The following is a 72089-nucleotide window of genomic DNA, read 5'->3' as shown; positions in this document are numbered from 1 at the left end:
GTGACTCCCAGAAGTGAGTGTGAGGGAGGAAAAAAGTGCTGAAAAAAGATCATGTGTGATACATCCACCTTCCCTGAAAAGAGCACAGAATAAATGTTTCTTCAACAGCCTCGACTTGTATTACAGTTCTTTCATTATGTAGAGATCATCTGTTCTGTGTACACTGGCTTATGTCAGCTTACGTTATCTGAAGTCGTGCAGCTCGGTCTCACCGAATGGCGTGTGAATGACACAGCAATTTGTCAGTCATTTTGCGTCCAATAACGGCACAATTCTTGCTTTTGGCTCATCATTTCACGCCATGTAGTCTGTATTGACTGCAGTGTAAATGTATCGGCTTGAATTTGCTCCATTCAAAGCTAGTGAATAGAATAGAATAATAGAATAAAAAGTGAGGCAGAGACTGCTTGTGGTGTTCGCGTGGATCAGTAAAAAAAACACAGGACTTTCAACCAAGAGACCGGAGTTATTTTGAAGTTACACTAGTGACATTTGTGATGTGTTTTCCGTTACATTTTTTACATACGTATTTTACTTAGTTTACATACTTATTTTAAGCCCAACCATGATATTTTTCTTAAACCTAACTGGGGCCGTTTCACAGTAACGATGATGTGAGGAGATGGCAAACAACTGAAGCCTCTGCCGTGTGCCAAATGTATTGGAGAGCTACGGTGGCTGAGCTAGAGCCAGTTGTAAGCATAGTGTAGATGATTTGGAGCCGAGTCAGTATTTACAGTGTATGTGTTTGTGTATGTGGGAAGTGAGTAATGAAGCAAAAGAGAGTGAGCAGCGGCAACAGGAGCAAGTAATGTTATCGACTCCGGCCCAAGCAGGAAAAGTTAACAATGTTTGGTTTGTCCATTCTGGGCTACTGTAGAAACATGGCAGTGCAACATACCATCTTATTTTTAGGTGTTTATACACTGAAGGAAATATACTTATCATATTCCATTTCTGCCAATAGATCCCCCTAATTGTTACAAACTGGTCTTTTCAGTTTAGGTAAATCAAACAACTTCAAGGTTACAGTCAGGATTTTGGTTGGTTTATTTCTTGGTACATGTTTATTTAGGATCCACACACCAAGAGGTCTTCACTTTTACCTAGAGAAAGGTTCAGTGCAAAACATGGGAAGAAATGAGACTCCTAATGTATGCAGAAAAGTTCCAGTACAAGTAGTTCCTGCTCATCTTAAAATCTGCAAATTGGCATCTAAATTTAGCCTCAATATCTCTGAACTCAATCAAATCTGCCACGGATTTGTGATTATAAGATAAAGATGATTCGGTGTCGTCACAAGCGCTCCAACGTAGCCCTCATGTTCTCAAAGTGAAGCGTGTCTTTCAGACAGAACAGAGGAATAACCACAACAACAACATAACAGACATATACTGAAATGTCTTTTTAATACAGCACTACAAACAGGAAAAATAAAGAATGCAGCTGGAGTTTTACTTTAAGAACGATATGCTCGGCTCATCTCAACACAGCTGAATCTGTCTGCCAGTGCTTCACTACTTGTCGGATAGTGACCCATAATCCTCGCCATAGAGCAGGAAGTCATTACATCACATGCAGCTTGCTGTCACAACTGATGTTATATTATGTGTTAGTCTGAGAAATCTCATATTATTGTCTATCAAATAATATACAGCTGTCATTCAATTAGAATATTCAATTGTGATTAATTGCATGATTGTCCATAGTTAATCACGATTAATCACACATCTTTTTATCTGTTGAAAATGTACCTTAAAGGGAGATTTGGCTATAAGTATTTAATACTCATATCAACATGGGAGTGGGCAAATATGCTTGATTTATGCAAATGAATGTATATATTTATTATTGGAAATAAATTAACAACACATAACAATGACAAATATTGTCCAGAAACCCTCACAGGTACTGCATTTAGCATAAAAAAATATGACCAAAACTGCATGTGATTATCATAATGTGGACATGTCTGTAAAGGGGAGACTTGTGGGTACCCATAGAACCCATTCTCTTATATTGAGGTCAGAGGTCAAGGGACCCCTTTGAAAATGGCCATGCCAAAATGTTGCATAAATTTGGAGCATTATTAAGCATCCTTCCCGACAAGACAGTATGACATAATTGAAACCTATGACTTCTTTAGGTCTTCTAGTTTCATATGATACCAGTATCTTCACTCTAGCTTTAAAACTGAGCCAGCTACAACCTCCAAAAGATTGATGGCGTTAATGCGTTAAAGAAATTAATGGCGCTAAAACGAATTTGCATTCACTTTTACAGTCAGAATATCTATAAGGGACTATTTGTTCTGGTTCTACCAAGCATAGGAACTGCTATACGGCTAAATTAGATTGAATGTAAGGGTTATTAGTTACTTAAGGGTTAGCAATTATTGGGTTACAGTAGAAATACACGTCTGTGCATTAATGTAACTCTCCATCCAACTCCTTAGCCTCCAACCACTTCACTTCCCCTCTGCTCTATTTCATTGTCAAGCTTCTTCTAGTCCATTCTCCGCCAATCCTCTTGTGGTTAGGAAATGCACTTCTCTCAAATTACATGCATGGACCGTGTTATTTCCTTTATAAACATCAAGTAGATTTCACTAAATTTCACTAGACCAGGCTCCATTAACCCTTTATACTATTTTAAATGGGTCATTAGGTTTGCGCTCTAACCTTGGAAGATACGTCCGTCGTACCGAGTCTTTAAACCCATTACCTCGTTTACTCGTCGACTCGCACTTGACTGATTAATCCTCCTCTGTCTCCTACTCATGAAACTCGGGTTGCTCATTCCCAGGTATCCAGGGGTGACTGGCCTCAAGGCTGTGCCATTTCCCTGGGTCTAAATAGCCAATTAGCTGAGACCTTGGGAACCACAGTAAGGCAACCATTAGTAATTAGCCATTGACATTTGGCCGCTGTATGGAGTAGTAGCCTGATATCCGGACTGAATGGCCATATATTTGAATCGCTGGAGACGTGGGCAGCGATTCAGAGCTCTGGAAACAGGCTAATAGAATAGTTAAGGTGTGGCCAGTGTGACGGATCAATGCTTTTTCATCAATAATTTTGAATCTTTATCTTTCAGTGACACCTTCTTGAAAGGATTTCATCTTACAAGATCGTTCAAGCAGTTCAGTCAGTTCATACTCAGGAGATTAAAATAGTATATCCCCTCATGCTGCGACAGTTTGACAACCAGGGTCTTAATCTTTTTTTTTTTTTTTTTTAAAATCATCTTTGTAATCCAAACTATCACATGATGGAGGACACTAAGCATTTTCAACATTGAATATAGTTCACCACTCTTCTTGAGATAGATTACTGTACAGCGAAGCACTACAGTTGATGATTATGATAAATATCTTAAGTATTCTATTTCTTGTCTGGCTTACAACAAAACTATTCATATTAAAATAGAGTATTAAAATGCACTATATTTCAATATTCATTGTATGTCTACTTAAAACAGAATTATTTGGCTAAAATGCATTTATATTCAGTAACTTGTTCAGATGTCTTGTGGTACAATGGTACAAATCTGATTAAAACTTCATACTGAATAGTTGACATAATGGGATCTAGTGAGCCGGTTACAATCATGACTGATTTTCAGCATCATTTCCACCGCACTCATACTATGCTTACATCTACACAATCTGCATCAGCTCAGTTGACGTCCAGACAGGTACGCTACACATGGTTTAACTCTAACCAGCAGATATTAGCAGAGAAGTGTTATGTCGAAGACAATATCATTTCTGTGTCAGCGGCCCTTGGAGGGCAAAAACACAGCGTTGTCAAGAAAGCAAAAAGAAACTATATGTTGCTGTTAAGTCTTAAATTAAGAAATTGAGACAGCTGAAAGCCTCAAAAGGATTTGAAGTGTTCATTAGCAAGTAAGTGAAAAAAGTTTTGTTCAAGTCAAGTAGTAGTATAATGGTACATGTCGACAGGCGTGGGGTCGCGCCGCTTTCCAGCATTGGACACTTGATGGGCTGCCACAAGACACTAGGCACCTGATTGGATGAACGCTTTCACTCGTGGGCTTCTACTCCCGGCTTTCAAACCGGAACCAACATGGCGGCTCGTTTGGAAACTTGTTGTTCTTATATTATGAAAATAGTTCACTGAATTGTGTTTCTGAAACAAGAAAAAAGCCATGCCGTTGCTGAATCTGTCTTCATTTCAATCAACAAAGGTTAGTTTAAAAGTTTTTTGGGGAGTTTCCAGAGGCGGCGAGTCGGGCTGGACGCCCCTGAAGTAGCTTAGCCCTCAACTTTATGCAAAAGATGAGCAGCCAACGTGACGTCCCGTCTCTCGAAACACAATGCTGAGCTACCAGAATGCATTGCACGGCTGCTTACATAGACAATGAATGGGAAGCGTGCAAAAGCCGTATCCTGTGGACACGTACGATAAGTGTATCGGTTCCATCAGATGGTCATCAAATTGATCAGTGGAAAAACATGTCTGAAATATATCAAGTACAGACAAGGTGTCAGTTATGTAGATCTGTGAGCATCTGTGTACTACATCAAACTGTTTTTGTAGTATACTCTGCATATTCCGCAGGAGGGTATAAAATTAAGATGAGCAACAGGAACCCTTTACCTTTTAACGCAATAATATTGGCTGCAGCTGAGGCTAAGAGACAACCTGTGTTTGTTCTTACGGGTCAAATAGAAGGCGAAAGAATGAAAAGGAATTAAATTCCAGGCTTTATCTCTCAGGATAGGTGTGAACTGGATGTTCAGTCAGTGAGTCAGGGGCTGTGACAGGCTGGGCGGCGGTGTAAATCTACCTTTCAGCAGAACATCAACATCCTGCCTCTGACCTACATTCTCAGAGATGGACAATAACAGCAGAGAGAATATTGTGGAATTAAGAGCAAGCAGGGCAATTTTATTAGGACGCCCCGGCTGTGGGTATATGCTCACAGTTCCTCCAAATCTCCCGGGACAATCACTCATATTACTGGAGGCAGAGGATGATTTTTGTCAGGCATTTCCTGTCTCAATAATACATCTATTGTTATTTTTGCTATTCTATGAGCAGAGAGGCTCGGAGGCAGAGTAAAAATATTTCAAGGCTTTCAAAATCTATTTTTCATGAGCTTCATGGCCTTCAGAGAAAATTGAGATAGAGGTACAGTTCATTTTAGTAGGACACAAAATATTTTGGAAGCCTCAGGGTAAAGCCTAAATTGCACAAGAACAAAAAAAATGCGAAGGATGGCTGATAAAGTCAGTACAGTGCTGTCAACATGGTACAGATCTGAGTGGGCTAGTGGTTATTCCTGGAAAAAGAAGAAAATCTTAGGACATCCAGGAACCTGCAGTTCCAGTTAAAAGCATCTGAAGGAACACATTTGAGCCAGATGCTACAAACAAAATTTAATGAGCAACTACCGACAGGATCGAGCCAATATTTCAATAATGGTGTGACCGACAATGATCAATACTCTCCGCAAGGAAATTCAAATTACGCTCATGAAGTCACAATGGAATTTTCCCCACATGGTTTTCTCTGTTGCAATATGGGAACATCATAGACTTGATGTGATTCAGATCCTGGGAATTCACATTGTGGTTATGATTAAACAGTGTGGGCGGAGAGAAATACTAGTACTAGTATTTAGCCTCAACCTGACTGTACATACTGCTATACTGCGATGGTTGACAATCAAGATGTGTATAATGGCTACAAACCTGCTACTAAAAAAACAATAACATACCTCAGAGTGTGATTTTCCTCTCCATCTTCTTTTCGTAATCTGATTCCCAACATGAATATTACTTATTGGTGTGTCTGAAAATGTACCAGATTTAGATAATGTCAAATCTTGGGCTGTTCCCGGCGCTGCCTGTGTAAGAGGAGACACAGTGTAGAGAATAAGTAAGTGAGGAGGAGAGGAGGATAAAGTGTAGGAGGTGCATTCCAAATGCCAACAGCTACAATCTCATCTGTAAAACACCCAGATGGCATTTACCTGACAGCAGGGCAGTGGACGAGTATAGAGCCTTCAGCCTTCGCCTCCTTTCGAATCTCCATCCCTCGTGTTTCCCTCCTCCTCCTCCTCCTTGTCCTCTTTGTCTTTCCTTTTCTGTCTGCGCCAATTGCCCCCACCTTCATCCTCTCCTGCCTCCCCTAAACTCCTCTCCACCCATCTGCCACTACTCCTGATCAGCTGCAACGCAGGCGAAGGCGCCGTCTTGTGCAAGACATGTGCCTGATAAATGAAGATCCAGACATCTGCTACAGAGGGGGCCCTGGAGCTCACGGGGGGCTAAATCACCACCATTGATTGTGCAGCTTCAACACACTGACAAAAGGCCATGATCACTCATCTTGTTAAAAGCGGATTATCGGCCTGTTTGTATCTTGTTACACCCATAAAGATTTTTCTTCCACCCTTTTCTCTCCAATTTTAACACATTAGCTGTTTTTTCTTTGGCCTAATTTGCTGAACGGATAATCCTCCACGTCGGGTTTTTGTCTCCAATGGAACTATGGATTTTAATGCTGTTTAGTATTGTCTTCTACTGAAATGGCTGACTGTGAGAAGATGTGCTGATTCATTAAGTGGCTGCTTTGATTTTCTGGCTCCCAAATAAGACTTGTATGGTGGTTGTGTTGTTCAGCTCTTGGCCATGTCTGCCTTTTGTTGCAGCGGAGAGATTATCTATTCTGACCCTGGTGGTTGTCATACAAGAGCGTCTTGTTGGATCCAGGAGATGAATTAATCAAAGCATCCATACCCCATTGTTTTCTAGAGTGCTGCAAATTTGCAGAGCTCATGTAAATCATCTTTTGAACATTTAAAGGGCATTTGGGTTGATTGTATCTGCAATGATTTACATATGTATTGATACAGTAATTACACTACAATTTATATACAAAAAATGACATGATGGCGTGCTGTGCATGGTGCAGGATTGAGTCATCTGCGTAATGATTTATAAGAAAATTAGACATCATGGTGTGCTATTCCATCTCTGTCATGAAGGATTGTGTCATCTGCATAATGATTCTCAAGCTATCCAGGATGGGATGAAAGCACATGTGTGAATGTGTGTGCATGTTGGGAAGCAGGGGTCTAATGACACTATCCGTGCCAAATCTTAAACTCGCTGGTACAGAACCCATTTACCTCCTTGAGCTCTTTGTCCAAGCTGAGCCCTCAACGCAGACAAATGACAAATGAATCACAGAGAAAATGGAGCAGCAGCAGGTTAAAGCTGTTTGTAAATAAATCCATTTTACAGAAGTGTAAGTGGCTGTGCCATATAATTAATGCCAGGTTAATCTTAGCTTTAAGATGAACTTTTGTGAGATTTCGCAAAAGTTTGTACTTCCGGGTCAGTTTGGCACCATGGAAATTCGCACCATTGTGAGAGAACACAAAGGTTTCTTGGGAGAACGTAAAGGTTTCTTGGTTAGAACGCACAAGTTTTGCGAGAGAACACAAAAGTTTTCAGGGAGAACGCAAAAATTTTGCAAGAAAACGCAAAAGTATTTCTTTTTTTCCACCCATTTTTGTTTTTTTCTCCCCCATGTCCCATTAGGGTATTGCTTTCAATTAATAATTATAAAAAGTTAACTTAAAACATTAAGGCATATCCTGTACTAAATGCTATACATTGCACACCATTAAGCAAAAGTGTGATGTTATTGGATGGATATCAAAGCAGTGATGCGAGTTGCCACAATGGTTTCTTTCTAAGAGAGTGAATAAAGTCATGCTCACAGAAAACCAAAAAGGCAGTAAAGGCAAATATGTCACTAATCTTAAAGTAAATGGAATGGATAGTGCTATAAATTATAAGTTGAAATGGTCTTTCTGCACCAGAGCTCTGAAGTACGTTAATATAATGTGGCTCATAACATGTGATTGCAGTGCACACGCATACAGAGTTCATTTCACTTTATGGCAGTCGCATCTCAGTTATCTTTTATCAATATTATATCCTGTATTTGTGTAGTCAGTTTGATCTGAATCCAAAGATGAGATGTGTTACTGAAAACACATCAGCCATTGGTTATGGTTTTCTTTCAGGCAGATTTGCTGATGTCAAAGGGCATATTCACCACATGTCGAGCAGATAGGAATGTTTAACTGCTTAAAAGTGTATGAATATGTGCATGGAATGATTCCAAGTGAGCGGGTTTGAGGAGACAAGAAATCAGATGGCGGCAGGAAAGTTACCCATGGCACTCGAGTAGTTTTGCACCCACTGGTCAACCTGCTGCAGGCTAGTCCCATCTAGCCTATGGCCAGGTTACAGATGTCCGAATCACCACCCAAATTTCTAATTTTGTTGATTAAATAGGTCTGATGTTGCTCTCGTGAAGAGATGATTCTCTCTTTAGCTCTGTGAAACAGCTGAAATTGGAGAATCGGAGGCTTTGTGGGCTGGTGGTTATTACACCAACATGAGAACAAGTGACTAGACAATCAAATCTGAGGGAACAAAGTGAATATGCAGAGCTCATGTAGATCACCACTTTCATGCCTGATGATATTCTGCTGTTTTTCTGCAATGAACATTTTTAATTGATTGAAAGTAATTAAAATGTAATTTACAAAAACTACAGTATGTGAAGTGCTGTTCACTGATGCAGAATTGTATCATTTGTGTCATGATATATGGCTGCCTTTCCCAAGAAGCACACATGTAAGCATGTGTGTTTTGGAAAGTGGGGGTCTAATGGCAGATCATTGCCAAATCCTAAAGTCCCTGGCACCGAGCCCATTTACCTCCTTGAGCTCTTTGTCCAAGGTGAACACTCAACACAGACAAATGAGTCACAGAGAAAATGGAGCACCAGCATGTTGGAGCCACTGGTACACAAATCCATTGTAGTGGAGTGGAAGTGACTGCTTCATCTAATTACAACCAATGGAGGTTAATCCCTGCTTTCGAGAAAAAAATAAAAAATAAAAAAATCTCGGCGGCGCTCTCCTCAGTGTACCTACTGCATCATGTCTGAAAATATGTGCCAACAGAGAGGATATCCAGCCCACCTTTTAACCACAAACCCTCATTCTGCTGCTTAATCCTAACAACATCCAGTTAGAGACCTCAGCTGCCGCATCAAAGCAACATATCACTTCCCGCTGATTGCGATGAGAGCAAAACCAATTTTATATAAACTCCTATTATTTAGAAGGGTTGTCAGATATTTGTGAAGTATTCCAAATTTGCCACCATGACCCAGATTGTGATTAAACTGCAATTTGCGTTGAACTGTTTGCCTGATTCTTGCTTACTTATTGCCTTTAACAAACTCTTAACTGGGCTATTAAATGCTACGTTAGCAAAACACCCACTCTACTACTCCTCATATTATATTAATATTTTAATGATCTCCTAATTTGTATTAAGAGTGTTTTTGAGATAATTACGATGGCATTTAGACATCTGAATAAATGCCATCTCCAAGTTGACAAATTGCTGAGGATGCCAGGAGAGTCTCAGCTATAATCATCTCACTGGGGAGCTTTTGAATTCCTGTGCCCATGAACAATACGGCGAGTCAAACTGGAAGAGCTCAACAGGATTGCATGATTGATGATGTGTTTTCTATGCAGTGTCTTGGGGAATGAAGACCTCTTCGGGGGAACTATTTGAATTAATGGTACTGACTGGTGGCGTATGGAGTCAACCATGCCAAGAATTACGTGAGCCATTGAGACACGTCTTAATTTAAGATGCAGATGCTGCTTTGTTGTTACATGTGATCCCATGATATGGTTGGTTTTCCACTTTTCCGCAGTTCAAGAGCCCATTATGTTTATGCAATCACTTGTAAAGTACTGAGTTTCAATTCCGTGACGTGTCTCTAACTGAAAATGGTTTTCCTATGGTACAATCCTGACACTCCTGCAACACATTCTCATCTCAATTTGATACATACTGACGTTTTATCAAACCCTAAATGACACTTTTTAGTTGCATGTAAACACATGTTTAACATTGTGAATTAAACAAAAACACTATCTTAGGATAAGGTGACAAAACCACTCAGTTAGGTTTAGGAAAAAACTACATGGTTGGGCTTAAAATTACTGTGTTTGTACTGTGAAAATGTGACACGGGACACGAACGAACAGCTGATTGCAAAGTGAAGGTGAAACATAACACACAGGATACAAACAGCGGCCTACTGGATGAAAGCCCTGTGTTATTGGACCCAGACACCTCCCCTTGTGTGGCGGTATCGAACGCAGACGGCCATGAAAAGGCATCGTGTGACGTCCTGGGAATGAGAGCGGGCTGGCTCCTCTCTTGTGCCTCCCGTCACGTTTTTACTAGCGTTTTTTAGACACGCATAAAAGTTAAAATATTCTCAATTTTTCAGCGCAAGGTGGGACAAATGCAGATGAAAGGTTGATATTAGCACTATTTAATTATGATGATCGATATAATTTGTCTGTTTGAATCCATTTTTTCCCATTAATGATGGATGACTTTTATATACTGATATTGAATAGTCACATTTCACATGTTTTGTATTGTTTTGTAACTTGTATTATTATAATCATCTCTATACTTACTGTACTTCAGACTGACTTTATCGTGTGTGTGTGTGTGTGTGTGTGTGTGTGTGTGTGTGTCTGAGATACTGGACTCAGAGGCTCCGTTTTGGATGGAGTCTGTACACCATTTACTAATGAGAAGCTTAACATCTGGTATTTCTCAACTCTAAGTATCCCAGTGAGGATGTGTTGTTGCCCAACTGTACAGACTGATATTTTATCTGGCACCGAGCTTGGAAGTACAAGCCTTATGACACACACAAACAACGACACAAACACACACAGACACCACCACATCTACACTTACACATTCAAAGTTCTATGTGAGCCATAGAGACACCTCTTAAATTAAGTTTCCCAGATACAGATGCTGCTCTGTTGTTACATGTGATCTTGTCAAGGTTGGTTTTCCACTTTTTCGCTGTTCAAAAGCCCATTATGTTTATGCAATCACTTGTAAAGTACTGAGGGTAAATTCCGTGAAGTGTCTCTGACTGAAAATGTATTGCAAATTGGTTACAGAGTTCTACTCTTTGAGGGAGCTCTTCAAGAATTCGAGGAGCAACAAGAAATCTACAGGGAGAACGAATCTCTCCCTAGAATCAGACTGTAAACATGCATGAACATTAGCATGACAGCACTACCAAAATTGCAATCACATAAGGGTGGCTGGGGTGGTCGAGGCAGTTGCAGCAGCGAGCAGTGTTGGCCTCAGGAATCAGCAAAGTAATGGTGAGAACTGGAGAGAGTTTATAGCGAGCTGGAGTGTTGAGTGTAGCTCTAACTCAACGGAACCACTCATTAAGCTTTTCTTTCTGTCTTTCTGGAAAAAAAAGAAGTTTCTTGCTGTGCTTTCTTTTCCATTTTCTAAGTCAACCTGGCGTATACTTCAGCACTTGCTATTAAAGATTTAAACAACCGACCCTCAACTCACATAGCCTCTTTGTGAAGTTCAGCCTATAAGGTCTAAGGCATATGGGAAATGGTATTTGTTGAAGGAAACTAAAAACAGAAAATACTGAGCAATATCAGATTTTTGTCATTATCATTATTACCATCTTTATCTAGACATATGGAGTGCACATGACGTACTGTTGACTAAGTTTATGTTCCAAAGCTGGATTTTTAGTTATTTGCATTCTTACGAATGTCAATGGGATTTTGAAGGTATGAGGTTCCAATCTCACTTCCACTCTTTATAAAAACTTCCTGGTACACTTGTATGAATGTGATTGGCTGTTACTGGTCAGCTGGTAGCCGAACATGACGGCGCAACAACACACACAAACAGATGCACACAAATTGATCTAAACAAAGTGAAAGCTACTTTATGCACTCGGGCGAAATCACAAAAGCGTTGCGCAGCTTTTGCAGCCGCTAAACCTGCACAAATAAGGTGAAAAGAAACCCTAAACTTCCTTTAATTTCGAAGAAAACACAGCAAGCAGCGGTGCAACAAGTGTGGCTCGCCGCAATAATTAAATTTTTCTGCGGCTGGGAGGCGTGTTCATGTGTTTCAGGCGGGAAGAATTTCTTTATAACTTAGATCAACATGTCACAGGAGTCACAGGACAGGTCAGAAAGAGTAGCTGAGTGTTGACTCAGGCTTATTGCAGCTACAGTTACTGCTGAAGGAAAGACATGTTGATAACTCCGTTGGGGCAGCACTGTGCAGAGCACAGAAGAGTGGAGCTTGTCTGATTTATCCACAAGACCATATGTGAGGCAGATTAAAGTACCAAACCACCAGATTAAAAGACTGCTATCCCAGCTACAGCCGAGGTCTAATTAAGAAAATGTGACGGCTTCTCTTTTTAAAGGGAGAGAGTAATATGTTTCAAGCCCCCTGACTTTCCATCAGATAGGCACGATACAAAGATTAATGGTTTCAGGAAAGATTTATAGTGAGAGAAGGAACCAGGGATTGTAGCCATAGGGGGCTTTAATGTGGTTAAATTAATTTTTGGACCCCCTCCCCTACCAAGGTCTATGGAACAAGGATTAACTAAAATGGTTTCCTTGAGGGAGTGACATAGGGAAGGATGTAGTTTGTTTGCTGCTTTCACTAAGCCCATAAAGTGTTCACAGTGGTTGTCAGCGTTGAACACTCACAGGGGTTTTGCAAATCACTTCCTGTTGTGCTTAAACACGGTGAGACATATTGAATATGGCTCACAAACTTGAGTGAATTAGGCGGCTGTGTCATTTAGAGGGTTGCTCAAAGCTGCAACACAGCCCTCTGTGCCTGTGGATGAGCACTGAACCTGAGCCAAGTGGTGAGAATCACAATTTAAATGTGCCTTCAAAATACAACAGCAAAACCAAAACCACTCGAATGTAATGCATCGCTGAAATAAAGTGAGGAAATGCATCCTGAATGTTAATTGCCCATTATGGGAAATAGCAGAAGAAAGATGGTGGAAAAAGACGAAAGGTCTTACAAATGAAGTGCGCTGTCCATGTGTAATTAAAGAAATGGATGTGTTGCAATATAATTGCTGGGGATCTGTATCCATGCGTCCATAATAAGATCATCCACGGTTCGCATTACATACGTCACTTTGATGTCAATATCGCTGCACTGATTCGTATCAAAGCATACCATCTTTCACAAGACAATATCTCCCATCTATCTAAGCTGCTTTGAAGTTGCACCACCTGCCCTGTCTCCTCATTGATACCATCAGACAGAGCTGCTGCTGCTGCTGCTGCTGCTGCTTTTTTTACCAGCTGTCATGTTCCCCTCTACCCTGTTTTCCATGACTCCTGAACCGTCACTTAGACTATGCCCGAGAGTAAATGTAGCACATAACAGGTCACTGGAAGTACAACGTTGGACACACATCATGGTATGGATACAACCTGCCAGATGGAACGTTTCAGACAGCTACATACACGTATAATCACCGACAATGGGATATCCTCTTTCAGGAAAGTGTGTTCCAATAATATCATCAATATGTCAATGCGGTTGAAGGAGGTATTATCTGAATGATTTTAACTTTTTTGGTGCATCTCACAGGCATTATGATTAGGGTGGACAAAACCAGCCCAGTCGCCAGGAAAAATTGTCGGCATTGTACTTTTCTGCAAACTGCGGATACGTTGAATTTATTTTGCATTCGGTCAGAGCAAGTGACGTAGTATACCGGGCAACCAGTATTGAAAGTTATGTAATAATGAGTAAAACAAACAATAGTTGTTACGGTTGTTGCGTTATGTTGTTATGTTACATTATGCTACATTGTTATGCTACGTTGTTGCATTATGTTGTTGCGTTGCGTTGTTATGTTACATTGTTATGTTACGTTGTTGCGTTGTGTTGTTATGTTACGTTGTTATATTACGTTGTTTGGTTATGTTATTTTACGTTGTTATGTTATGTGTTTATGTTATGTTGTTGCGTTACGTTGTTACTCTCTGGACTCACTTCCCCGCTAAAAGTTAAACTCTCCTTACTTTTAGTTTGGCTGCATTTCGCCACAGAATTAAAATGGGCGCAGCACGCTGAGTTCGGAACGGCCGCCACAGCTTTCCATAGACATTGCATGACAGTTCGCTGCAATCCGCACTTCTCTGCTACCCAGGTGTTTTCTTTGTTGGTGTGAGGGTGTTGGGGTTGGTAACAATGTAACGTCACAATGTTACGTCACATTATTATGTCACATTGTTACGTTATGTTGTTGATCTTTTTTCTAACCTTAACCAAGTAGTTTTGTCGCTTAAATCGTTTTTCTGATTCTGGCTCAACCAGAATTATTAATTGGTAAACTTTTCTTATAGTATGACTTGTCAAACATAGGTTTACACAAAATTGATATAAAATTGATAATGGCATGCATTGCATTTTACTGTGCCACTGTCCCTGGTATTATTAATGTTGCCTTACTTCCAGTGGCTCACATATATGGCACCAAGCCATCGTTAATGGTATTACTCTGCTTTCCTGCTCTAACATGTCAAAATGTCTGCAGTGAGAAAAAGGTTGTTTGAGCTGGACTGAGAGGAAATTGGATCTCAAAGTGCTTACACTAGTGTTAGGGATCAAAGTCAGTTGATTCACTGGGCAGTTAGAAAAACATTTCAGAGTATGAGTAGCTTGCACTCTTGTCTACAGGCTGACCTTCAACCTATACAGCTAGAAACAGCAACCCTGTCTAAGATGAGGACAACAAGACCACACTGTGCTGAGTGGTATGATGGATTTGGGGAAATTTGACCATGGGTAAGGCATCTTGCACATACATTAAGGTTAGCAGCTCAGAGAAAGCAATATGTATTCAGTTGTGCAACAAGCTAAGGTAAGAAGTGCTAATAAAGAGCTGATGTCCAGACAGACTCATTAAATTGAATTCTTCATTCAGCTTTGAGTGTCAATAGTTAACAGTTAAGTCATTAGCTTGGTAGTTAGACTTCATTAGCGACATCTATTTCATTTTATGGTCTTCCTAAAACCACATATTTTACTAATAATTAGATTTAATCTGGTGTTGTTGACTGCAGACACCCACATTATATTTGTCTCTGGAGGCAAATTTGCGGAAACATAGTTAAGCAACAAAATTACTTCCCAGATTTACCCTCAGACTCATCAAAAGTGACAGTGTATTGCATTGCATTCTGGGCCATAGATGAATGAAGAAATGATTTATGATGCTTCTGTAGTGGATTTATTCCTGTTTGACAGTCAAATATCAGTGCCAAAGTATGACACTAAAAAGAAAACTTTGCTCTTTGATATTGAGGGAATGACACCAAAGCCTGACATTTACGAGTGATGTTACAGACGAGAGAAAACATTATTATTTTTTTTCCATTAAACTCTATTATGGATACACTATCAAGTTTTTGACATGCACTTTATGATAAGAAAATAAAGTAATAAGAAAAAAACATACCACCGGATATCAAAATAGACCTAGGCATTGAAACTACATTGCCAACAGCTGTACCAGCTTTTACCAGTGCAAAACTGTTTCACAGCAGATTGTCCCTTTTAAACAACCTGAGGGAAGGGCATATGAGGTGTGTGTGTGTGTGTTTGTGTGTGTTTGTGTAGCATTTCTTGGCTCACAGGAGGAGTTGCGCAACACCAAGCGGGTGGTGGTGCCAAGCCGTGAGCACATAAGGATTAGGAGAAACTCACCCTACAGAGATCTGGGTTAATTAAAACTGTTTTGGTGAGCTTGGTGACCTACCCGGCGAGATGCAAAGAGATGCCGGCTCCATCTGTTGAAGCAACGATAAAGCTGCGGTTCACCATCAATGACTCGGCTCGATGCTTCGACGTACAGTAAATACCAGCCACAGCAGTTTTACATCATGCAGCTATAGGCACAGCCCCTGTAGAGTGTAATCAGCATGAGATTATGTGGGTTTTTGGGGAGGGAGATTTTCTTTATCCAAACTGAGGGTCTTTAAAGTGTGTAAAGCCCTTTCGGGGACATTTGTGATTTTGGTCCAAATAGATAAAATTGACTTGACATTAAGTATGTAAGTGTTTGTAGAATGCACATGTAGCTCACATGTGGGTGTAGATTTATGTAATGTAATGTCTTTTGTTATTATAAAGCAGGTTTAAGGGTTATATAAATACTGTGAAAGTAATGAAAACCTCAATCCATGGATAAATGCACACAGCCAGAAACCGTCCCTTTGAAACAAGCTATCAGGATTTCTTTTGTGACGTCACAAATCTACAATATATAGACCATTGCACAGTTTTAAACGTAAACATTCTGAATGTGTCCCAGTTCTTATTTCCTGTTGCAGTGTATGTGATTGACATCAGCTGACAGGAAGTAAACATGGAGCCAAGCTGTTGCCTGCATAAGAGAATAAGAGAGTATCCTTTTCTGAAGAAAAAGGAAATGTTATTGGAAAACGGTTGATGGCTATGCTGGGAAGACTGTCAGACCCTACTACAAAATGAGAGGTTTTCCAAGCAGACTCTGGTGCTCGGAAACGCTATTGCTTTTGTCCACGGGGACTGCCAAAATTGACACAAAATTAAAGTTCCTTGTATTAGCTTTAAGTAAAAGATTTTATTTAAATAAAACTACATAAAAATTTTAAATAAATGTACTAAATTATAAATAGTACATATTATACAGAATGGCTTTCAGAGTTATTATATATTATACTTTTTTATACATTTTAACCTTTTACCATCTGGCTCATGGGGTGCAAGCACTACATGTACAACTTTTTCATGGACTATATTTATATATTTGCCTATATAGATACTTTCTGTAGCTATATAAAACTCTTGTCTTTATGGTAATTGTGCTCACTTTTCAAAAAGAATACCATGTCCAAAAAAAAATGTCAGAATATATAAGTAAGACCTTTAAATATGGCATCTCCCTATACCTTCAAAGCCAACTGGCAGGCAAGCTGAAAACTTTAGGTCCAAATTCATCAAAAGGGTTTAATGATCAAAAATATTACATTTGTTATATCATTGAGGCGGTTCACCCCTAAAAATGAGTGGTTGTAGCTGTTTGAGGTAATGCTATATTTTAACCACTTTATATACAGTTGTATAGTAGTAGTAGTTTAATCTATAACAATGCATCATATTAATAATCTCATGTTGTATATGTAAAATCCTTATCTGCAAAGAAGCTTATAACAATATCTGGCAAAAGCAGCAAAATACAATATTTCCCTCCGAAATGCAAATGTAATTAAGGATAAATTAGCATAAAATAGAAATATATAAACTCAAGTACAGTACTTGATTAAATATTCTTAATTACTTTCCACCACTGAGAAGAAAAATGGCTTCATGCGTGAGTAGTATGTGCACTACGAGTTCATGGTTATAGAACGTTTTGGGAAAGAAATACAGCTGGACCTTTATATGATTAAAAGTAGGTTTATTTATCTAAATCTGTCTGTTTGCATCCGTCTGGAATAGAAATATGATAGTTTGTATTCTCCTCTGGATGAATTTCAATTTTAGAAGCAGGCGTATATATCTGCTGGATCTCTCTCACACATAAACACGTTCCCACCTTGCATCATCTGTCCTTCAGGTTGGCTTGCTTCTCTCTATATGCTGCTCTGCTGCCTCTCCTGTCCTCCTCCCTGTCTGTCTGTCTGTTGGCCTCCCTCCCTCCCTCTCCACTCGCTGTTCTCTCACACACAATCTCTCTGTCTGTCTCTTTCTGATTCTCTCTCTGATCTCTATCCTCCTGAGCATGTCTTGGAGGCAAATCGGCTGCAGCAAGCCAGACAGCTGTGTGTTGTTGGTCTTGTGCCACCACAGAGGCGCTTTGGCTAACCCGCTATCTATTTGTTTAGAGGAATTAAAGGATGCGCTCTCTCCAGGGACCTCTGGCCTCCGAGTCACCAGAAGGGGCCCCATATCAGAAATTGCACTCGGTAAACACACGTGCACTCGGAAGTAGATCGACAAACTGGACTCACATAGAGGAAAAACTGATAATCCATCACAGATCTTTTGGAATGATCATCACATCTGATTCCCCACCACTGACCACTGCGTCATGTCGCAGGACCGGCTTGTGGGGTTACAGATGTGGAGCTTTAGAGGTAGTTCTCACGGGTGCAATTATACTTACTACTCGACTGCTTTCATTTTTCCCCTCTCTGTGCTCGTGGGGGAGCGCAGGAATGATTCAATATCCTTTCTGCCACGCATTGTGCACCGCACGTTAAATGCAATCCATTTCCTATTTTCTCCAAACGCTTTTAGTTACGGTGCAGTGGTGAAATTGGTTTCCCTTCCAGCTGAATCATAGACTGTGTGCATATGTATAACATGGCGCGACATAAATATGATTTGTGCAAACTTAAGTGGGTGAAAAAAGTAGTTCTGTAGCGTGTCTGTAGCTAAATGAGAGAAATGAAAGTGGCAATCAGATGCCTAATATGCTTTGACGAGGCTATTGGCTTGGAAATTGCCTCACTGGCGTTCCCCAGCTTAGCTTAGATGGGTCTTTTGAAGCCGCTCAATGTTTGTTTGTTATTTTCAATGTATGGACTAAAGCTTTTTTGCATCCCGAGATGGAATGTGACTAGCTCAGTGGGTGGGACGAACCTCATTTTCTCCCGTCCGTTCACCTTGACAATCACAGTCAATGGGCTCAGCACACAGGCGTGATATTTGCTGCTCCCACGCTGTGAGCCGTGTATGCAGAGCCCGCTCAGCTGCTGGTGGGCACCGAGCTGAGAGCACAGAGGCTCGTATCTGCTCGCCTGCCAGCAACTCCTCGGGGAATTGCATCACTTGGAGTTGAGCGAAGGTGAGATTTAATTCTGACAAAAGACTAGCAGAAACAATAGTTGTATTCTCAGGAGTTGTGTGAAAATTGGCCGACCGGCGTAACTGAAACATGCTGGGAAATAAAGACAAGGGAAGTTTATTTATATAGCACATTTCAGCAACAAGGCAATTCTTTACATAAAACATCAAAAGCGTCAAGAGAAAAAACAAAAGGACATTTGAATACTATTAAAAATACTCATTAAAGAGACTAATTAAAACAAGCTAAAATATATAAGACAGGTACAAAATACATGTATAACATTTACAGTGCAGTGTAATGATTTAATAAAGGCAGTGGCAAACAAAAGTCTTCAGCCTTGATTTAAAAGAAGTGAGAGTTGCAGCTGACCTGCAGTTTTCTGAAAGTTTGTTCCAGATATATGGAGCATAAAAAACTAAACGCTTCTTCTCCATGTTTAGTTTAGACTCTGGGGACAGAAAGCAGAACTGACCCAGACGACCTGAGAGGTCTGGATGGTTCATAATGTAGCAAAAGATCAGAAATGTATTTTGGCCCTAAACCATTCAGTGCTTTATAAACCGACAGTTTTGAAGTCAGTTCTTTGACAGACAGGAAGCCGGTGTAAAGACCTCAGAACTGGAGCGATGTGATCCACTTTGTTGGTCTTAGTAAGGACTTTGAGCAGCAGCGTACTGAATCAGCTGCAGCTGTCTAATCAATTTTTTTGGGGAAACCTGTAAAGACACCGTGACAGTAGTCGAGTCTACTGAAGATAAATGCATGGACAAGTTTTCACAAATCCATGCTGAGACATAAGTCCTTTAATCCTTGATGTATTCCTAAGGTGATAGTAGGCTGACTTTGTCTTAGTGTGGCTGCTGAAATTTAGGTCTGAGTTCATGACTACAGCAAGATTTCTAGCTTGGCTTGTGGCTTTTAACATCGTCGATTGAAGATGAGCGCTGACTTTTAATCGTTCCTCCTTGGCTCCAAAAACAACAGTTTTGTCTTTGTTTAATGAAAGAAAATTCTGGCACATCCAATCATTGATTAGCTCAATGCCTTACTCAGTGCTTGTATTGGACCACAGTCCACTGGTGAGATGGATATATAAATGTGTTTGTCATCTGCATAACTACGATAATTTATTTTGTTGTTTTCCGCAATCTGAGTCAGTAGATGAAACATGTAGATGTTAAACAGAAGAGGCCCCAGAAGGGAGCATTGGTGGACTCCGCATGTCATATTTGTCTGCTCAGATGTGTAATTACCTATAGACACAAAGTAGTCCCGGTACCTTACAACACATTCTCACTTCCAACTCGTCAAATATGGCAGCTTGGTCAGTGGCTCTATGCTTCAATTTATGACTCTCTAGGTACCTCTCTAGCATCAGTTTTGCAGGTGTCAATTTCCGCTCATTACATGCATAAAAAATAATAATAAAAAAATAAAAAAATAAACTTCCGTGTTCACAGGAAACTACTTGGTTAGGATTAGGGAACAAAACTACTTTGGTTAGGATTAGGAAAATATCATGGATTGGGTTAAAATAAGTATCTTTATTCCATAGTTAAGTAGGCTAAGTTACGTAAGCGATGTAGTCACGTTACGTAACTTAAAATAAGTCAACGTTGACTTTTGGTTTCACACTTTTGGTATGCCCTAGATTATAGTTTTACTTTTACTTTTACTGTGTGATTTCCCCTTTTATTTATTTATTTATTTATTTATATATATATATATATATATATATATATATATATATAAAAAAGCCACCTGCTACTATGTGTTTAGGTGGATGTCATTGAAGACCTTAACGACAGCAGTCTCAGTGCTTTGGTGTGGTCGAAAAACTGTTGAGCTTTTTCAGTGACTTTACTTAAAAACTGGATGTTTGATATGGGACTTTAATTGTTCAGTAGTGACATATCTAGATGACTGTAGTTTTTAGGGCCTGTGGGAAGACACCTGGTAGAAGAGACGTGTTTACTATTTGTAGATAATGTGAAAGCTGAATTTAACTTGCAGTGCAGAGGGTAATGGATAATACAGCTACAGACAATTAGCTTCTATCTTGTTCGTTCCAGAAGCTACACACTCTCAATATGTGATCCTGTTTCTTGCATAAACTGGGACTAGTGAATGCTCCAGTGAAGTAGCTAAACTTTCTTTTCAGCACTCAACAGTACTCTAGAAGTAATTATGTTGTATACCGGTGGAAAAGAAACAACCATCTATATCCATACAGCTGGAGAGAGAGGGTGAGACGGAGTGCTCGGCACTGACTAATCATTATTGATGGCGATTCACTTTCACTTTGCGACCGGATGGCTGGCTGACTGCTGATGCTCGTAAAGGGAGGACCGCACGTGAACCGCCATTGGCTGGTTTTCACGGCCTATTGAGCCAATCAAGGTGACTGTGTGGAGTGCCTGCTGTCGGGTGCCACCGAAGCCCTTTGTGGAGTCTCGGGTGAAATTTGGTCCAGTTCCACTGCACTCACATTGCCCCCCACTTCAAAGCAACGGGTTTTAGAAAGGTGGCAAGATTCAACTCTCTGTCATATCAGCATTAAACCACTCCAGGGTGAAGTGGCTGACTGTCACGGCGCCGGACATGACTCATTTTTAGGTGAGTTTGAAGGCCTTTTCTATTGTATAGGAAAACTTTTACCTTCAAACATCCCTGTATTTTTTAACATTTTATTTTCACCTCCAAGTTCCTTTAAGTTTGCATTTCCTTGCCGCGAGGAAAAGCCAATCTCCACCAGGGGAACATGTGCATAAATCATGCGGATGTCTTTACAGTGATGTATTCTCCTGCTTGTGTTGTTATGTTACGCTTCACAGGATTGCAGCATGATTCACACTCATAAATATTCATGAGTTATTCTATATTTGATCTTTATTAACCTTGTTAGCTGCACATATAGTGCTCTAAAATTCACCCCCGTGTGCACGCTTGTATTGTTCATACTGTACGCAATTAGTCTCATGCAGAATCTTTATATATAGTTGGCATTTTATATACCCGCATGTGCTCCCATCACGCTATGTGTCCGGCGCATGCCTTCTGAAACTTTCCATTCACCTGTTGTGTATGCACCAGTGGGCGTGCTTTGTCGACATCACCATGTTGCTGTGCGTGTGCGTGTGTGCAGACCTGTGTGTTCACTGTGCATCTGAGCATGAAAATATGTACCAGCTCTTGTCATGCTTCATTCACAGGAACATCCCCGCTGTGAGTTGTCCATACAGGTGAGATGCCCAGCTGTGGCGGGTGCATGCTGAAAATACTGTATGGGCTGCACGCGAAGTCCAGAACTCAACCCTGCATGTTGCGTGCAATTAAAGTCCTTCCACACAACATAGCATTCAGCCCAGAGTCAGCACGTTTAATGTGTGAGAGGGCTTTCATTTTGCCATTTTGCCTTTTTTTTAATTTGTACAGATGGCTGTGATGGCCGAAGTTCATGACTCTGAAGGACATTGAACTATTTAAAGCTTCACTCTTGCTGTTAGGCTGGGCTGCAGAATGTATTATCATTCTTTGTATTCTCAGTATGATGTGCAGCTCTGTTTTAAATATTTTAATTAAAAAAGGGAAAATTTGACATAATTAAACAGTAGTTTTCCTACCATGACTATGCCCCATAACTGTAAAATGCCTTTCTTCGAACTCACTGAACCAACTGTGCTTCCTCAAAATAATTTTTTTATAATTCTGAGTTATTTTTTTCTTCATCAGTTTTTTTTCATTGTTGTTTTTCTCAGTTCTCTGCTTAATATTTTTTTTATCATATTTTTTGTTGGGAACTTTGGCCTCCATCTCTGCATGAACGGTGCATTTATATAGATATCATTACACATTTTTGTACAATATACTTTCAAGAAACTTACAAGAAACTATTCTATGTTTCTTGTGATCATCCTGATAATAATTGTATTATTATCCCACAATTGTGTGAATTTCAAATTGCATACAAGAGTTTATTCAAAAATACTGTAAGAGGTTGTAGAACTAAAAGCTTCTGCGTATACTATTGAAAATGTTCATTCCTTTCCTAACCAGGTGGCAACTTTAGCAGTCACACATGACTGTGAAAGATCCTCCCTGGAGACATAGCAAATGCATTTACACAGAACACTAGGGCTGTTTTAAAGTGGTACTCCTCCCCAAATCTATTTTGAGTAAAGGTAGATCTGCACTCTCACTTGTACCCTTGGAAGGATGATGTTAAGAGAACAGTGGCTGTGGTCATCTTGATTTATGTTGTTTACTGTACAGTGGAATCCAATTGTTACAAGCTCTTACATCAGGGAAAACTATCCACACATTTAGAGAAACCACTCCTACCGTATTATCCACTTCCCTCATGTCCATCAGACCAAACTTCTGCCGGCTTCCGCTGCTGCTGTAATTATAATTTACAGTCTTAAATGTACATTTTTGCGCATCTCTGGATTATAATTTACAGCCTTTAATGCACATTTTTTGATTGTAATTTACAGTCTCTAATGCTCATTTTTGGATTATAATTCAGTCTTCAATGCACATTTTAGATTATAATTTACAGTCTTTAATGGACATTTTTAGATCATAATTTGCAGTATTTAATGCACATTTTTAGATTATAATTTACAGCATTTAATGCACATTTTTAGATTGTAATTTGCAGTATTTAAGGCACATTTTTAGATTATAATTTAAAGCATTTAATGTAAATTTTTAGATTATATTTTAGTCTTCAATTCACATTTTTATATTATAATTGACAGTCTTTAATGCACATTTTTGTGCATATCATCTGTCACTGTAAGTATAAATCCTACTCACTGTACATAGTATATAGACATCTTCACATATACATACTGTACATAATCATCCAGGCCATATATATCCATGCAGTATTTATTTCTTTGCACTATTTTTATTGTTTACAACTTCCAGAACTCTTGACTTATATATAGACTTTTTATTTTATTTTCATTATTGTATTATTATTGTATTGTTGGTCATTGTTGTTCCTATCTGTTATTTATATTCTGTGTACATTGAGAGAGCTGCATAAAACCGGAGTAAAATTCCATGTATGTACATGGCAAAATAAACTTGATTCTTCATCTGAGAACATCAGCATGTCAATGAGGGTAACCGTGATTATGATGTATAGTTTCAAACTAAAACACCCATGTGCAGCTATGTGCGAGGGAACCCCCGCATTTCACACCTCCAACCATATTTAATTAGCGACAGATGGTCAACGAACGTCTCCCACACAGCTTCAGTACTTCAATCGCCCCTGCCAACGCCATCACAACCTGCTACCACACCTCCGAGTCACAGGTAGGCCTACACTGACAATCACAATTTACCTTTCCACTCTTGGCGGACTTGCTGTTTTCAGTACGTTGCCAAATTAAGGACATGGGAATTACTCTTGGAGCGGAATAATGATGAGGCGGCCCCAATCAGGACATGGAAGTGTGTTTATAATGAGACCGTAAACATATGCTCGTGCCAGCGCAGCACCTACCCATCAGCTTAATTGGCTCGATGTGGAATCTCGGCTCTCGTTGGTCCTCTCCTGAGGAGGAGGAGGGGTATGTGAAGGAGGAGAGAGCAGAGGTGTGTTGTGACATTAGGTTTTATAGGCTGTAAAGCGGGGTTCATGAATGGAAACACACATAAAAGTGTAAAGACATCCACACAAAGGTGATCCATATGTGTAAGTATGGGGGTTTTGCAGAAACACACACACACTGCACAGCCAGAGTAAGGCGTCCAGGTACAGTAATTGGCACCTGGACGGACAATATTGAGGGTAAACAGACCCATTGTGAATTGTCCTTGCCTTTGTGAATCAACGTAATTGCTAAGTCAAGTAGGGGTGCAAAATATAATGAATTGGACCAACAATTGACAAAGTATGATTTATGCGTGTTTCTTGGCGTAATCAGTCTCGCCGAGGCTGGTTTTGGTCCAGAGGGGAAGAGAATGATCAGAGGTTAAATTGCTCTAACCTCTGTCTGCTTAGGAGCTAGTGGGAACAACATGGCAGCCTGGAATAATAAATGCCATTAATCATCGCTCTGCTCATCACACGTGTGAAGACACATATGGAACACGGTCATGCAAACTCTATCTGTCCATCTCTCTACCCAACAACATGCTTAAATAACCTTGAATGAGACCAAACCTCAGAGAGGAAAACACAGTTCCACATTGACTGACCCATTTGAGCTGCAGCCATCCTAGCACCCAATGCTATGTGTTAGGCTTCATATACAGTACATGATATTAATATCTAACTGAAATGGACGGAGTCTCTGTCTGTCTATCCTTCAATTTTCTCGACAATCGTTCATCTGAACGACTTCTCACTTGGCGAGGACCCAAGGAAGTGCAATGCCGAGTGTGAGCTCTTGAGATCTACGGGACATATTCATTAGTAGTGCGTAATGCACATACTGTGTAGCATATTGAAAAAGCCCCCCAATTAACCGGAGAGACCGGAGATCTACGGGACATTTATTAGTAATTTTCTCGACAAGTGTTCGACAACTGTTTCATCCGATCGACTTCACAGTTGGCGAGTGTTTTGTTCAGGACCCAAGGAACCGCGTTTTAATGCACGGTTCTCGAGAAAGCTTCAATTAGCAATACCAGAGGCCAAGCAATGGGCCCATTCGGAACAGGCACGTTTTGAGCGGGCACCGCACTATCCATCCATCCATTATCTGTAACCATTTATCTTATTCAGGGTCGCAGGTGGGGGGGGGCGGGAGCCGATCCCAGCTGACATTGGGTGAAAGGCGGGGTACACCCTGGACAGGTCGCCAGCCTATCACAGGGCTGACACATAGAGACAGACAACCATTTACGCGCACATTCACACCTACGGGCTATTTAGAGTCAACAATTAATCTAACCTGCATGTCTTTGGACTGCTGGAGGAAGCCGCAGGGTTGCTTTCTGGGCTGCTTAGGATGGGTTAAATGCAGAGGTCAAATTTCATGTATGTAATTTCATGTATGTGACAATTAAAATTAATTTGATGAGGATCATGATGCCAAGAGAATTCAAATTTACATACAACCTGACAACTTAAAAATCCCAATTTACGCCCTCAGCAGATGGACCCTTTGCATCTTCATTGCTCGTCTCTGGCAAGCTGTCCACTCTCCTGCCATGCTCACAGTGCACAGGGATTCCTGATCCTCCACTGCACCCGTGCAGCCTGGGTAATCACACATGTCACGGTGTTAAATGTACAGTACAGTATAGGCAGATTACGCATGTAAGCGTGTCATAGCTCCCCTGCGGTGGCACTTATAAGAGACCTGCTCGGCTGCTCATGACGGATATGTATAGCTTCCACCCATCCAATACAGAATGAAGGTTCATTAAAAGGGGCCAGAAGCCGCCACCTGCTAGTATAGACAGAGACGTGATGAGCCCGTGAGCGCAATCTAAAGTGTTAACTGCCTGCAAAATGTGCCATGACGTTTTATTGCGCATAAGCACGGATTTGGTTAATTTCATATTCTTTTAATAAACTGGGCTGGAAATAACATAATCAATTTGGGCAGATGTGTTTATCAATTACAATTAGTGGCTAATTAACCATCTGAAGATTGCACCAAAGAGATTTGTGTGCTGGGTGTGTGTGTGAAAGGATTTGCCTTTCCAGATGGAAAAAAAAGCATCAAAAACAACAAGAAACCGTGAAATGAGTATATCATCGATTTTCTCCACCCTTCAATATGTAAACATAAAATTGCTAAATGAACTCCTACCTACAGTAGGTGATAGTGTTAGTCATGAGAGCGCTGAATTCAATAAAAATGGCAATTGGGTGTGTTGCAGGTGTAACCAACCATGAAGAGTTGCTCCACTTTTTCCTTTTCCGATACAGACATTATGTGTGTCTACTTTCATGATATGTCTTTATCACTGAACTGCATATGCTTATGCAAGCATGTCATTTAACATATAACCTCCTTTCCCTTCCAGCTCTCCTATTGGTTGCAATGATCCTTCCCTTGCATGGATATCAAATAAAAATAGCAACTCAAAATTAAATTTTATTAAGGGGAATGCCGAACATATGAGATGTTACAGCCGCAAGAGACACTGTCAATGTAGAGTTTACGACGGACAATAAAAAGGTGATTGAATGGCTTTGTAATGAATAGGTAAATGAGTGAGTTTGCCAGAGGGTGCACTTGATGAATGCGAGTGCTGAACAGAAGAAATTATCACCAATTTTTTTTCTTCTTTGAAGCTCCATCATATGCAGACGAACGTTAAACCTTATCGTTGATGCTCCACCTCAAAGAAACAACCTGCTCGTTGCTATAATGCGTTCGGCTTGTATCTAATCAGCCCTGCTGTCGATGCCAACCAGGCAACAGCTTCTACAACTAGCTGGAAACTAATCAGATGCAGACACAACACGGTGTTGATACAAGCTAGCTAACAAGCTGAAGAAGCAGAAATTGATTCGATGCATCAATAGCGAAATGATCAGCTCCCAGTCAGAAAGAGCGCGGTAATGAAGTGTGTATTCGGCTCAGTTGAATGAGAGCCAAGTCATATTTTTAGTAACACAGCCAGCTGTTCCCAGCTGTTGTTGCCCGAGAGCTTTGGGTCTATCATATGGCAGGGAGAAAGTGTGTCATATCACCTGATTGGGTGTCTTTTTGCCATTGAAGCTCTCACACTCATTAAGACTCGGATGCTTTTAACGAAGTGAATCAACCTCATTGACATTGGAAATACTGTCCAATCCTGTGTTCTGGACCAGCGGCACACTTGACAGCGACTTGAACTTACAAAGGTCTACATGGAAACAAAGGAATAAGGACCTTGTCTGCATTTGACTAAGGAAGAAATACAAAGAAGTGCATGATTTATTTGTATCCTTTGAATGACTAAGACTTATCTTCTTAATCATATTATCAAAGCCCCGTGCACGGAGAGGCACTCAGTCTGTATTTCCTGCAGATGCTCTTATTGGTCCCTTTGTTGGCAAGTGATACAGACATAAGACATACAGTAAAGACAAGAGCACAAGATATTTGTTTTGCTTTGTAATTAAATTGGTAAAAAAAATGTAGGTAGCATCATTACCCTGGAGGGTTTCACATCAATTACATATTACTACTGTGGTAATTTATTTTTCAAATTTGCATTAATGCAAATAAAGTCTACACATATCGCTTTTGGCTTAATGGTTTATATAAAAAATATAAGTGCATCTTTTTATAGTTTATGTTTTCTGAACATAATGCACTAAGTTTAAGAAGTGGTTTTGGTTAAATATTGAAAAAGCAAACACAGACTTTCAAGCGTGAGTGTAAGCATTTTTATTTCTTTTTATTCGATTTCATTTTTCAGTAGCCACCTTGATTGTCCTTGCAGAATGATACACTTCCTTTTTAGTTTTTTTAAATTTATTTATTTGTTGTGTGTCTTTTTATCCTTTATTTTGTTGATTTCTTTCCTTCCCGTCTGCCTTGGTTATATGTCACAATGGTAGCTCACATCTTGAAAAATAAAGTTATTGAAATATATAATGATACACTTTCTGGATTGTAGAAAACATTGCCAGTTTATGTAATCCAGGAAGCAAATACATAAAGGAGTAGTATATAACAATATTTTTAAAGATATAGGGTTCTTTTTGGGTATTTTGAGGCCATAATAAAGATGGACAAATGTGTCATATGTGTACAAACTGTGGCAGACTCAGACTGTCTTTCTCCACTGGAAGGACACCCTAGAGGGCACTTTATCATGTTTTCTCCACTTGAAGGGCACCCTAGAGGACACTGCATCGTGTTTTCTCTACTGGAAGGACACCCTAGAGGGCACTTCATTGTGTTTTCTCTACTGGAAGGACACCCTAGAGGGCACTTCATTGTGTTTTCTCTACGGGAAGGGCAACATGGAGGGCACTTTATCTAATTTCTCCACTGGAAAGGCATCCTACAGGGCACTTCATTATGTTTTCTCCACTTGAAGGGCACCCTACAAGGCACTTTATCATATTTTCTTCATATAAGGGCAACTCAGAGGGCATTTCATCATATTTTATCTACCATAGGGGCATCCATGCAACCCCCCCCCCACCCCCCCCCCCTCCAATTCCACCAGTTTGTATAAATAGTGAAAAGGTCAAAGAACATCGTTGCCGAAACAGTTTGAAATGTCGCATGCAAAACATCAGTGCCTCTGGCTTGTCAGAGGTTGGATCGACATCCATTGAGTCCTCGTGTGAGCGTGTGCAGTTCTTTGCTTCTTTTTCGATCACTATTTCATTCGTCAAATCAGATGCTTCACTGGCTGGCCACTGGTGGTGGATGGGAGGCGGGCCACTGTGTGTTAATCAATCCCAAATGAACATGCTCTGCAGGCTTCGGTCACCGTCCCTTGGACCACAGGAGCCCTTCTGATTGGTCATAGCGATTCTCATTAGACACGGGAGAGAGGGATTGTGGTAGTCTGTTTGAGAAAGGAGGGGAGACGGTGGAGAATGGAGGAGAGCGTAGTCATATGTTGAAGGGGGGAGGGAAGGGGAGAAAGGAAGATATAGAGAAAAGAGAAATGAAAAATACAGAAAAAGAAATGGAGGATGGAGGAGGATAATTATAATGAGACCGAGATGATGAAAGGAAGGAAAGCGAGGAATGACCACAGGGTGAAGTTTTGATAGAGCAGGGGAATATTGCAGCGGTGGCCACACGTAATCTGACACACACTGAAGCATATCAGATGGTGCTAAAGCGCAATTTAGTGGGTTAATCAGTTTGGTTATTATGTTGTAATGTGGCTGTAATATAGATAGATTTTTACTGGGTCAATTAAAAACACAGTAAGATTTCGCCTGCCCCATAGCAAAAGAAATGAATAATTTATCTGCAGGGGTGCAGTAGATTGCTGATAAGCACCGATGATTCAATTACTTTATGACATTACAATGATAGCCTTCACTTTGCAGCCTCTTTTGTGGCTCGGAAGAAAAGCACCTTGCTAACTCAGCTCCGCTGTCTTTCTCTCCAGCCACCCCCAAAAATAACTAAGCAATTACCTCCTTTTGACATGTTTTTGTTGGATCTTTGTCCTAATTAGGGAGCTGACTCATCTCTAGTTAAAACACGACTTTATTTCTTGGATATTAAAACACGACTCTTCTGTGCATGTCATTACAGGATTGTGTAATTCACTTTTTGTGCAGTTTCTGCTGCGTAGGTAAAACTATGAAGCCTGGAGTGTGACACCAGAATAATTATAGACGTATTCAGTGTTTAATTATAGTCAATTAATAAATGGCTAAATTAAATAGCTAATTAAATTACATTTTCGTTTAAATAATGCATCAAAAAACTCCAAGTAAAGGAATATGTAATAGAAAAGATAATCACATTTGCCAATTAATAATTCAATTATTTAGTGTTTAAATGAGGAGTGAATCGGGGATAAATCAGCCCAACGCCCCTGTAGTCTGAGCACGGCTCTACCCCGGTGGTTTTCTTGTATGCAAACAGTCAATGTTTACATTCAGTGTTTTTTACCCAAACACATTTTGTGTATTCTAAAGCTCTAACAAATTGAATGCATTTCCTTCCTAATGAAACATTGGCAAAACCATTTTCTTCCTGTTATTTTGAAATCTGCATTGTTTATATATTCAGGTTTGCATCAGCTAGTATCATTCATTTTCTTTATTTTTCTTCTTCTTCTTGCCCAATGAGTGGTCGAAAACTCTGCATGGTACTTTTTAATGAATATGTAATTGATGTTTTTTAATGAATCTATTGATTTTTCATAACTAAGCGGAGAAAACCCAGGAGAATTGGGTAAAAAAAAATGAACCAATAGATATCACCATGAAACCTCCCTCGTTGATTACATTTAGACTATAGGGCTGTCAAAATTAACATGACAATAACGCATTAACGCAAATTAGTTTTAACGCCACTAATTTCTTAAACGCATTAACGCATTCAATCTTCCAGAAGATGTAGTGGGCTCAGTTTTCCATTGGTACCAACCATGTCATACTAGCTTGTCGTGAAAGAGGATAAATAACGCTCCAAACTTATGCTAAATTTTGGTGAGGAAAAACTGGCATGGCTATTTTCAAAGGGGTCCCTTGACCTCTGACATCAAGATATGTGAATGAAAATGGGTTCTATGGGTACCCACGAGTCTCCCCTTTACAGACATGCCCACTTTATGATAATCACATGCAGTTTGGGGCAAGTCATAGCAAAGTCAGCACACTGACACACTGACAGCTGTTGTTGCCTGTTGGGCTGCAGTTTGCCATGTTATGATTTGAGCATATGTCTATGCTAAATGCAGTACCTGTGAGGGTTTCTGGACAACATTTGTCATGGTTTTGTGTTGTTAATTGATTTCCAATAATACATATATACATACATTTGGATAATGTAAGCATATTTGCCAACTCCCATATTAATAAGAGTATTAAATACTTGACAAATCTCCCTTTAAGGTACATTTTGAACCGATAAAAAAATATGTGACTCATTCTTAATTGTGATTAATCATGGACAATCATGCAATTAATTGCATTAAATATTAATTGATTGAAAGCCCTAATTAAGACAAAAACATTTTGTAATACAAGTTTTCTGAAATGTTATGTTTAAAATACAAATGAGGCATTATCTAGTGGTAACTTTTTGTGAATTTAGGAGAAATCTACAGATGCAAATAGACAAAGTGTAGTAAAACAAACACCTAAATGTGTAGTTTGGTTGTTTTCTTTCCACTAGTCTGAAAGAAGACATGTTATGGAAGCAAAGTAGCCAAAAATCTCTAAATTGACCTGTGCATGAAAAAAGAAACGATGTCTTTGCCTGTAGTGTCTCAGCTTAAAGACTGCAAAAGTTCATTCCAGCGGCACCATACTCCAGATTGTTCGGAAAGTTCTGCTGGTCAGTAAAGGTTAAATGTGACACATTACTAAATGCCACCAGATACAATCTAATGGAAGGAGCCCATAATTCACCTGCTACACTTTGATCTGAGCTCAAGCCAGGTGAGCCAGGCCTGACTCCTGTGCAAAGACGGGATTTCTTGACACCACATTATGTCTGAGCTGATTACAGGCTCATGCCTGACATATCGCAAATGCCACCAATGTGTCAAGCACAGGCCACGGTAGAATACTTTGAGAACATGGAAGTAATGATGCAAATTGGCCCCGGGCTACCCTGTAGGCAGGAACAACAGTCGCTGCATCTACAGTAGTTCTCCCATCTCCATTATCTACTGAGATGGGAGAAGGGCAGAATGGTGTCGGGAGAAAAGAGGATCAACAGTGATTGACTGACTCATATGTGGCTGATTGCTCGGATGGTTAATTCATGGGAGAAGTGAATAATTAACTTGAGGAGTAATTGTTTCATACATTTATTAATGATGTGGGGGATATTTCCACCACCATGGCGTCAAGGTTGTTAACCAAACATATTGGGGGGAAAGGCGTTTGCTCACGCAAGACACGGAGGAATAATGTAGCGCTGCTTTCATATTATTTCATAAAGCACAATGACACATACAGAGAAGCTGTCAGCAGCATCACACCTCAACACCTCTTTTAGAAATAGATACAATCTCACAAAGCTTTTTTTTTTTTTTTCTCATCCTACACCTAATCCCTCTCCTCCACCGTGTGATGAGCAATGCAAGATGATGATGCATCGCTTTGACACCTCGCAGAATCAAACGCCTGTACTTTCTCCAAGCTAAACTTTGCCACAATACGTGGCCTGGCAGCGTGCTATTTGCTGTATATGTACAAATGTTCACAGTTTATCCTGAGGCTGGTAATGAGCTAGTAAGCATGCGGAATCCTCAATGGAGAGTGAGACGCAGATGAATCCCTGGTCTTAAACACGAACGCTGGATAAACCTGGCCTTGCTGAGACTGAGAACACCCACTCACATCTGCACCATCTGCTGTGTGGCTCAGTGGAAATCCCTACCACCCTCCCAACCAGCAGCCCACACACACACACACACACCCTTCCTCTGCCCACCCTCCTCCTCCTCCTCCTCCTCCTCTTCTCGCCCACGCTTGCACACCCGCACACTCCTCCTGACACTCACTCACACACCGCTGATAGTGTCAAACGCTTAAATGCCAGACCACCTTCCACCTACCGGCTGCATCCCACATGCACAGAGGAAGTGAGCAGAATATAGATTTGCCATCCCTAAACACACAAACATGCACACAGACAGACACGTACGGTATCCCGCTGTCCTGGAGGAGAGGGTTAATCCCTCTCTTTCTCTGCGTCAGACTGTTCTTCAGCTTCTACTTCACTGAAGTCGAGGCAATAGGTGACCTTTTAGTCCGTGTTTCTTTTTGTCAGGTTACTTCAACATGCCACCGCTTAGTTATCCATTTTAGACCCATTGTTAACATTTCACCAATGCTGTGAAAGGCAATGTTATGTATTTCTACAAAAACAAAAATGTGGGTCTACTTTTACAATCCGTAGTGGTCACTGTTTTTATTCATTTTTTGACTGGCATTAACATAAATTCATCATTGAACAGAACACAGTCGATATTCTGAATCAAAAACTACCAGTGCCTGAAAACAAGGCAGACGGCTGAAAAAGAGTGAAAGATGATTTTTTCCAAACACTCAAATGCAAAATGTTGTTCAACAAACAGACAGATTAAACATTAAAGGTTCTATGCTTTTCTGTCTTTCTGCTTTGTTGACATAACCGGGCCGGCCGCACGTTGAAATTTAGTGCATGTGAGTCTCTCTGTTGTGCCCTTTACTGTCATGGGCCAAGAACGTAGATTCCAATGTCCATTTTAATGCATTTCGCAAATGTGTTTAAGAAGAGTGAGAAACTATAAGAACAAGGGCCAAATGTTAAATAAACCAAAATAGTTTTACATCTTGTCCTTTTTTTTATGCATGTCTGTGGATATTTGGTAATTTAATTAAAATGAATGTTTACTAGTACACTGAAAACAACACTAATTGAAACAAGATTGATATTAGTGAAACCATTAGAAACCATATTATTTCATTCAACAAGATTGATATCCGTATAACAGACAAAACCTATATCAGTTCATTCGGGAAAGGAGCAATTATTGAATGTACATATTAACATTACTTTACACCCACAAATGTATGTTGTGTTCAAAAAACACAGTCAAGATAGACTGATTTTATTTGATTGGTTTAGATGGAATACAGGTGGCAAGTTTAAATTACGTTCATACAATGAATTATGTTTTTGAGTGTAGATAATCGCCACCGCTCTGCACTGCGCTCATACTGCCGTTACCGCCTTGTTCCCCGCACACCCCTATGGATTATTGAGGATGAGGAAAACAAAACATAACATAAACATATGGAAATATATATTGTATCTTCTACCACATATTAACTTTGTGTTCAAATACACAAAATACTACACAATAATAAGCAGTCAGTCAGCGCTTTGGTCCATCAATAGGTTTATTGCTAACTATCGAGTGTACAACAAACTGTTAGTTTCAAGAGAAACTAAACTATGAGAATAGTAATTCTTTCATATGTATCTTTCATAACCGCCCCAAGAGCGTCATTAGTTCAGCATGTCCTAACTATTGCTGAACCCACCATCCAGATGTTTTGAAATTCTCATATCCTATTTCCAGATGTTTTCCCTGCTCACATTATCTGCTAGCTGAGGTCCTGTGAATGCAGTAGAGGTTGTTTCCCAACATTTGTACCATAACATTTCCTGTTTTTCAGACTTTGTTACTTGTTATTGCCAATTCTCTTATGTAACCACCACCAGATTTTAGTCTCCACATCAATTTACATCAAAATGGATCTGAGTTTAATCATGCTGGGTTATAGGTTACCATTATTTAGTTATACTACCCCATAGGTTATAGGTACGTGTTAAACATATGTTTAAGCTTTTGTTTTTTTAAATTTTCCCCAAATATGTAATATGAAGTTGGAGCAAACATAATTCAAGAATCAGTATCTTTATAGGCACTGTAGGCTACTCTATAAGGCTGAGAGGGATATGTGTGAATTTACTGTGTGAAGGATATCCAAGAAGCGCTACTCGTAAACATTAAGTTACGTATGTATTCGGCTAAGAAACACCATTTCGTCTTAACACCAAGGTCCACATTGGAAATAAGTGTTACATTATGCTTTTATGTATGTGCTATCCTCTAGGTCTGACTAAGCAAGTCTTCTTTTTTAATACCCCAAATAAAAACATCAAATCAAAGTCCCTGTTACAGCCTTTAAATATGGCATATTTATAGCTTTAATGTGCAAGGCTCTCCTTATTTATTTATGTTCAGGTATTATTGCTTTTGGAACAACAACAATAGTGTGTCTGACACCTTTTAACTTTCTGCCCACATTATTTACATTTCTGCTCTAAGTGCTAATTTCTTGTCTTCTCATGTCTGTCGCTTCACGGACACAGCAGATGCATCATTTCCTGCGCTTTTACTTTTCTAGTAAACACTTCATGAATGTATTAAAAGAGCACTGATTTACTGATTCGGATACAAATCGATGCAGATATCTTGTTTTTATTCCATGCATTCTTCTTCCTTGTCGAAACCTGGCGCCTTCATTACCCACGATGCAACCCGACCACTGACAGTTCAGTCAGAGATTCGGGTGTATTATGCGAGTAGCAGTTAATGAAGCCTCAAGCAGAGCAGCCTCACGCAGAGATGAGGAGTTGGCTGCAGAGGTCTGGTAAGCTCACTTATTTCTGACTCCCAGATTTTCCTCTGGAGCCACAGAAGGCTTCATACAACATTTTTCACATGTGCAGTAGTACTGTACACCCCAGGACCTGTAAGCACACTTTGATGTCTAGAATCGGTGCAGTTTCCCTTTCAGAGAAACAGATACAGTTCAGTAAATCAACCATATACTGCCAGTTTGACGCAGTGGCCAAACGTGATACTGCAACACAACGCCCCTGCAGCCCAGAAAAGCATTCACCCCATAGAAAGCATCTATAAAAAAAGCAAACCAGACAAATTACTACTCTTTGTATTATGACTTTGCCAACCATGAAGGTTTAATAATTCTAGTACTTTCCCTAAAGCCTATGCTGTTGAGTGTGACATAATCAAAATGCGGTGCTGGCCGGTGGGATCAGAGATAATTTGCATGTGTGGTGGGCCGCACAAAAGAGAACACAAAAGAGAAACACTTTTCATTTATTTTTTTGGCATATGCACCTGGGGCTGTGAGCTTTCATTTAAATGAATGAGATGCATCTTGGAGTCCAGTACCAGTAGAGGAATGGGTTTATTGAGGTAGCCTATCTGAATAAATTTCCTGGCTAAAACCCACAGAGCATCAGCCCATGTTTCTGATTTGACAGGGGTTTAACTGAGCAAAGTTAACCAGATAACTCAATGGACCTGCTTCTCGAAACAGTCTACCTCTCACTTGATTTATTACCTCAGTAAACATTGTAAACATGAGTTTATGGTCTCAATCGCTAGTTTCAAGTCTTCTTCAATACAGCATGATGTTCATTTAGTAAATTATGGTCCCATTTAGAGTCAAATAGACCATAAAGCAGGGCATGCTTTAGGGCGTAGTTATCTTTTGATTGACAGGTCGCTACCACGGCGTTATGTTGTCCGTGTTTTCGTCTTATAACTTTAACCCTTTCACAGTGTGTTTTCAGTTCATAAAAGTTAATTGTAAATGTCTTATTCAGCGTTCGGTTGTACTTAGCTCCACCCTCTCGTGTCACTTCTGGTTGCAAAAAAAACAAGATGGCGACGGCCAAAATGCTGAACTCGAGGCTTCAAAACGGCAAGTCCACAAACCAATGAGTCACATCACTGTGACTACGTCCACTTCTTTATATATGCAGCCCAGGTGCACAGAGCAGAAAATACAGAAGCTTTCTTGAACTGGCCGTAGGTTGAATCACTATTGTGTCAACTGATAATAGAGAGAAGTAAAAATGTTAATTTATAATCAAGAAACATGTACTGTAATAGATTTTCGTACATGTGGCAGCTGGTAATGGCAGGGAGGGACTCATTTCCGCTAGGTGTTACAATTGATGAGATTAGTCTGGTGTGTGTGTGTGTATGAGTGTGTGTGATGGAGCGAGGGAGAGCGAGCGACGGCGTAAGAGGTGGACGGATTAGAGACAACACTGTATACGTTTATGTGAAGCCGAGTTGAGAGAGGGAAATTGAATTGAAAATGAGTGTGTATGCACATGTGTGTCGGTGTGAAAGAGAGAGAGAGAGAGAGAGACACCATTGCTGAGCCAGACAGCTCTCTATATATCTCCCCTGAACACCACCTCAAGGTCGGCTGAGGCTGTGTCTGCTGAGACTGGAACCTGCGTCGACTACTGCCCAGCCAATATCTGCTGTCTCAATATCTGTTTTGTTTTTTTTGTTTTTTTTCTATCAGCGCTGTGTCCCACAATCCTCCGCAGTGATTAAACAACTGAAAGGGAGCGTGAATTGGGATGATGGGATTGAGAGCGAGATGAATTTATGTGTGAGCGTGCGTGTCGGTGAATATTTTGGGGCCCTATGTGTGGAAAAGGCAGATCCGCAGACAAAGACAGATGCGACTCGACGGTCGCGAATGCCTCTGTTTACATTTCGAAATAGTCTCGTTTCAGCTCAGCCACACCTCATCGCTCCTTCCCGCCGGAGCCGCACCGGCGTCAGGAGAAATTTCCCAGCGTAGGTTCTTTGTCAAGAAGAACTACAAAAGGGGGGAAAACAACTTGAAAAGTGCTTAAACACATTCCGTCTAGGATTGTCTCTATATGTCATTGTCAAATGAGCTGAGATAATAACCATTGTTGCTGCCTTCGTTGTGCCCTTTGGGTTCTTTTCTATTCTTACACAGCAAAATAGCATTTAAAGAACCAAGAAGGCCTTTGTTTCTTTTTGTTTTCCGTGCATTTAAAAGGAGAAAATAACGTATCCCCTGAAGCATGTGTTTCTATGCTGATGTTATTGAATGAGTGATTGAAGTTCATCCATCAGATTCAGTACATACAGCATAAGGAGGTCTAAAAAGTTCTATTGGCTGCAGGCCAGGCTGTAAAAACAGTATTTAACACCTCAAGTTCTCATTAAACAATGTTGAAAGCACATGAAAGGCATCAGTATTTCTCTGTCTTGCTCATGTGGGCTGATTTGACTTATTATTCTCCAGGCGTGCAGCGAGATAATCAGAACTTAACAGTTTGAGATGACATTATCCACAACCCACCACTTTTCCTCAGTCAACATTAAAATGTAGGTGAAATGCTATTTGATGTCACTCATGAATAATAATACAGTTGTACTTTTAAAGACTATATTTCAACTTGCAATGAGATCTAGATGACAGCTTTCAGCGTTTCAAGATTACTTTTTGACAAATAGTGAGAAAAGGGGGGGAAAAAGGTTCACTTTGTTGCTGTGACAAAAGCCTGGCTTTGCTGTGTGGCATATATTTCATGATTTCATAGTATTTTTCCTCCTCCATGCTTCTAATGTGTAACGTGCCAATCTAAAACTGAATAGTAGGGGTATTTTTTTGTAGAAAAACTAAGCATTAGCACGATACGTATTAGGACAATCGCATTAGTCATAGTAGTCATGGTCAAAATGGGATGATGTGTGCACTGTAGCCTCATGAATTCATGATTTAAAGGGGACCTATTGTGCTTTTACCCTTTCCTTTAGTTTGTTATATTGTTATTTTTATGCATGTAAAAGATCTGTAAAGTGACAAAGTCCAAAGTCCATGCTAAAAGGAGTTACTCTCCTCCCCAGAAACACTCCTGAACTGCCTGAAACACCTTGCTTGAAGACCCGCCTTTTCTTCCGTAATGTGGTGATGTCACCAAGTACCAAATTTTGCCAAGCGGCTAGTTTGGCACGGACTCAAACAAAGCTAGTTCGAGCGGAGCCTAAGAGTTCGGTTCATTGATTATAACAGTGGGCCAGCTGACCAATCAGAGGAGATTGGGCTTTCCGAGAGGGCGGGCCATTAGCTCAAACAAAGCGTTTCAGACAAAGGATGAAAAGAGGCGCTTTTCACAGCCATTATGAGAAAAATAAAGCGTTTTTTGAACATTAAACCATGTAAACATGTTCTCGTAGAAACCCAAATGACAAATATACGCACCTGAAAATAAGCATAATAGGTCCCCTTTAATGCATTTGTGCTGCTGCAAAGTATAAGTCTATCTCCATCTGACATTTTGTCTGTGAATCACTGTTGGAATGTTTTCAACTTCTCGCCAGAAATGGAAATAAACAACAATAATATCGCTGAATTCATGTAACCATTATTAATACATATGTGCAGTGCATCCAGCGCATGCAGCATTTCCATCACAAAGCGGCAGATCTACAATGCAGCCTCCATCGGGGCGGGGGGAAACAAGGCATTCGATGCAGAAAGTGAGATCAAGGGGTGAGCTGGCTGGAATGCCCACATGGGACCCAGAAGACCGAGAACAATGGGCGCGAGGGAGGTCTGCGAGAGCGAAATTGTTTTCTAGAGGCAGATTTGTAAACCGCTGGAGCAGCTTGTAAGCAGCTTTCACTCAGACGAAACAATACCAACAGCGGCAGACGCCTGCCTGCTTTTTTTTTCCGAGACGCGTGCTCTCTACGGGTGAACAACTAATACTTTGTGTTATCTTGCCGTTTTCTTCCTGATGGAAGCAAAGCATCCCTGCTAGCGAGCCTCATTTTATGTGCAGTGGGTGCCCTTTGCTTGCACGCTTCAGCCTGCGGTGCATATCAGACCACTGTGGGTTTTAGCAGTGAGTTACTGGAGGGAGGTAGTGGGAGCCACGTGGGGCAAGGCAAGGCTATAATGATGATCTTCACCATGAGTGATAATGAGTGCTAAGGTAATTCTCGCCTGGGACAACCACACAAACATACACCGCGCTCGCGCACAAAATGCCACCAAGATACCTCGCAAACACTCTTTGCCTGCGTCTTATCAGTCTAGCTACAGAGAGCATGCAGGGGAAATCAGAGTCGCACAATCTCGCCCCCAAGAGCCGAACCCGTGGGCCCCCCAAAGGCTGTTATGATGATACTCCTCCTCCTCTTCCTCTCCTAACAGCTCCATTCTTTTTATCACATAGGCAATCAGTCAGATAGCGGTGCTCTGAAACCCTTCCTCTAGCTCAATGATGGGGACCGTGGACCAAAGGACCTCGCTAATGCAACCCCCGAGCCCGGGCTTGTTAGCCGGAGCCATATCTGAGAGAAAAGAAGGGGAGGTGGAAAAGAGAGAGAGAGAGAAAGAGAGAGGGAAGATGAGAGCTGGAGGGGTGTGTGGAGCAGAGAGAGAGGACGCTATGGAGTGCCGGGTGTTTTTTTTACAACCCCTTGTGTGTGTGTGTGTGTGTGTGTGTGTGTGTGTGTGTGTGTGTGTTGTGCGTGAGACACTAGTACTTCCGCAGATAAAAGGAAGGAAAAGCGAATCTCTCTCCCATGTGTCATAAGTCTGTCCCTTTGAATGAGAGTTAAATCCATCAAGTGAAAGTGGAAGAGCTCTCTCTCTCTCCTCCCCTCTTGCTTCTACTCTCTCTCACTTCCTCTTCCTCTTTGATCTGATTGTTTCTCCCTCCCTCTCTCTCTCTCTCTCTCTCTCTTTCGACCAAATCAATCTGCCACCCACAGGTCATGCCATTACGGGAAAGAAGACGAGGACACATGTGTTCGAGCCGGCCCGCATGACACTTCATGGTTATTTGTGCATGCTATGTGTGTGTGTTGTCCCTTCACAGCAGTCTTCCCGCCACGCTTATGAATAAAGATGATATTAATCCTTAAAACATGGAGGAGGGGATTACTGTGTTTACTACGATGCATGCCTGTGGAAATGGAGTGCTCTCACCCAGTGATGGTGGCATGTTTGGACTTCCAAGGAGCTTTGTGAAATGGCAGAAAAAGAAGAAAGAGGAAGAAAGTGTTTCTCCGTGACCGGCTGTGTGCGTGGATGCGTAGCTGCCATATGTTCTTCATGGGAAATGAAGAGACGTATCGGGCATTATGGCTCTATTTTTAGCACCCAACGCCTCTCAAAACTATTGCTGGTGCTTCCGCGTGTTTAAAAAAATCTGCCCCAGCAACTTGCCAATATTTCTTCTCAAAATCCTCATCACGATAAGAGAGAATATAGGGGGGAGGAACAAAATTCAGAAGAGCCAAGCAACCAATCTCCCAAAATAGGTCAGTTTGAAAGCACGATGAATTTTCATACAGCCTTTTAAAAGGGGCTTTTTAGGACTGAGGATTGTGGAGGAGAAGATGCTGCTGAGGATCTCTTTCTCTCACACACACACACACACACACACACACAGCTGGGTCGAGGTTCGTGGAAGGGCCGTGCAGACTACTACTGCCCCCCTGTGTTTGCCACTGGGATAACATGTTTTTTTCTCACTTGCATCCAGAGGCTCATCTCTACTGAGCATTTGGCGAGGCAAAAAGAAACCAAAACGTGTGGGTTCAGCTTCCTCATATGGGCAGCAGCATGATCACGGCTTCAATGAAGATGTGGGTGTCCAGAACGCTGAAGGAGAACGGGGATGAGATGTCCATTTTGTTTCCCCTTCACACGCCCTCTTTCTGAAGCTCCCAGAATCCAGAGCCTACACAAACACAAGGGAGAGGGAGAAATCAATGAGGATGTGCCAGACTTGGCTCCCTTATCCAGAAAATCAGTGCTCTTATAGGCTGCCGCGTCACGTTCAGCCTGGGGTTGTGTAAGAATAGGGAGGCGCTCTCTCTCTGAGTCATCATCCTGAAATAAAACAAGCAATTATTCATATCCTGTTTGGGGAGGAATCAAATAAGTTAATACTGCTGACATGGCTCTCAGCTCCCCCCCTCCAATTGCTCTTTTCATTTGTTAACTCTATTCAATGTATCTACTGTATATGTCTCTTCATTCTATACAATCTCATCACAATGTGGAACCAGACCTGTGATTAAAGTGTCAAATCAGTTCCAGTCCGTTCAAGTCGGCCATTAAATTAATTCATTTATTCATCGTGTTCTGAAAAGAACGGCTCAATCCAATTGGATCTTTATTCAGGCTATTCTTTTCTTAAGCTTTCGATTGAAAAAGTTTGTCCAGTTAAGCATTCATATTTCATTATAGAAAAGAAAAATGCTAAAAAATAAACGGAAATTATTTTTTGCTCATCAACTTTAAGTGCTATTGTGCCGTGCAGTAGATGACATGGAATGTCAATAAAATAATTAAAGGTGTAATTGGTAACATTTTATGAACACAAATAAATTGTTAAAATTAATAAATCCACATGAACTTCTAGAAAGGTGCCAAATACAAGTATGGCTTTTCCTAAAAAAAAATGATTATGATTGTGAATTAATCACTTTAAAGATTTTGGTGGGTCCAAAATTAACGTTTTGTTTATCTCTGTGGTAGATATCTGACGTTTGGTTCCCACTTCTAGAGGGAATGCAACTTCTAGTGGCTGAATGTTATTAATGTTATCAATTGCACCTTTAACAATGGATCACATGACTCCTTGTATGTGAAAGTTGTTGCTTTCTGATGAACCCACAGAGTGTGCACTTCCCTCAGCTCCATGTAGTATTTTAGCGTCATTGTTTAGGTTTTCACGCCCCACTACTTAACTATTTCATCGCTCTCATAGTCATTTTCATCTACAGCAGGCAGCTTTTCCAAACCTACCTACCTGCCCAGCACCAAACAGCAGACAGACAAAACTAGCAACTAGCTGGTGAACATATTGTAGCATTTAAACTAAAGAGACAGATATATATTTTTTTTTCTCAGGAGTTGGTGAAGACCAAAAGAAAGCTAAAAATAGTTTAAATTGGACGTAGACAATTATCAGGTCAGGTGGAGGTATACAAAACCTCAAATTAATGCTAATGTTGCTCCATATTGGCAAAAGAATTAATAAAAATCAGCTATTGCAAGTTTAAATAATTAACAAAATTAGTAATTTAAGTTTTTGATTTATGCACATGAGGGGTTTTGTTCGCTGTAACGCGTAACATCTCTAGATAATTCTGCATACTTCTGCCATATTGTAATGTACCTAGACACAGAAAAATAATTTATTGATTTCAAGTATAAATGATTGCATTAAAGGGTCGGTTTACCCAAATTAAAATGCACATTTTCTGACTTTTTCTCCTATGGTATCTAGCCATGCATATATTGTGGAGTTTTTGAGAAATCTTGTTTTGTTCTGAAAAAGCAAAAATTCATCTCCATTTTATCGGAGGAAGAAAGGAAGAAATCACAAAAGATATCTCGAAACCTGGACAAATAAAACTAAAACTATGTGCATGGCCAGATATAAACTGAGGTTTGAAGACACTGAAAATAATAGAGAGTTTAAAACAAATATGAAGCTAAAACATATGTCAGCAAGAAAGAGAGAGGGAAGAATAAGGATAGGCATTTTGAAAGTGGTTTAACTTGGTTTACTTTGCTTTAGCTCTGCTGCCTTCACAAAAGCTCCTCAGTAATATCTCCAACAAAGCCAAACACCAATCTGGTCAATTGCTGTTTGTCTGCTCACCGCAGAGCAGCAAGAAAAGCAGTCTGGCTGCTCCACTCTCTCTGCTTTCATCTCAGCAGCACTGGTCTGGTAAATGTTCATCCTACTGTTCTGGCAAGACAATTGGAACCCCAAACCAAGGAGCACCGTGCCGCGCTGCCTGGCAGAATGCTGCTTTCCATATAGGCATCCACACACATATCCAGTTACTATGTTCCATGCGTTGATCTTGCGTAGATTTAATGGTATTTTTTTCACCTTACTTAAAGCAAACAATGATCACTTAAAGTAACTTATAATCACTGTTATAATGCATTATAACAGTGATTATAATGCATTACAACTATTGAAATTCTAATATACTATGATCCTTGCAAAAACAATTAAAGCAATTATTAGTATTAAGATACTTGATCTTATAAGTAATTATAAAATGCATTACAATGTGTTATGGATATGTTATAAAGCATTATGAATATTTTGAGTGCTTCTAACTATAATTATACGGGATATGTACAGCGAGTGGGTGAAGGGGTTTATTTCACAACAATGACCCGCTCGCTGTACATTATCCCGCCTATTACACGGCTACTTACTTGAAGCCGTGTAATATACACGGCTTTGTTGAATACTCAGTTCTGATTGGTCAATCACAGCGTTCTACGGTCTGTTATTTCTTTATAACAGACCGTTGCTATGGGCGCAGTTCTGATGTTGGATTCTGGTGTACTGTTTACGTGTCAAATTATTGATTTCTTAAGTAAGTAGCCGTGTAATAAGAGGGATAATGTACAGCTAGCGGGTTATTGTTGTGAAATAAACCCCTTCAGGGCGATGCATGCATGTTTATTTCTCTGCTATAAACAAATAACAGACCGTAGAATACCGTAATTGACCAATCAGAATCGAGTATTCAACAAAGCCATGTAATAAGTATTATTGTGATTATAACACGTTATAAGTATGTTTATAATGCATTATAGACATGGGCGTCATAGAAAGTGTTACTCAACACACACTGTTACTTTTGCACCTGAGCTAACTGTAGAAGCTTTTCTGAGGAACAATGCTAAACTGCCGCACGTCTGACTTACTTGCAGACTAAAGGGGGCTACTAAATTATAATTAAATTGGAACATTGTGTTATAAACCCAATCCAATTATCAAACATTTCTCACCAAGGGGCGAAACTGTCTTCTCAGCTATAACTCTGTGAAAAATAGGCAACCTGGAGGAAATGTGGCTTGCACACTCTGCTACCTGATATATTCACACATATCTGCTGTATGATCTCTGTTCTGCAAGAAGATTTATGTGTTGCCTTTATTCCGGCTCTGTTGTTTATATACGATATACCCACAGACATATATAGGCCTATAGGCAGAATTGAATTCCGGTGTATACGCATACAGGAGCAAATAAACACTCAACCAAGCGCACACACACCAACATGGTTTTCTTCCCCAGGCATCAGGTAGCCAATCCATCCTGTGATGGGTAATTGTTCTTTTTCTTATTAAAAGAACAGGTGGCCATGAGATAGCAGTCTCATTTTTCACCGCTGCTGCACTCCATGAGTCCAAACTAATGATCAAAACATTGAGCCGCTCCAAATCATCTCTCACCCCAGACTGATAGATATGGGAACTGATGGGAGGAAGACTGTGTGTGGGTGCAGAAGGATGTGTTTGTGTGAGCCTGTGCTGTCGGTGCATGAATGTGTGGCTGTGTATGCATGTATGCTTCCACATCTACAGTACGTGTTTTCTGTAGCCTATGGCTGCATGTGCACGTGGTTGTGCAACCCGGTCGGCAGAAAAAAATGTCGCCATTGTACGTTTCTGCAAACCGGGATATGTTGATTGTTTATGTTTCTGAACCAAAAATACGTTTCATAAATGCATTTCATACCAGCCTCGTATCACATTTTTATCACAGATTTGTCAAGTATTTAATATACTTATCAACATGGGAGTGGGAAAATATGCTTGCTCCATGCAAATGTATGTATATATGTATTATTGGAAATCAATTAACAACACAAAACAATGACAAATATTGTCTAGAAACCCTCACAGGTACTGCGGTTAGCATGCAAAATATGCTCAAATCATAACATGGCAAACTCAACAGCTGTCAGTGTGTCAGTGTGCTGACTTGACTATAACTTGCCCAAAACTGCATGTGATTATCATAAAGTGGGCATGTCTGTAAAGGGGAGACTCGTGGGTACCCATAGAACCCATTTTCATTCACATATCTTGAGGTCAGAGGTCAAGGGACCCCTTTGAATATGGCTTTGCCAGTTTTTTCTCGTCAACATTTAGTGTAACTTCGGAGCATTATTTAATCTCCTTTGCGACAAACTGAGCCCGCTACAACCTACGAATTGCGTTAATACATTTAAGAAATTAGTGGCGTTAAAACGAAATTGTGTTGATGTGTTATTATCGCGCTAACTTTGACAGCCCTAATTAAAGTAAGAACGTAACTAGCATAATTAAATAACAACCGCTCTTAGCAGACTTTGTAACGTAACAACGTTAAGTAGCCCAGCGGCCCAAAAAGCATTTTCCCCATAGACCACCATTGTAAAATAGAAGTCTGTAAAACTGTTGACAGGACACCTCGAACTGCAAACGAGGTCAATTATGACTCTTTCTATTATGAAATTTTTGATCCATAACCTGGAAGTAAACCCGAAAGCTTTAAAAAAATGTTGGCGTATGCGCCAGGCGAGCTATTCTCACTGGAATGTATAAGCGCCATCTTGAGGGTCAGAAACAGAAACATAAAATGCACAATACAATCCTTGCGACTGGGCTGAGTTATTCATGGGTGCCTTCATGTGTTTGTGTGTGTCTGGGGCCAAACGTGGGAAATCTAGGCCTTCAGGGTCGTATTCAAGTATTGGAACAAGGTTGTTTGGTCAGCGGCTGTGACGGATCGCTTGCTCGACTCCTTTTCCACACAGGTGGCATTCTCCACGAACTTTCCTCTTGAACACCCCCCCACACACACACAGAGAAACCTCTCGTCTTCTTTCTTTTTTTTCATCCAGTCATGGTTCATTCGTGCTGCACCACGCTTATCGCTTTCAAAGGGAAACCAGCGTGCATCTCAAAGAGAAGAGATGAAAGCGGCTTAATGATCTATTATACATGGGGGCCGTTCATTGGCACAGAACAAAAGGTTTAGGTGTTGGGGGAGAAACGGCAGACTGTAAGAAGTTGAGACAAGATCCATTTTTTGTCATCCACCTTTAGTGACTTCGAGGGCGAGGATTGGGAGGCCGCTGTCATGGCCATTGTGTTTTTAATGCGTCCTGGACAGCTTTACTCGCCTCCAAAATGAGATTACTAAAAACACCAACCAGTCAGTGATGACAGACTGACTGGAAGAGAAATTATACAAATTAATTTCAGGAGGTGTGTGAGGCGTGTGATATGTTATTTGCATTTTTTTTCTCCTCCCTGTCACAGAGCCTGTGATAAGTGACAACGCTCTGCCACGCTCATCCGCTCAGGAGATTTGGCAGATGATTTCAGTGATTTGTGTTTGATAGCACGGTGATGACACCGATGGAGGCAGCACAATGTGACGCTTTGGTGTGTGAAATAAAAGCGTTTTTTCCCGTCCTGCACACTTGACAGCGCGCAGGACGGAAAACACAAACTTTCCGTCTCTCTCCCCTCTCTACCGCTGTCCCTCGGCTTTTGATCATTTGTGCTCCGTTCTGCCACTCTATTTGGGCCGATGAGATTAGTCATCATCGCCTGTCCCATCTGCTGTGTTTACGATTCATTTGTTTACTCGCTGGTTCACATCAGAGCGCACTGCGGCCAGGGGGATTCCTTCAGTGCAGGACTGGGTCCGGGCTCCGAGGCCAACTTAGCTCAGTGATTCATCACGTTTCTCGCTAAGTAGCTGTGATGAACAACACATATTCCCTTCATTTCTGAACATAATAAAAGGCAAAGCAATGGAAAAATGCCACGTGACGGAGCCAAAAGGAGAATTGCACACAAAATGCAAGTTCAGTCAGATCAGTCAACTATTTCACTAATGTGGATCTACGTTATGAACTGACTAAGTGGCAATTTACCAGACAAGTTTGCTTGTGGTCTACAGGGAAAGAGCTGCGAACTTAACAGGACAGGTGGTGATGGGAAGCAAGCTTGCAATAGCTTCACATTATGTAGATGAGCAGCAGAGAAACAGCGGGAGTCATTCGCAGCCAAATAAAACTCTGCCGAAACCCAAAGTTGTCCACCATGATGTTTTAATGTATGCCAGACGGGAAATTGGCTCTTTGTCGAAGCTGTTTTCCACCGGCTCGCAATTTGTCCGTCCATCCCTGCATCTATTTTTTTAATTCCCCGCTTGAACCAATTCGGGATCACAGGAAGCTTATGATGTTCATTCATTATATTATATGGGATCATCTTCACACATCAGTTGCTTTTACACATTTTATAGCCTGGAATATCATTAGTAAAGAGGCTAATCCTCAGTCAGAGGTCACGTTCTTCATGTGCAGAACAGTTGAAGCTTCTACAGCTTCAGGCTACAGTAGCACACAAAATGAGTGAAAGCAGACTACATGAATAAATAATCTTAAAGGAGACATATTATGCAAATTTTCAGGTTCATATATGTACATTGGGTTTCTATAAGAACATGTTTACATGCTTTAATGTTCAAAAAACACATTATTTCTCTCATGCTGTCTGTTTGAATATATCTGTATTCACCCTCTGTCTGAAACGCTCCGTTTTAGCGCCTATGTTGTTAAGATCCCCTCCCAGAAAAAGCCCAGTCTGCTCTGATTGGCTTGCACCTTTGCAAAGGTAGTTCTCAAGCTGTGGGTGATATATTCTAATGAGCCTGTAGTATAAAGCCGGGTTTCCACTTTTAGTCCCTGGAACTTCTTTTCAAAAAACTAAAAGGTTCCTTCAGCCCACTGTTGTCTGCGTTTCCACCGAAGTCTAAAGACCTCCGAAGATTTAGCAAATTAGTCCGTATGACGTATGGAAAAGCAACGAGAGCTGCTGGTTGTCACAGCATTAAACACACTCGCGTGTCCGCCTGTTTCATCTAAAAAAAAAAAAACACTTTGGAAAAAAAATATTCATTAGGTTTTGTCTCACTGCGACAATATTTACTGCTGCATATATTTACTGATGCACGTTGGATGTAATGAATGAAATGCAGCAGAGAAAAATGAAACTAAGAGCGTCTGTCTCCACATTAAATCATCTGTTGAGAGTTTGAGGGTTATTTATTAGTGCTTTAGAACGTAAGCGCTGGGAAACAATGACAATATAACTGTTTTTCTCTCATTCACAGCACCGCCGCGATGTCTCTAACGTTACCAGTCGCCCTCGCGATCTCTCTCTCTCTTTTTTTTAATGAGTTGGGAGGCCAACAGCAGAGCCTAACTTTACTTTCAATCTTATCAAATGCACTCCCCTCGTCCTAAAATGGTCCTAAATCGATATTAGAGTTCTTCCTTGTTTATAAATGAAGCAGTACACAAGTTTCAGTACTTTCATAAAATACTACCCCCCGACCAGGGCTTTTTTGTGGGGTAAAAAGGCCCCAGAAAATGTCTTCAAAAGGTTCTTAGTTCTGGGGGAAAGTTCCTGCAGTGGAAGCGGGGCTTAAGTGATCCATTCCTGCAGTCTTACTTTAAACTTTCCTTCTGTGTATCAACATTATTTGGTGAGTCTATAACTGTCTGTTCTTATGTAACAAATCACTGAAGGAATCGTTCGACAATGATGAAGCTTCTTCCAGCAGCTGGTTAAGCTTAGCTCAGCACAAAGACTGGAAACGAGGTGAAACAGCTAACTTGGCTCCGTCTGTAGCTGACAAAATACGCCTGTCAGCATCTCTAAAGTACACTATTCGACAGGATATGTCTCCTTTAGTGCGATGACTTGCTGAAGTCTTGTTAAGCTGCTGGTTATAGCTTCATATTTATTGTGAAAATTAGATTTGCACATTTATAACTAAAATCATAAAAACACACTCACTGGATAATTTATACAAAAGTCTGTAGCCTATATAGAACTATTTAAAAAGATGGTTTCTTTGCTACTTAGTCGGCCACATTCTGTTTAAAACAAGTATTTCTGCACAGTTACAGATAAAGATCAGGCTAATATTATATTATACTATTTGTAAAATTAGACTCCATTGGTGGCTGTGTAGGATTGTTTCTAACTCCTGTGATTCAAACATTCCCAATCACTCCAGAGCGTTGTTCAAAAGTCAAAATGTTTTTATCTAATGAAATATTCTGCTTCAATCCATATTTGTTGGCGTTTAGCTGACGAGTTATATTCATTAAAGAAACCTGATTTAATAAAAAAAAAAGACTAACTAATTAAATACACTGAATCACCTCATTCAAACAGGATTTTGTTTAGCTTTTCTTTGATACAAGTAGGGGTGGAAAAATAGATTGGAAACAAGTTGACTATAGAATATAGTATTTCCAATTATTCAGGAACTATTGTTAATTAGCACCTAGTTTCTGTTTGTTCTTCGGTATTTCTTTGGTGATTACTTTGGATCTTCTGTGTACCTTATAGTCGAGTGTTGCCAATTAGGCCCATCTTACTGGGGAAATGTCAGCGTCTCGCAGAAAGTTAACAACCTCCTCTCTCCTTGTTTCTCCTTGTTAGACATTTGAGCCTGGTTAGCCTCAGATGTTGTTATAAAATATTGACAACGTGTCTTGCAGCATTTTCACTGATGCCAATATAGCTACTGAGTTATACTGTGCTTGTCATTCTGACTGGCCATGTAGAAATGATATTGCGATTATGTTGCAATGTCGGGAAATCTAGTCTACTGTGTATTGTCGAAGGTCTGTCTGAATTCCCCCTCCATCTGCACTGTAGTGAAATTATATTTGTACAGAAGAGCCAAATGATTCAAACGTCTCCGCCAACCTGCATCATGTATTACTGTTACTTATTAGTATTACTACCATTGCTACAGTCGTATGTACATGAAGGAGTACACTGATGGACTATTCATCTGTGGTTCCAACTGTGTTGGTGAAGTGAGAAGATAAAATTGCTGATGTAAATCTTTAGGTGTGGTTACATTGTGATGACGTATGAAAACTCCCTTTCCACTTTAGCAAGAGGCAGTTTTGATTTAATGAATCATCCCTCTACTGTATATTGCAAAATGATTTCTCTAACCTTTCTCAACCCTCTTGTGAAATAAAGTTTTAACATCATCTAATTACTGAGGGTATGATTGCTGCTGAATTGAATGAGCACGAGGCCCAGTTTTCCGTTTCGTGCACTGTGAGCCAGTAATCTCTCAGTTTGCTGTCAGACGATAAAAATACACAATACTCCTGGGCGGCACAAAACCATAGTACTCCTTTCTGTCAGTTCATCTATTGGCACACAAACGCTGATTAGAGATTAAGTGCCTGCTGGAATGCAGCAGCGAGCCAATCCATCCATTGTGCTGCAGAAAAAGCACAATCTTTTCAAATTTCTAAACCTGAATAAAAAAACGCTCAGTATGTTTTCAAATCAGAGCCTGTCACAGCATAATGTAGCTGTGATTTGAAAAGCATCGGACTGCTGTGAGGTTCCAATGAAACCATTAAGCCAAGGGCACAGCCAAACAAACAATCCAAGACATCAGACCATGTGGAACCAATGGCCCAAAGGAATTGGTTTCGTACGCCATCCTTCACATCTTGCATAAAGAGGCTGCAATAAACTCCAGGTCTGAAAAGTGAAGCCAATTTTGAAATGCCATAAACTTGCATTCTTTCTAACAGCCAGCAGGGGGCGACTCCTCTGGTTGCAAAAAGAAGTTTGATTGAATAGAAGTCTATGAGAAAATGACCCTACTTCTCACTTGATTTATTACCTCAGTAAACATTGTAAACATGAGTTTATGGTCTCAATCACTAGTTTCAAGTCTTCTTCAATACAGCATGATGTTCATTTAGTAAATTATGGTCCCATTTAGAGTCAAATAGACCATAAAGCAGGGTATGCTTAGGGCGTGGCTACCTTGTGATTGACAGGTCGCTACCACAACGTTGTCCGGTCTGGGAGTTGTCCGTGTTCAGTTCATGAAAGTTAATTGTAACCTTTTGGTCACCTAAAAATATCTTATTCAGCATTTGGTTGTACTTACCTCCACCCTCTCGTGTCACTTCTGGTTGCAAATAAACAAGAGCTACGTTCCAAATTGCATACTTTTTCTTTTCACTTTTAGTACATACTGCAGCTGCCCTTACAAAGTACGTACTGTTGCATGCAGCATACAACTGGGACATACTACTTCATCATAACATTGCACCTTGAGCTTTGACCCTCTTGCTCATACATCTGCTGCGCAGAGGATTGTGGGTCAGAGGAGCAAAAAAAACATGCTGGCTTGCACATGGATGTATAAAGCAAAAAAAGCTCAACTTTTGAGTATAAAATGACCTGGACCATCCGGCGATCTTCTGCATCCATTGGGCCCATAGAGCAGGCGCAGCAGCGTTTCCTTTAACCCCGCCTCCCAGCCCTCGCTCCAGCCTCAGATTTGTCTTATTCACATGAACGGGGTAAGGGAAATAACTTTGGATTCGTCATTTTACAACATTTAGGACCTAAGGATTTAAATAAGGGCTATTTAAGTGTTTGTACTTGGAAGTTGATTTACCTCAAAAAAATGTATCCGCTGATTTACAGGCGTCTCTTTCCCAATGTAAGTCTATGGGGAAAAGTATTTTTGGGCCCAATGGCATCACGTGACGGACACAGAAGTTGTAGTACCGACATCCTCATTTTTTGGCATACTGCATTTGACATACTATGTATTGGGACATACTAAATCTTTTTTTTGTCGTACTAAATAGTAGGGTAGTATGGGTATTGGAAGGCACAGAAGATGGCGACGGCCAAAAACCAAGATGGCATCAGCCAAAACGCCAAACTCAAGGCTTCAAATCGGCAGTCCATAAACCACTGGGTGACGTCACGGTGACTACATCCACTTCTTATGCACAGTCTAAGTGCTAATACAGTGTCAACATTCATTACGTAAAGTAAATTAGCCCCGGCTCTAGTCCACGCCTGCGAGCTTTAAAGTAGAGAGACGTGTTGATAAGCACCAAAGAATATGATGAGCTTGTTTTGATTGACTTGGAACTTATGTCGAATTTTTTCACCCTATAATGTGTTGTCTAAATCATCTTTGCAAGTGTAGCTAACGAGGAAAACTCCAGCGCCCTGTAAGAAGGGATTTGTTGGCAAATGTATACCCAAAGGCACATCTTACATCAAAAGTAGACTTGATTCTTAATTAAACCGATAGAATACAGCAGCAGTGGCAGCTCTGTGGCGCTTTGCCTCAGTAAAACTTAACAGCCACTAAAGTTTCTTCTGAGTAATGATTAATGCATCCAATTTCTGTGATCTGTATTGAGCCGAGCATCATGGGTAATTAAATGATGGTCTACAGAGCGCCGACTGCTCTCATAAAAATGACAAGGCCATAATTATCATGAAGCTTGGTTACCCTCTGACTCAAATACTAATTGTGTATCAATAACCAAGTGGAAGATGTCACAGAATTAAACCCCAAAACAACCCAAGCTGTGCAAACAGCTCACAGCTACAATACTGCAGTCAATAACACCCAGTCCTCCTCTTCACAAAAGAAAACAAGTAGACTTTTGCTATTCATACAGTGCATATTTATTCACTGAGCAATTTCACAGGTCCATGAAGTGAGACATGTAAAACCAACACTTGGAATTACCTGCTTCAAACGTATTTACATTGTCAAAGATAAAAACAGTGTTAATCCATCAGCCTGCAATGAGACCAAACGGCAACTTATTATTCCCCCGCATATTATCTCGTGTCAAGAAAAAAATAAAAACAACCTGCCAGACTCGCAGGCGTCTGTAATAAAAAGGAGATTCACTCGCTGAATACTGAACGCTGCATGTTCTCTTGTAACACCTCAGTGACCAAGGATATAGCTTCCTCCAGTAAATACAATAACAAAAGCGCTGCACTCTGAGAAGAAGAGGGATGTGCTGCGAGGAGCAGTTTATACCTTCTCATTGATTCATAAACAGGCATCATTTTCAAACAAGCAATACAACCTCAAACGCAGCACGCAAATAAATATACAGTGCAGAGAAGCCTCCCCCGGAGACTGCGTGGTTGTCCGAGAGTCAAAAAATCATAATATAGGAGGCAAATATTGATGTTTCCTTTACTACCATTTAAATCAAGACTGTTATTTTTATTATTGTTGTCCCTCCCTCTCCAAAGATGAATAGGGTGATAAAAACAGACGCCCGCCCCGGTCTCGTTGACATTTTAGGGAGTCCTTTTGGAGCAGTAAAGATGCCCACTTGATGGATACCAGAGCTCTACAGACAACGGGAAGACAAAATGAGGAATGCTTACGGATGCAGGGGCGGATAAGGTAAAGAAATCGAGAGGACATGGGCAGTACACAAAAGAAAAGATGGGGGGGTGAACAGCGAGGAACAGAATGGGGGGAAAATAACAAGTGCGGAGACGGAATAAAAGAGAGTGACACGCCGAAACAGTCCATCAGCACGAAAACTCCAGGACAGGGTAGAGCAGGAGATGTACATCCAGGGAGAGCTGTACAGAGGGAGAGGAAGAACAGACAGCCACAGCAGCAGCCGTCAACTAGAGAAGATGAAAAATAAAAAAACTCGTCACGTTGACACACTCTTTGTCTCTTCTTCTGTGTTTTCAGTACACCGGTCTGTAGAGAAGCTCCCCAGAGGCAAGTCGGCGTTTCAACTCCTTCCACAGCAGATCCCTCTCCTTCTGGGCACCCTTCATGAAGCCTCGGTTCTCCTGGGCTCTCCGAGACAGGTAGGGCATCACCTCGTTCACCGGCCCGTAGGGGACGTACTTATAGACGGGGAAACCTGCCTGGGCTGGGGGAGAAGTGGATGGGATGGGAGGAAACACAAGAAAAAGAAGCTTTGTAGAATGATATGGATGAATAAATTAGGGGTGGGAAAAAAAATGTATTCATCTATGTATCTCAATTTTTTTTTTACGATTTTGAAAACTTTTTTTTTAATGCTAGAATTGATATATTTGCTTCATTTGAGTCTATGCAGAGGTAGAAGGAAGTTACTGCTTTTATTGTTGTAGTCTGAGTAATGAGTAGCGTGACGTCATATCCGTTCCGTATCCGTCAACCAAAACAAACCGCAGCGAGCCGAAACAATAAAGTAGAAAACAGCGGAGGGTCCACGTGGATACAACCGGCACCCTCACATTTTAAATGTTATTTAAAACACTACACATATAGTTAAGTATGGAAACACTTTGGGTTTCACACATAGCAGGAAAAGCAGAGCTAGACATCAGGGCTAAAGCTGCATGCTAACTCTGTCATGGCCAGGAAACGTTATTTTATTGCGGTAACGTGCGGTCAAGCCAGCCGTCACTCGCATCTCCGTGGTCAAATCGGCCTAAGCTACAACTGTAGAGCACCCATATACTGACATTTATGTTAAATACATTCAAACGGCCCCGTTGGAGCTGACCATGGATGTATAAAGAAAACGGAGCTGACGGTAAGAGCTAGCGACGGACTTGGCGAAGTTAGTGGAAGTATACACTTGCCTTCAAAATAAGGTGTTATCAAAGGGAAGTGTATATCAAAAATACATATATGGAAATAAGATTGATGGATTATATTCACCAGAAGTATAAAACATTACATATCCCTTATGAATTAAAAAGAAAATACCACTAATTTGTGAGGGAAATGTCTTTGATTTTTGGGTTGCTGGGAAAAAATAAATAAATAATGCCTGACATTGACTAATATATTTGACTTCAGGACATCTCTGACTACATACTAATGCTGAAAATCCAACATTTTTACTGTGGCAATTTAGATATTTTCCTAAGTAAAAAAAGTTAACAAACTTAAATCGTACTATTGAATAAAAATCTCAATACATATTGAATCGGCACCCAAGTATCGTGATAGTATCGAATGGGGAGATAGCAGCATCATCCCAGCCCTAGATAAATGTAGATATACAGAATTATAATATTTCTCTATTTATGTACAAATATCATCAGAGAGATAGTTAAAATGTGCTTTTTTATTTTGATTGACAGTTTCAGGGGAACATCATTTTTTACAGGTTATTTTCGCCGAGCTCCAGAGAGCACATCACCACTGGACGTCATCTCGATTGGCTTCCCTCCCCCACTGAATGATCGCTACAATCCTTCTAATCAGGCAGGTTTGCAGCATTTGCACAGGCACCCTCAGTCTGCTGCATTTGAATTAGGAGAGCTGCTGCTGCCTGCCAGTCAGGCTCACATACTGTGACTGTTTTGCCAGGGCTTACTCATTGAAATAAATGTCCTTTCAACTGATCCACAATTACCAGCAAACCATCAAAACACAATATGATAAAAACAAAGGCATGAAAAGAACATTCTCAGCCACAGCATATCTGAAAACAATATCATGAGAACTGAATATCGCACCTTTAAAAAAAAAAATAATGGGTGTAGTAGGTTATAGGCAAATAATGAAGATCTCAACTCCCGACTTCTTTTATTGTTTCAAGATTCGAAGGCAGAGCGCTGGCTGTTCAATCCCCTGAGAAAACCGCAAACAAACACGTGTGTCTGTTTGCATCAATACCGGTCAAGGCCGTCTTAACTTGAGCCTCACATTGACAGACAACTGCCTGCCGTCGCTGCGTCTGTCTCCGGCTGACAAACAAAGTGGTGAGAGCCGGCAGCAGAGCTTCGTTCAGACAGCTCGTCAATACTGAGGTGTCTCAGTTCATATGTCACGTTATGGGCCGCGGACTGACTTCTACATGTGCACTTCATGCGGTCCAAGTGGTCTGTGAGGTACGTATGTGTAGCCGAAGGGGTCTTATCAGACACAGCTGAGAGTTATAGGGGAGGGCAGTGGATACGGATCCTGCAGAGGCTGACCTTAAACTGTCAAATCATCCCTATGTAGGGCAGGAGCGATCGTGCCGAGTCATTGTTGGTTGTGTTCGTGTGTGTGTTTTCCTCACCCAGTGGGAAGCTGATCTGATCACACATGCCCAGGAGTTGGCCGAAGTACACCTTGTTCTCTGTGGGTACGAGCCCCAGCTCATTCATTCTGAATGAGAAAGAGAGAGACAAAAATAACCTGGTTTGGACAGATGCAAACGGTATTTAAAAAAACAAACAAATGATTGTGTATTTTCCAACAGTGTGTTTGGATGTAATTAAAAGCGTACCTCCACAAGGTGTGTTTCACTGTGTCCTCATTATGGGAAGCCACCATGACGTTGGCATTTCTGTTGAGCGCAATCTCATCCAGCACATAGTCCAGACACCTTACACAAATACACAGACACATTCTAATTAGGGCTGTTAAAGTTAAAGATGATAACGCAAATTCGTTTTAACGCCACTAATTTCTTTAACACATTAATGCAACAGCAGGCTCAGTTTTAAAGCTAGAGTCAGCATACAAAACTATATAACATAAGGAATCCATTGGTGCCAACCATGTCATACTAGCTTGTCGTGAAGGAGGCTAACTAGCGCTACAAACTTGTGCCAAATTTTGGTGAGGAAAAACCAGCAAGGTCATTTTCAAAGGGGTCCCTTGACCTCTGACCTCAAGATATGTGAATGATAATGGGTTGTATGGGTACCTACGAGTCTCCCCTTTACAGACATGCCCACTTTATGATAATCACATGCAGTTTGGGGCAAGTCATAGTCAAGTCAGCACACTTACACAGTGATAGCTGTTGCTGCCTGTTGGGCTTGAGTTTGCCATGTTATGATTTGAGCATATTTTTTTATGCTAAATGTAGTACCTGTGAGGGTTTCTGGACAATAATTGTCATTGTTTTGTGTTGTTAATTGATTTCTTATAATAAATATATACATACATTTACATAAAGCAAGCACATTTGCCCACTCTCATGTTGATAGGAGTATTAAATACTTGACAAATCTCCCTTTAACGTACATTTTGAACAGATAAAAAAGTGCAATTAATTTGTGATTAATCGCGATTAACTATGGACAATCATGCGATTAATCCCTATTAAATATTTTAATCGACTGACAGCCCTAATTCCCAAATACATTGTTTCATAACTCATCCAAAGTCATCTTTCTCATTAGCATGTAAGCTTTGTTGTGTGGTGCAGGACTAACTTTACTAAATTATCCCTAAACTCTGAACATATTTACCAAAAATCGGATCAATCCGTTCAGGGAGGACCTCTGCTTTCCCGCTGGTGTAGCTGTGTAACTTAATATGCATGGGCTTTACCATCATCTGCATACTTTGAACCCCACCTCATGCTGTGCTGTAGCAAATCGGCTAAACTTTGCCTCCCTCCAATGTTGATGTTTACCTCTAAATCCAATCGAATGCTTGAGGGTGGCCTTTGCTCTTTTTGTGCAAAACATATTGATATCCATGGGGTGATTTCTTTAAACTTGCATTAATCTTCTGTGGGAAAGTCAGAAATATATTACAACACAGCGCCTCTGGAGATGGATGATGTTCAGTAACTTGTACTGGGACAACTCAACGGGGTGGAAGCTTGCTGACACAAGATGTTAAACCCAGAAAGTCCAATTGAAGGACCACTTCCTTCAAAATTAAATCCCTGTGCTGTCCATTGCAGCAGATTTGTGCCTAGAAGGTGGCCAGTTTAAATCGATGAACCACATGGGGAAATTGGGGTAGCACAAGTTTAAAAAAAATGTGTGCAAGACACCTCATCTCACATCCATCCAATAGCAAAGGCTATTAGTAGTAGGCACAGCTCCTCAGTGTGGATATGTAGAAATGAGAGGTTGGCTTGGCTGAAACCTATCAAACTTTGCAGATTTGGGCAGCTGTCAACAGTTAATAAACAAAGAAACAAGCCTTGGCTCTTACCTGTGGTACATTATATTGGTAGTCTCATAATCAGGGTTAATAGGGTCCTCATAACCGATGTCATTGGCCCTCTCTCGCTCCTGATACATGTAGGCTCCACGCACAAGCTTGGCAGCGAAATGCCAACCCTCCCGTCGAGATAATTCCACATCCATGGTTACGTTGTCGTAGGCCTCCTGCAGAGCAAAAGAAGAGGATGATTCACTCTTTAGCAAATATTAATCAAATCAAGTGCTTCAAGTTTAGATAGGAAATGTGCAATAATTTTAAATGCTGAACAGCAACACATTTCAACTTTTACCATCTACTGTAGATCTAATGAGTCCACTATTACAGAGCCAAATGATGTGTTGCTGTCATAGACTGTATATAAGAAGTGGAATTAGTCATTGTGACGTCACCCATTGGTTTGCGTACTGCTGTTTTGAAGCCTTGAGTTCGGCATTTTTCTTAGTGGTTGGCTGTCGCCATCTTGTTTTTTGGCAACCAGAAGTGACACGAGAGGGTGGAGCTAAGTACAACCTGACGTTGAATAAGACCTGTCGTTATTTTTAGGTGACCAAAAATTTTATAATTAACTTAACACACCATGAAAAGGTTAAAGTTGTGAGACGAACACACGGACAACTCCCAGACTGGACAACGCCGTGGTAGCGACCTGTCAATCACAAGGTAGCCCCGCCCTAAAGCATACCCTGCTTTATGGTCTATTTGTCTCTAAACGGGATCATAATTTATTAAATGAACATCATGCTGTATTGAAGAAGACTTGAAAGTAGCGATTGAGACCATGAACTCATGTTAACAATGTTTACTGAGGTAATAAATCAAGTGAGAAGTAGGGTCATTTTCACATAGCCTTCTATACAATCAGACTACTTTTTGCAACCACAGGAGTCGCCCCCTGCTGGCTATTGGAAAAAATACAAGTTTAAGGCACTTGCGCATTGGCTTCACTTTACAGAACCGGAGGTTGCCACCTGATTACAGCACAATACAGTTAGATTATTCTTACATCATATATGGGTCTACCTGACCTAGCCTAGGCAACCTAGCATAACCAACCAGACACCATGACTGCCACTTGCAAGCAAAAATAAAGAAACTATGGGAGACAAAGCCAGAAGAATCTCCAGAAAAAATCCATATATCTCTATATCACTTCCACAATCACTCAAGTAGGGTTATGCTCACTTCTATTTATGGCTCCAAATAAATGATTAAAGGGAAAAACAAACACATTTTTGAGAACTTACTCAAGAATGCCTTCCTCTGGTATTAGCAACGTCAGCAACAAAGCAGTGGTGTATTATTACACACAGCAACTAATTGTGACAAAGTGGGACCCACAATAATCTCTCTCTATATATATTTCATCCGACAGGTAGTATTTGTTATCTTTACTTCACAATACTGTATGTTTTTGGTGACAATATATAATAGCCTATGTGCGTTTGATAGAATAATAAGGTTTAAAAAAGGATGTTAATCACATGAATGAAACTCTACTGTGACTTAACGGCTTTTCATTTGAGACGGTGTGTTTGAAGAAAATAAAAATAAAGCCCCTGAATTCCCTCCAACATTATCCTGTTCTTGGCCACGTCGTTGTTTCATCCTCAACACAGCTGACTCACGGTAATCTCTTTACACGTTGACATTTGGAGTTACACGATTTGTCACAGCGGCGTGCTCTTCTTCGATCAAAAGAGCTGTATCTGTCGTGTCTGCACGCTTTTGTGTGCGGATGCATGCTTTACGATCTCTGGAGCTTTTTGTCAATTGTGTATTCTGACCTTGAGATAACATTGGTAGGTGTTGAAAATGACAGGCTTGTCTTTGTTGTAGATCCTCTGCATCTCTAATGTCAGTCTGCTGATGGCCGGCTGGAGGTAGGTTTGCTCCGCGTCCACCATCAAGCGAACACCATTCTCTATGGCATGCTGGAATTAAAAAAAATATATTCATTATGCTATAATTGAATTAAAACATTTGAATTAATGAAACATTCTTTTATTAAATGAATGTGATTACTGTTTCTGTCTACACATACACTGTGACTTTGAATACCGTAATTTGTGATTGTGCTTACAACAGTTGGCAGCACTGCAGTGGCCTTGGTCATATTAAAAACAACACTGTTAAACAATACTGTTCGACTTTTACACAATAGCTAGCCACACTGGAAAAAGATCTATTCATATCAGTAGGTGTATAAACATAAAAAACAAGATAGATTATCAGATGCTATACACAAAAAAAATTTGTGGCAACCAAGAGAGCACACAGCTTGCTATAAATGATCACACTGCGGAGGCATGTTTAACCAATAAACATCCCACTGTGTTCATGATCATTCCACATTTGGTTAAACTTTAAGTGCCTGCTACTTGCAGATCAACAAGACATGCAATTGCTACTAAGTGTGTGTATGTTTGCAATCGCTCTCTGTAGTTAATGTGAGTTTACCTTGGCTAAGACGTCCATGCGCTGCAACATCCTCTTCATTTGTTTCTCCTCCTCTACAGTGAACGTCTCCAGCAGAGGCTCCAGCTCACCTAGCTGGGCAAACAACCCAGGAGAGTCAGTCAGCGCGCACCATGAGATGCTAATGAACCAAATATCACACAGCGTGGCACCTATTAGTGCTTCTTACTTTATCCACCCTTCAGCTGTCTTTAGACCAAGGTCAACAGATATATGTTGTAACTTGCTAAGATTTTGTAGTCATGCAATTAAACCAGGCAGCTCAGAGCCAAGTGATTCACACTTGAAATCACAGTTTTAAAACAGAAAAGGTTTACTAAATTTACTCTGAATTGGGTGCAACCCTAAACTAGAATAACCGCCTCACTGTTGTATGCCTCTGCCAATCAGTCAAGTTGCAGTTTACATCCATGTCTGTCCAAAATGCAATCACTTCATCAGTTTATCCTATTAGACATGTTTGAAATTGTCCCAATTAGCATATTAATTCTTGAGTTATGGCCAAAAACATGTTTTCTGAGGTCACAGAGACCTTTGACCACCAAAATCTAATCAGTTCATCTTTGAGTCGAGGTGGACGTTTGTGACAAATCTGAGAAATTCCCTCCAGGTGTTCCTGAGATATCGTGTTCACAAACCCAAAAACATAATGCCTCCAGCCACGGGTGTCGCCGGCTCAGAGGCATAAAAAATCTATAATGGCAAATTTAGGGGCTGACAAAAGTAACAAATAGTTGTGGTGTTTCAAGAGATGCATTTCGTACACCACTGACCTTATTAGGTTCAAGGTGTTCTTATGGCAAAAGGAGTTCAAATGAACAATTTAATTACAAAAAACATGTAAAATTAAACTGTATGGACAAAACACGTGTCACATGTTTGTTCACATAAGAGGGAATAAACACATTAATGCATTCAGGTACAACACTAACACATGACAGATGTCGACAGCAGATGTGCATTCATCTGTTCAAATCTCCTGCCTGCTGTAGATTGTACACACATCACATTTGGAAATGCAAAGAGTAATTCAATTATTGTGTCCAGTGAGTTTGGGTCTTGATTTATATTTAAACATTCTGGGGGATTCTTTCAACTGCATTTATTTACAGTAAAATTCTCTTTGAGTGTTTTATGCTACTGACCTCTACATTTGGGACGACCAGCAGGTCCGATATCTTTGTTCTGTCGTCTATTAGGCTGTTCCAGTCCAGCATGTCGATGGTCCTGTCATGGCAGAGGATGGAGATACACAATGTTATGGCAACAGTGTATTAGTGAGTGTAAAATATTACCAGTATCTTGGCAAATTTTTGTATTATTTTAGCCCCTGAAACTAAGTATTTCCTTAAAGATGAACTTGTAAAACAAATTGTTGTAATATAAAATATAAAAAAGTTTTTTCATGAAAAGTGGTGTGACTTAATAAGGTACTGTCATTGTATATTCACTCATTACTTTTAAACAAATAATTTGTAAAACAAGAAATTGCAAAAACAAATATATAGTACTAAACTTTGCATGTACTGCAAAGTGAACGATGATGATGCATAAATCAAGAAAAACATAATAATAAAATATGTATTTTGTTTTGCATGTTGGGAAAATAGTGGTGATTGTTTTGTAACTTAATGTCGTGAATAAATTATATTAAAAGTCCAATCCACTAGGGTACAATTTGTTCTTTTCATAATACATTTTCATAGAATTAATTTCCTCTAAATTGCCTTGAATATAATGAAATATGTCCCCTGTGTGCAACGCTGACATTATTTTACAGCTATTTCCTGTCTATTTCGGCAAATATGTGTTCATTCTTACCCTGAAGAGTCCTCCTTCCTTCCAGAAAACCAGTCATAAAAGTCACCTTTTGCACCCAGTTTGGTCAGGAATTCCTAGATGGACATAAAGATTTAGAGTACTGCAAGGCACACAGTGTGGCAAAGTCCTCATATTATGTGTTAAATGGGATTGTGAAGATGATCGATAACATTGGATGTAACGTTCGGTACACATGTATCACTGTAATTATAAATGTCCAGCAGGAGAAAAGAGGAGAAAAAAAAACTCCACCTGCAGTTGTTTGAGCTCCAGCCTCTGCTCTAAGGCCTCCTCGCTATCTTTCCCCTGCTGTGATGCCAGGAAGTTGAAAAATCGCCGCCATTTCAACAGGACCTCTGAGAACTGGAGCTTAAAAGAATCATGATGTCAGTCCACCGCCACAAGAGTATCAGCTAAACGAGGCCTTTTAATCACCCGTTACTGCCTACCAGAAACTGAGGTCGTCCTAGAGCCGTCATTTTGATGGCAGAAAAGCCGTCCATTGAACTCCCACCTAGAGGGCGAACATATAAAAAGTTTTTAAATAAATCAAATTATGTCAAGACAAAAATATTAATATGATGGTAAATGCATGCTTGAAGACTGCATGTAATAAATGTAGTGAATTACAGAACTGGATCAGATCTCCACTGGTTGAAGGATGACAATATAGGAGCCAGAATAGAGTTACAACTTAAACACAATGTGTCAAAACAGACATATTGTTAAGTTGCATTACTGATGTAGTTTAAAGAGGACCTTTATGCTTTTGTTCTTTTTCCCTTTCCTTTAGTGCGTTATGTAGTTTTTTGTGCTGTTTTTTGTGTGTCCTGAACTGCCTGAAACCCCTTGCTTGAAGTCCTGCCTTTTCTTCCGTAACATGGTGATGTCATCAAGTAACACATTTGCATAATACCTGTTTAGCGGCTAGTTTGGCACGCCCTCAAACAAAGCTAGTTGAAGTGGAGCTGGAGCGCAGTCCAAAGAGTTTGGTTTGGTTGACCAATCATAAGGGCCAGCTGACCAATCAGAGCATACTGGGCTTTTTGGGAGGGAGGGGGGCAGGAGCTCAAACAGAGCGTTTCAGACAGAAGGTGAAAAGAGGTGCTGCAGCACAACCGGTATGAGAAAAGTAAAGTCTTTTTTGACTATTAAAACATGTAAACATGTTCTAGGAGAAACCCAAAATACGAAGTATGCACTTGAAAATGAGCATGATAGGTCCTCTTTAATTTCTGTTTACTTACCAGATGCTTTGATACATTTGATGAAGGTCTCCATATGCTGGTCACATTTGGCCTCATCGGCGTAGAAATATGTGCGGGCTCCAGTCACACCCCCGCGACGGTCCCCGAACTGTTTGTGTGCTTCATATTTTTTCTCTCTGTGGTCCTCACCTGCGGGGGGAAAACAAATTTGCATGCATATTGCTTCTAATTACATCATATACTGTATCCACAAATGAGAACAAAACAAGGCATCTTACCTATGCTCTCTTTCTCTTTCTCTGCAGCGGATACACATGAGCTAGATTAGAAGAAATACAAAAGGATAAAAATGTGTTAATTTGCCCGGGCAGCATTAGAAAAATTTGTTTCATCAGAAATACAGCAAACGTCTGGCATCCTTTTGTTCAGTTTAAGAACTTGCACTCTTTATGTGAACATTGTGGCCTTGTGGCGATGGCGTGCCAGAGGCTGACTTTGTGTTTAGTGACCCTATATATGCTGAACTGTCGTGCTGTCAGCCCGCTGACCCTCAAGAGAGGCCAGTTGTAGCATCGCACCACACTTGACCTATTCCCCCCTCATCACAGGGAACTGGGGAGCTCATGTAAGCAAACGGATGACTGAACACTCAGCGTGCTTGACATTAGGGACGTCAATAGGATTCAAAGCCAGCTACTGAGGGGAGTTCTCTTCTTTTAACATTATATGTGATTCCCAAACTTTTTTTTTCTGGGGACCTACTTTTTAAAAATGACAAACCATCGCAACCCAATTCACAATAGGCCATATCTATAAATCACGAGAAGAGCAAATTTGTGCGTAAATGAATGTTCCTGATCATTTTTACTGCCATTTCTGCATCACCTCATATTATCTTGAATAGGTAAACCAGCCATCTGGAAGAGATATACATTTGATAAATAACAATTTGGTTTTATAGACGTGCGATTGAAAACATACACACGTTAAATACTTTATAAATTTAAATAAAAATAAATGCATTCAGGCGGAGTTAACAGGTTCTTGTTTTTTTTCCTCTCATCAGTAAAACAAACATAATGCACGCTAGCCTTTCATATTAGATTCAATGTTAGACGTAGACTAAAATTCTCAGAACAATACAAACATTCAGGCTCCCTCATGTGGCTCAAAGGTTTACTGCAGATATAAATGTTAAATAAAAAACTTTCAACAAGATGAATTTCAACAAATTTATTTGGCGACCCTAATAAAATCTCCTGCGACCCACCTGAGGGTCCCGACCCAGTCTTTGGGAATGACTGACTTCAGCCACTAGTTCAGTACTGTTTTTTTTGTTATTTTTTAGTTTAAAAATAGTAGGTTAGAAACTATCAGTCAGATTAATCATAAGACATACAATTAATGTCAACAATTTTGATAATATAAATCCGATAAACATTTAAGTTGTTTATTTAGGGAAAAAATGCCTCTCAAAATGTGAGGATTTCCTGCTTTTCTCTGTTTCATATCATTGTAAATGGAATATTTTGGGGTTTTGAACCATTGGTCGGATAAAACATATTACTATAAGATATCAACTTGTGCTCTGGGAACTTGTGATTGCCATTTTCCACTGGTTTCTGGCATATTTTAGACTAAACAATCAATCAATTGATTGTAAAAAAAATAATAGATTATTCTATAATGCAGCCCTTAAAGATAGAAACCAATCCTAGAGTTTTACGTAGCCTTGAGCAGCTGGGGTAAGTCACCCTGTTGTCAGTACGGGTTCCAGTTGAGGTTTGAAGTGTGCCATGATTTAAATTCCGTTTCAAATGCTTTCTGTTACACTGCCAACAATATAAAATGTAGCTAGAGGCACTGATTATTGGTAATCTTTTGGCATGAAAAGGGACATTTTAATATAATTTGATTACTGGCACAATTTATTGCTTTTTGGCAGCTTCATTACAAAAACGTCAGTACGGGCCTTCAAAGGCACGCATTAATGAAATCCTAACTATAAAACCAGGGTATTTATTTTAAGTTTAAATGGCCTACGCAACTGCAACCTGGCATTGTATCATGCTCTCAACATCACGCCAAGCCTCTGTTCCTTATATATCTTCTTTCTATTGCAGGAAACTAATGTTGTTGTTGCTATCTTGACACATCATTGGAGTGCCTGTCAAACCATGCTGCCTGAGATCAAGCTGGCTTAAAGTGCCTTGTCCTCCTGCTTTACGGTTTGAAGGTGTATGTTCACCAAACAAAAGCTTTCTAGGCTGAGGTTTGATGCTTCTTTTGATGTTTCCAAGCAGACATCCCCGAGACAAAGTATATCAAAGCCGTGCAGTGATATCTTGTTACTAGTGATACGGTATAAAAAGAAAACATACACTGAGTTGAAATACAAGAAGGGTGGAAAAAGTCAGTGCAAAAGGGCTTGCCTGGGAGCTTTATCGCCGTGTTGATAACATAATAAAACAACAATAGAGGACATTGTGTCTGGCACTAAGCTGACATTGCAGTCAGCTGTCACTCTACGTCTCAAAATGTGGCGTGACAGGTGGGGCGCACGTGACCGGGGGAGGAAATGCGATGCGGAACTAGTGTTTTGATGCTGGAATCTTTTTCACAGCGGAACAGTAAACAAGACAGTCTGTACTGTCGCTACCCAGCTCCTCCATTTCTACCCACTGCTGCTTTTACATAATAACCAAAAGACATACTGAAGATTTGGGATGTGTTTGTCAGTGTGTCAGCAGACGGATGAGTGGTTATGCGGTGAGTGAAAGATGTTGTACGGTGTAAAACCTGAACTAGTAATACGCCGAAGCCGACCAAACCATGAACATAAATAAAACAGGAGGGCCGTTTACAGAATGGACAGATATTTGACAGGGACGAAAAGAAAAACAGGCGATGCTTCCGAGACGAACAAGACAATGTGCTCAGCTGACGGTAATCAACCAAAAAACAAGTCAAGAAGTAAATAGGCCTATGACGAAGCCTATTTTGCTCTTGACCAGTGTGTACTTTATGTCTGAAAACTCTGGCAGCTGACAAAGAGAACAAACAAATTAAGAAAACATTACACCCCAGTCACGTTGTAGCAGCCCTTTATTCTTTGGTAATTTCCCTTTTTCCGAATTCATTTTAGCTGAATGTCACAACTCCCCTGAGTTGATTGGAGGTTATTCAGGTCACCTGTTGTGCAGGATGTGAGGACCGGCTCCTAATTAACAAATAAGAGCAGCTTGGTGTGTTTCCTCTCTCGGCCAATCAGGGTGTGACAACGCCCTTTCTTCAGGGCTTAAGAGAGGTGGGGAACTACACACTCAGGGCACTCTGATCTTTCCTTCACTGAATGCAGACCTCATTTCAGCAGATACTGTCAACCAGAAACTCTGGTCTTTGGGCACTTTTAAGCCGAGTTCACACTACATGACTTTAGCCCTCATTTTCCACTCCCAGACAGTTTTTGGAGCTCCCCGACAAAACCAAATCAGAGGCAAATCGGCATTGGCTCGCCGCTCACACATCGGCGCTCGAGCGGCACGTGTGAACTGCTCAGAGACGCGAGCCGAGAGACTCGCAGACACATTGCAGATGTATAGCATGTTAAATATCTGTACCTGTCGGGGACTCTGGCCACGAGCTACAGCCAATGAGAAACACGGGTTGAGGGGAAACAATAGGAACTTAATGTGTGTGCTGCATTGGCAACACGGAGCAAAGTTGTTGTTGCACCGATAGGAATAAATAGTGAAAAAAGAGTGTGGAAACAGGCTATTTTATAAACACGTGCCAACGACAACATCCGCAATGTGTCTCGTGTATGGTATCACGTCATTCACCGTGTATTTCTCGTGTGTTTTTATGACAAAACGTAGTTTGGAGACCTCATCAGGGATTACTACTGGTGAAAGTTGTGTAGTGTGAACAGTACAGCAATCTGACAATTTAGAAAGTCTCATAGTCGGAACTTGGCTTTCGAGACTTCTTTACTGTCTTAACTTTTCTGATTAAGGGTGATTTTTTGAGCTGGAGTGAATATTAATATTACCTGCATCATCTTAGTCTTAGTGCTATACGTGCAAGAGTTTGTGCTTGCCTAACGATAACGCCAGCAGGCTTTATTTTGTTCCATTGAAACCCTCTTTATACACATTTCCTTATGAAAGAGGCATTTTATTATAATTGAAAAGGCATTTTTTTCATTATTATGAATTGTTTCCACCTCCAAAGGAGGCGAATGACAGAAAAAGTTTGAGAACCACTGCTCTGCGTCAACAGATTTACACACACACGATACTTAAACAAACTGCCGAACAGCCTTGTTTATTCACTACGTCTGACCTTTATAAACCTACAGATGTTGTGTGAGATAAAAAAAAGGTCAGTCTAAAAAAGGTCAGTCCTTTTGGGCTGCGTATTATACTCATGCTAAGCCAATCTGACAAGTGCATTTGTCTTTTTCACTTCAGTGAAACAAGCTTCCAAGTATACTTATTTTATTCACTGATTTGATGTTGAAGCGATTCCTAAATGGGCCAAAAAGTCCATATTTTATTTTGGACTATGACATGTCCTAATTACTTATAATGCATGAATGCCCAGAGCTGCAACTAAAGTAAAATTGCTGCTGCCTCTCCCAAGAGAGACTGCTTGCATAATGTCTGTACTGTCATCCTCCCAGATCAAATAGCCGCTGCCTTGCCATGTGACAGGATTCCTAACGAGTGAGACATTCTCTCCAGCCAGCCAATCCAGGGCGAGGGGCCATGACTGAGCCAGCAAATCATACTGTACAAAGTGTTTGTTTACTTCCTGGTTGTGATGCCTATGAAGATAAACCTATTTTTGGCATCAGACAAGTGGAAAATACTCAGGCAAGGTGGTGTAATCAGTATAGAGAGGTCAGTCTACTTTAGAGAATTAAAACAGGACAAGATCTATGCAGTTCTATGGCCAATTTTGATCTTTCTATAACTGAACTGATTGTATGTTTGTACACCATTCCTGCTAACTTTATACAAATCTTGAAAAACACACTTCAGCCACTGACAATAAAGGCGCAATAACACATTTTCTTGTATGCGATATCTACTGAAATGTGTGGTAATACCGTACTCCATCTCTGTCTGCTCGGCCTCCTCCTGGCTGATGTCTTCCTCCACGCTGTAGTCCAGGACGGAGCCGACGCCGAAGGCCTGGTTCTTCTGGATCAGAGGCCTGATGGCCATGTGGTCCTCACCGGCGACAAACTGGCCATAAAACGTCATCTTCATGAGCTGGTCGAAGGCTCTCTGGCCCAGGATCTTCTTACCTAGATCCATTATCTGAGCAGAAAGGCAGGGGAGGGGACATTAGAACCAGTTCATGGTTTTGTCAGGTATATTATGTACCTATGATAACTAATCCTAACATGTAATTTAGCCTAGCATGTGAATCATGCTGTCCCAGAAAAGACAGGCTGTGTCTGGGCATGTTTTGAAAGCAACAGGGTTTACTGACCAAAAAAGTATTTTCATTTTCATAAGCAGAGGAATTCAAAGCCTGTTTTTACCCCCAAGCTACTGTCTGCACGCGGGACTAAAACAGGGACAAAGGATGAAACTGAAAACCAGAGTAATGCCATTTTATATCACTACTTTACGTTTGGTGTAGCTACACGCTCTCCATTGAGATTCCATTGATTCCATGAAGACATAAGTGCTGCAAGTATATTAAAGCACTGTACCACTGTGCATCACAACATGGGCTGAAAGAAACTGCCTTTTTCTTTTAAAGGGAAAGTGTGTCTTGTGGCCAATCCATTTATATACAGTGTATTAACATTACCAGATGTACATTATAAACATTATAAAATTATCTGACATCAAGCCTTTAAAGGTTAGGAAACATGGTTAGGCAACATGGGCTGCAGAGAGGTTCATTTGCATGCTAGGAAAAACAGGTTGTGGGTGTTTAAGCCTGAGGCACCTAGACAGTTTCACCCTATGAGGCTTTGTTTGTCTTCAACTTAAGGCCTTTAAAAATACAGTAGGGCACTTCTCAAAAACAAAACTCTCACAAATAATGTATGTATTAAGACGGGTTTAACAATTTAAATGTGCTCACCACTATAAACTGTAGTGCTATATCACTCAGTGATAATAACTGTTTCATTTGAAGACACATTTTCTTGCGTTTCGTGCCTTTTAAACTTCACACACCTGTTTTTGTTTTGATGGTATCTCCTTTTTCCCACCTAACCTATGACAGTCAAACGTCACATATAGCACCGGCGGGTTGCCAGGTCAGACAGGTGAGATAGGTGAGACAGGTAAGATATAATAGGTAAGATAAGTAAGATATAATAGGTAAGATAAGATGGGTAAGATAAGATGGGTAAGATATAATAGGTAAGATAAGATGGGTAAGATATAATAGGTAAGATATAATAGGTAATATAATAGGTAAGATAGGTGAGACAGGTGAGACAGGTAAGATATAATAGGTAAGATAAGTAAGATATAATAGGTAAGATAAGATGGGTAAGATATAATAGGTAAGATGAGATGGGTAAGATATAATAGGTAAGATATAATAGGTAATATAATAGGTAAGATAGGTGAGACAGGTGAGACAGGTAAGATATAATAGGTAAGATAAGTAAGATATAATAGGTAAGATAAGATGGGTAAGATATAATAGGTAAGATATAATAGGTAATATAATAGGTAAGATATAATAGGTAATATAATAGGTAAGATAGGTGAGACAGGTGAGACAGGTAAGATATAATAGGTAAGATAAGATGGGTAAGATATAATAGGTAAGATATAATAGGTAAGATATAATAGGTAAGATAGGTAAGATAGGTAAGACAGGTGAGACAGGTAAGATATAATAGGTTAGATATAATAGGTAAGATATAATAGGTAAGATATAATAGGTAAGATATAATAGGTAAGATAGGTAAGATAGGTAAGACAGGTGAGACAGGTAAGATATAATAGGTTAGATATAATAGGTAAGATATAATAGGTAAGATATAATAGGTAAGATATAATAGGTAAGATAGGTAAGATAGGTAAGACAGGTGAGACAGGTAAGATATAATAGGTAAGATAAGTAAGATATAATAGGTAAGATATAATAGGTAAGATATAATAGGTAATATAATAGGTAATATAATAGGTAAGATAGGTAAGATAGGTGAGACAGGTGAGACAGGTGAGACAGGTAAGATAGCACCTAGTTACCTCTGTGTTCTTATCAACCAGGAAGTCATAGGAGCACAGTTTGAAAACCACCAAACTTCTGAGCAGCTCTAACGAGTCTTTGCTCTTATACGCCCCCCGGGACTGGCCAAAGTCTACGGAGATGCTGGTCCCGTCTCTTCCTCCTCCTCTCCCGGGCTGTCCGGTAAACTCCGACCGGCTGCTGACATCGTCTCGCGGCTCCTTGCGGGTCGCCGAGGTCGTAGAGGACCGGAGTCTTGCAGAGCTGCAGAGGACAAACCGCTTGAAGGGGATGTCCGTCCCTGCCCGTGTCAGGAGGGCTGGCACGGCTTTGACATGAAACATCAGCCTGGAGGAGGTGGAGAGATGTCAGTGAAGTAACGCAGAACCATCTGCCAGTGTAAAGTTACTCAGACTACCAAGTTAGTGCAAAGCTGCGCGCGCTGCAGTGTAAACAGATCCGCAGCCAGACAGGAGCATCACCTGGTTGGTGGAGAGTCTGTGACGTAACAAACACACTCCCAACCCTTATATTCATATCATGCGCCCTGAGCAGGTGTACACCCAGTGTGACTGTGAGACTCTTCTATGTTTCAGCCTTTTATACATCCATAGTTTCAGCACATAGGCAACATTGTGGGTCCATGTTTACTTCCTGTCCGCTTAAATGCCATTATCTACATCGACCAGCTTCCACAGAAAGATAAGTAGATTATGGATAGATGGGAAATTGCAGTGTTACAGCAGTGAAGATGTATAAAAAACAAATGATAAGGCATAATTAAAGGGACTGTTTGTAAGAATCAGAAATGCTTGTTAACAGCGACACCTGCTGCCGTTAAGTCAACGAATGTCAGCGTCGCGCTTGTGCTCGCTCTACATAGACATGAACGAGCATCGCTCAAAACAGTGAGGCGACACACGTCAGCTAAAATC

The 72089-nt window shown here is 40.4% G+C and overlaps 1 protein-coding gene across 3 annotated transcripts; it reads right to left on the bottom strand.

Moving 5' to 3' along the window:
* Positions 1–53148: 53148 nt before the first annotated feature.
* Positions 53149–71616, bottom strand: prodhb (proline dehydrogenase (oxidase) 1b). Of its 3 annotated transcripts, none has more exons than XM_037778096.1 (14): positions 71175–71615; positions 69058–69266; positions 64218–64258; positions 63979–64128; positions 63181–63245; positions 62984–63100; positions 62732–62805; positions 62056–62137; positions 60893–60985; positions 60220–60366; positions 58424–58599; positions 56751–56849; positions 56541–56659; positions 53149–54407 (listed from the first exon to the last, which is right to left on the bottom strand). In XM_037778096.1, exons 1-14 carry the CDS (start codon positions 71496–71498, stop codon positions 54217–54219), a joined length of 1887 nt encoding a protein of 628 aa, XP_037634024.1. In that variant the 5' UTR covers positions 71499–71615; the 3' UTR covers positions 53149–54216. The 3 variants fall into 3 exon arrangements, with proteins under 3 accessions (XP_037634024.1, XP_037634025.1, XP_037634026.1); XM_037778097.1 differs by having other exon boundaries at positions 56541–56629; XM_037778098.1 differs by lacking the exon at positions 53149–54407 and adding an exon at positions 55446–55958 and having other exon boundaries at positions 56541–56629; positions 71175–71616.
* Positions 71617–72089: the final 473 nt, after the last annotated feature.

This window comes from Sebastes umbrosus, chromosome 8 (assembly GCF_015220745.1).
Source record: "Sebastes umbrosus isolate fSebUmb1 chromosome 8, fSebUmb1.pri, whole genome shotgun sequence".
In the NCBI taxonomy this organism is placed as follows: domain Eukaryota; kingdom Metazoa; phylum Chordata; class Actinopteri; order Perciformes; family Sebastidae; genus Sebastes; species Sebastes umbrosus.
This window is presented reverse-complemented; position numbering and strand designations above follow the sequence as displayed.

Excerpts from the sequence above, each read along its gene's own strand:
- prodhb (XM_037778096.1), bottom strand. The coding sequence starts at position 71,498 with ATGTTTCATGTCAAAGCCGTGCCAGCCCTCCTGACACGGGCAGGGACG. Across the intron at positions 63,246-63,978 it reads CAAATGTATCAAAGCATCTG|GTGGGAGTTCAATGGACGGC; the intron begins GTAAGTAAACAG and ends TTCGCCCTCTAG. Across the intron at positions 58,600-60,219 it reads CCTACCAATGTTATCTCAAG|GAGGCCTACGACAACGTAAC; the intron begins GTCAGAATACAC and ends TTTGCTCTGCAG.